Consider the following 72,089-nt stretch of genomic DNA (forward strand, 5'->3'; position numbering starts at 1 on the left):
CGATTATAATACCGGATATGTGCCGCGGGATCACTGGATCCGTCATAACATTCAAAAGTTGGGACAGGGCACTTTAACGGAATGGGGGTATTTGCCAGGCGATGAGTTAGGGGCGTGGAGTTAGCTTCTTTCATCACCTCTTCAAGCCTTCATCCGCCTTGTCTGGATTTTAACTGCCTGATCTCAGCCATCATCTCATCACGCAGCTCCTCCATTGCGCGGTAATATCCCACGTTCTCATGCTCAGTTGAGCGTTTCTTTTCTTCGAACTTCACTGTCATAATAGTCTAAGTCTTCGGAGGCATATTCCGGATCGGATGCACTGCTTTCCATAGCGGCGTTTGCTAGGATGATTCTTCGGTCTCGATTAGGCTCTGGTGCTTTAGAATTTGCTTAGTCCAGTTGTTGGCTAGTCTTCATGCTTTGGGCAATCCTATCTTTCAAGTCTTGGTTCTCCCTGGCCATAAGAGCTACGGCATTTGTGTAGACCTGCTGTCTCTTTTTCAATTCTTAGAGATATACCATCAGTCGGTGGGACTGGTTTGATCCCTGATTGGGAGTTCCGGCTTGTACCCCTACGGCCATAGTTCCCCCTTCGTCTACTGTGTGTATTAAGGGTGGCATATGATCAGCTTCAATTGTTGGTATCTCCAAGTTTGGTCCCCTCGGTTGAGCTTCCACCCGCGGTACTAAAACCACTGGTATGGTTTGATTCTGACCGTTGGTTGACGGCATTCCGAAGACTGGTGGATGTGCGGGCCGATGTGTCATAGATTCTGCCACCCCTTCTCTTTGTTGATGGATTTGGTTTGAAACCAAAGTCTTGTTAGCTTCTGTAGCCTGGAGGGCTGCAACAGTTGCGTTGTTCTTTGTGGCTTCTGCTTTGAGAGCCGCGACTGCAATGGAGTTAGTGTTCATAGACGAGGTGATTTCCGCATCATCCTGTGTCTGAGTAGCTGTTTTAGCTTTGTCTCCTTTCTGCTTGCTTCGGGTCATGACCGGGGTAATCCTCGGTGTCTCCTTTGATGAGGCTTTGGTTTTTCTTGCCTCTAGTATCTTTTCCATTTTTAGTCTTTTTCTGCATAGGGGAATAAATAAAGAGAACCAAAGATATCCACGAGGATCGGGTTAGTGCCATTCGTATCGGCAAAATTATTGGAATATAAGGAAATGAGCTGCCCAAGGGTCTTAATAAAAGAGAAACATAAAGAATCCATCAGTCTAGTTTTCGCAATACAAATCCTCTAATAAACAATCATGGACCTTGTTTTCAGACTACTTTTGAAAAGGAAAACTCTTGAAAAGGCAGATCCGTCGCGAGAACTCATGAATCTGGATTATTAAGTCTTAGTTTTAAAAGAAAAACGCCTCACGTGCAAATCTGTGATAGATAGCCGTGGATGTGTCTGCTTTGAAATGGTGTTTGTGAAAATGAAGACCATGAACCCAGAATAAAAAAGGTTTTGAAAGCACGCTGAACCCAGAATAAAAAAAGGTTTTGAAAGCACGCTTAACCCAGAATAGGGCAAAACCATAATGCGCGTTTAAGGTGAAATCACAGGATAAGATAAATCTTTTACCGGGACAAAGTCCCTGTTTCTAGCGCCAAATTGTGAACACATAAATCACGAAGCCATCCACGTGTTCACAAACAATATTCGCATACAGTCTAATTCTAGAATTGTACGTTGTATGTGTAAAGGGGATGATTATATCGATTCATCGACTCGAAGCCTTCGAGCTTGTCATTGTCTAGTCGAATATTATCATAAATAATGTTCGTATAAAGGAATAAACAGAGAATCAAGTATAAATGTAAAGCACATGAAGTTCAACGCTGAATGTAAGGTGCTGAAATGTAAATAAGACAAAGATTTACGTGGTTCGGCAATCAGGCCTACATCCACGGGGCTGGTGTTTCACTATGTATTGAATGATTACAAAGATAGTCGAATGACTTTAGAGTATACATAGGTCTGCGGAAGTAGGGGGATTAATTACTCTTCCTATTTCTCTCTCCTATATTCTCCTATAATGGCTCTGGATTGGTCGACCCCTCCTCTCTTAGTGGAGAGGGGTATTTATAGGGTTGGAACGTGGGTCCTACTTCTGAGGTGCCGTTCTAATCTTATCTTCTTGTGATTTGTGCCTATTACGCAGAGGTCTTCGGCATATGCTGCGGCCTGATCTTGAACACGGAGGATTATCCTCGCCTCTTCCACGAGCTGATTGACACGTGTATATCTCTTTGGTATTTAATGCGGGTAGATGGATGTATGCTCGTGTCAGACAAGTGTCTCTTTGTCTGGTCACATCTGTGTCAGTCAAACTTCCTCTCAGCCGTTGATCTGGGATCTTCTTGTACTTTGTGCCCATTACGCAGAGGTCTTCGGCATATGATGCGGCCTGAGCTTGAATACGAAGGGTTATCCTCGCCTCTTCCACGAGATGATTGACACGTGTATATCTCTTTGGTATTTAATGCGGGTAGATGGATGTCTACTTATGTCAGGCAAGTGTCTCTTTGTCTGGTCACATCTGTGTCAGTCAAACTTCCTCTCAGCCGTTGATATGGGATCTTCCTCGGGATTGGGTGTATTAACACCCAAGGGGTATTATCTGGTGCTCCTCTGAGCCATCATACCTCTGGGATCCTCTGTCCCTGACCGTCGGATCTGCTGACCGGTGGCATCTTCTGATGAGATGATTGCTATCATGCTTTGATATCTTGTTTTGCATGCCTTCCACGTGTCTCTTTCTGTACACGTGGTGGATGATGAAAGGTGTACATACAATTCGCCCCTCTTATTCTGACTTGGGCGTATTTTGCAATTTAGAAGAAGAAAGGTCGTCCTACACGTTTCCCACTTTGCATTAACTTTCCCCATAACTGCTCCTTGGTACGAGGAACAGTTATTGTCTTCTCTAGCTTCATAAATAGGAAAGAGAATATGAAAAAAAAACTTTTATCCTCTTCTTGTCAGTGTTCATCCTCTTCTTGTGTTTCTATTCTTGTTCTTTAGTCATTTATTATCGTCATTCTTGTGAGGAAGATAACAACATTCAATTTTCTGTCTCTTTCTCTCTCGATTGTTGTTGCCCCTGTATCGCAGACAACTAGCTTTTGATATCTCCGATCCTCCTTTCTTCGACTGTGGTTGGTGCTTGTCGTCCTCTTCTATACAGGTATGGGGTTTTTCATTAGCTGATCATCATTGATTTATCTATGTATCTACCCGTTTGTTTCCTGCTACTGTATTGTTGGCTTTGTGATGAAGAACACACATGTCGAAGCATATATGCTTTCCCCTGTTCTTTGTTACAAAGTCTGTGAGTCTGTATCTAAGTATTATCCCTGGAGTTGGATGGAGTATTTCTGGTTATTTTTAGTTCTTAGGGTTTTTAATGTTTATCCGGATGAACCATCAATTATGGGTTTTTTGATCTTTAGTGATCTCCTCGTATTCTTCTCTAAACTGTTTTTGTGTTTCCTTGTAGATATGTCTGATCGTCCGCGGGCTCCTTACCAAACCCCGCCGTCTAGTCCGCCAAGATCCCCTCCGCGTCGAGATTCTGACAGATCTCCATTTAGGGAAGGTCCTTACAAGTCTTCGCAATCGGATCCTCTGGGTCATAGGATTTCATCTTCCTCTGGTACGAAGGTTGTGCCTACTAAGAAAGGGGATGTGTCGAAGGGTCCTTCTGGATCTAGGTATGATGTTAACCGCGCCCCTTCTCGTCCTCGTGAAGATTATAGGAGTACGCAGGCTCCTCCTCGTGATGACTCTAGGAGTACGCGGGCTCCTCCTCCTCATACTGAAACACTGGATGTTCCGCCCCTTCGTTCAATGTCTCCTCCTTCAGTGCCTCCGCATAAATCTTTGCAGCCTCCTCCCGCGGTTTCTTTCAAAGGGAAGTACTCCAAGGGTACTATGTCGAGAGCTGATCCGTCTAAAAATCTTCCTTCTAAAAGGAAAGCTTCGGAATTGAGTCTTACTTCTGATTCCGCAGACGAAGAAGAAACTGTCCCCGTGATACGCAACATTTCAGTTGGTAAGAAGAAAGTCACTTTCAAGCATATTGATCTTAAGATGTTCAAGGAAAAACATGAACTTCAAGCTTTTGAGGTTCGCTTCTATGACCTTGACGATGATATCACTTACGAGCTCCTTGCTAAGTATCAGTTTGACGAGTTTCATCTGTTGACTACGGTTGGAGCCTTCGAGGCGGGTCTCATGTTTCCCCTATATAAGTCGGGTGACTCCTTTTATTATGACGTGTTGTCTAGTCACGAAGGCTCTTTCACAAACACTCATAATCGTTCCGTGTCACAACTATCTGGGAATTATCTTCGTTCATTGAAGGAATGTTACCTGCGAAGCAAGGGAGAGACTATGATGACCTGCTATGTTCCAAATCCTGCTGAGAGAGAGTGGTACACTCCTCAGAATTTTAACAGTTCTTTTGGGGATTATGTCAACAGTAGAAACCGTAAGCCGTGGAGCGTTAGTCTTCGTAATATTGCTGCTCCTCGTGGTGAAATTCGTCTTTTGAGTGAGGTGAGTGATGCCAAGCTGAAGTATGTTCCTGGTACTGAGGGATCTGCTAAACGAAAACTCTTTCCTGCTCGTGAAAGGATTAAGCGTGACCATGATTATGAATGGCATGCTACTGTTATTGAGGTAGTTGGTCCTTGGGCTTATGGTTGGATTCCAGGTCCGCGCGGTTGGCGTCTTTCTGAAAACAGCAAGCCTCGTGAAACTCCTCCTGCTCGTTATGGAGATTTCTGTCCTTGGCGTCCGAATTTCGCGGGCATGAATTTTCCTTACGCTCTTGATTTCGTTGATGGAGATGAGGAGGAGGGTTCTGGTGCTACCCATCCAACGAAGAGTGCTGCTGTTGCCAAGGTATAGTTTCTTCTTATATTCTCTATTCTATTTGCCCCTTTTTCCTTGCTTGAAATAATTTTCATATTTAAAGTGAGGGAAAAATGAGCCTTTGTGGGGATGTGTACTGGTTTGTAGGTGTCGAAAAAGAAGAAACTTGGACCCAAACAATCTTCTACTGTGGTTACAGGTGAGGCTGAGGTTTATGAGGAGGTTACGAGTCCTGTAAACGAAGGGTATGCGGAGGATGAAGAAATGTCCGATGGAGAAGAGCGTACCGACACTTCTCACCCTGATGACGAAGGTGGTAATGGTGAAGAAGAAGTTGCCGCGGGTGGTGATGGTGAAGAAGGAATTGCCGCGGGTGGTGATGGTGAGTCTGAGGGCAATATTACCGTTGGTGGTACTGGCGGGGGTGGATCTGCCCCTGTTGGCGATAATATTGTTGGTGTGGGTACTCTGCCCGTTATTTCCCCTGAATTTTCTTTCGGTAGGATATATTTCGCGGGGGAATCCTTTGATGTGAATGCGGCCTGAGCTTGAACACGAAGGATTATCCTCGCCTCTTCCACGAGTTGATTGACATGTGTATATCTCTTTGGTATTTAATGCGGGTAGATGGATGTCTGCTCGTGTCAGACAAGTGTCTCTTTGTCTTGTCACATCTGTGCCAGTCAAACTTCCTCTCAGCCGTTGATCTGGGATCTTCTTGTACTTTGTGCCCATTACGCAGAGGTCTTCGGCATATGCTGCGGCCTGAGCTTGAATACGAAGGGTTATCCTCGCCTCTTCCATGAGCTGATTGACACGTGTATATCTCTTTGGTATTTAATGCGGGTAGATGGATGTCTGCTCATGTCAGGCAAGTGTCTCTTTGTATGGTCACATCTGTGTCAGTCAAACTTTCTCTCAGCCGTTGATCTGGGATCTTCCTCGGGATTGGGTGTATCAACACCTAAGGGGTATTATCTGGTGCTCCTCTGAGCCATCATACCTCTGGGATCCTCTGTCCCTGACCGTCGGATCTGCTGACCGGTGGCATCTTCTGATGAGATGCTTGCTATCATGCTTTGATATCTTGTTTTGCATGCCTTCCACGTGTCTCTTTCTGTACACGTGGTGGATGATGAAAGGTGTACATACAATATCAGTTGTTGTTCATCTTCTAACACCTGATTAATGTGCATCAGATTTGACACCATTCAAGACAAAATCTTAAAAGAGATTAGATACTACAATTTGAAAGAATAAACTTAGTAGCATAATGGAATTTGCATTGTGTCATGTTGATAAAGGGATTTTCGGAGATGACAAATTCTTGATAGTAATCAAGAGTACACAAAACAGTTACAAAGAGTACTTGTGTTGCATTATAGAGATGACACATGGTCCAAACAATCTCTTAGCAAAACCTTAGCCAGGGACACAATTTTGGAAGATAACTTGCTATGTTGGGAAAGGCAGGGTTGCCCATTGGCATGTTTACCACGACACTGCGATAATAAATGGTGGTGTAGAATCCTTGTGGTAATAGAATTTTCTTTGTTGGATGGTATTTATTTATAATCAAAAAATTTGTTATGAAAAGTTCTAAAATCATTAAGTGTATGGTTATTAGATTTACATGTTTGGTAGCCTTATCTTTTCGAAATTTCGGCGAGGCGTATTTGCCTTGGTAGTACTAGAAAATACGTTGTGAATCTTTATAACCACTTATTATCGTTTTTATTGCATCAAGTTGCAACTATGGGCCTATAGCTGTTTTATCTTGTACCGTCATTGACTTGATTGGTACATTTCGAGACTTTTTTTTTATAAGTATTCTTGATTAAAAGAACAAGTTAATAATCCTGGCTAAATTGGGGGTCTATGCCCATTAATTTGGGCCTATGACTAAAACACAAAAAAGGTCATTGAAAAATAAAAAAAACCCACCCCTTATCCAATTATTTTTAAAAATGGCTAATTTATCCCTTGATTAATTAGCATTAATCGGGTGATTAATTGATGTTTAATCAAATTAAACTAAAAATCAACTAATCTTGATTCTTCATCAAAACGTATTCTTTTTTTCTTTTCTTTTTTTGAAAAAAATCAAACCAGAATCGGTATATGTTCCTGCTCTCATAAACCGATTTTGGGTTGATTTTTTCAATTCACAAAAAAAACTCTGAATCAGTTTTTATACATCTACACAAAAAACCCGATTTTTGAAAAAAAAATCAAAATAATTTTAATCATACTCGATCCGAGAAATTACTTAAACATGCATCTAAAACATGTTTTCCACTTTGATGTTTAGTAGCTTCTCCTGAAAACTGGATTATGCCCGATTTGGGTAGATTTTCAGTGTGAAGGCAATAAATTAAATAATGCTCTAATCACGGATTAACTTAGATGGCATATAATATAGTTTATCTGCGTGTGGGTTAATCGAGACTTATTTAATTCTTTTAACCACATTTCGAGTATGTTGCTGTTGCATGTCTGTCAAACTTTGAAATATTTATTCATTGTCCAAAGTAAATGCTGTCTGGTCTTAATATTATCAAATTAAAGAGTAAACTTTTTCATCAATCTTTAACAACCAGTAAAAATAATAATCTGACGATGAGTCAGCTGCTGAATTTAGATATGAATCTGTCAATAACATTCATAGTCTAGATCACACAATCATTATTAATAATTTTTTAAAAATCGAGAAATTTATTTACAGGCATTCCACTTATGCTTTCGAAAAATCCAATGACGTTTGTTGTTCTATTGTATGTGCAAGCAGAAAACAACTTATCCATTCATTCCAGATGGTGAGATGGGGTTTCACTAGTACTGCCGAAGAGGGTGAGAAGCCTTAAAACCGTGTACTGTGTTATTGCACCAAGCAGTAAAAACAATAGTGTACTATATATACATCTTACGTTGACTTGATTGATACATCTTTAAATAACTACTTTTTGTGTATGAGATTGGATAGGTACTTGGATAAGCTGCAAAATGAAAGCAGTTGAGTAGCAAAATGTGAATAGGAGAAATTCTTCAGAGTTTAACCATAGACCACTGGTAATTGCTTCATGAGTTGCAATATAGTATATAATAAACCAAGGAACTCACTGCATGGTTAAGCTAGACACAGCTCATTCTAGCTGGGTCAGCAAGCAAACAAGTTCCCACTCCTCCATAATGTTTGGAAGACAAATAGCAATATCTTTTGCGCACCTGGAAACTTACTTGAACATGTAACTCAACCTCGAAATTCCCTACGACTTAAACAAATATTAAGCTAAGCTGCACAAAATCTTAATACATAACAGATCCGATCCAGGAGGGCTAAACAAGGGTCAGATGACAAACAGGATTATCTGATGGGAGTGGGATGGTCTTCATGCATTAATTGTTGTTATCTACTACGGCTATATGCTGCCAGGTTCAACCAATGAACGATGACCATGACTACTTTAGAATAAAAAGAATGCCGTTATGCTTTATCAAGGTAAGGTGTCACATTTTCCTTCGTTTGGTTTAGAATAAAGTTGACAAATGACAATCTAAACACTTACTAACCTACCTACTCGTTATCTCCTTTAGTCCAAAATATCTGCTTACCTACTGTTGTTCAGTTCTCAGCATGAAGAAGAAAAAAAAAACACATTTTTGCTATAACATTATCTAGCAACAAAACAGAAGATTACCAATAGATGTTGGTAAGTAGTTGCAAGGCCAGATCCTTGAGTACAATAACCATCAGCTATCATTTGGTCACAGTCGCAACAACCACAACAACTGAAGGAGTACTAAGGGGGAAAAAAAGGACACACCCGGTGGGACTCGAACCCACAATCGCCTGATTAGAAGTCAGACGCCTTATCCATTAGGCCACGGGTGCCTTCTTTCTCAGAAACGAAATTTAATTTTGTTGACAGCAGGATTATCTGAGTGAGATGGTCTCCGTGCGTTAGTTGGCTAATCTATGTTGGGGTATCTGGAATCGGACAACTAAGGTAAATTTTGGCATTCTATAATCTTTTTCTTCTTTTTCTTTTGGTAAGTTAAAATGCATTCAAAAGACTAACTTAGGGAGTTAGTAACCCTTACATCAAGAATAATAGAACCATTTAATGTTGGGCTATCAATTCCAACCTGAACATTAGATATCTACTTCTAAAGCATGCAAAATATAAGATGGAGGTTCATCCCTCCAATTAACCATAGTTCTAAAGGATTTAGCCTCCTTGGCTAGAATATCAGCTACATTATTTGTTGACCTTGGAATATATAAAAAAAAAAAGCAAACCTTCTGACAGAGATTAAACTCTTTTTTTACTTCATCGATGATAATCTGGTTCTGCCAAGTAATTTGAGATGATCTTCCATTCAAGTGGTCAAAAAGATTCTCGTCGTCTCCCTCCACACTGAAATTTGATAATCTATCCCAAGGTAGTTAATATCTCGTATCGGTCGAGTCCGATACACCTATACAAAAGATAATATCGGTTTTTATAGGTGATACATCATTAAAAATATAATTTCAAATATTTATAAAACCATAATAAAAAATAATAAGAATCATACACATATCTCAAATTTCCAAAATACAAGATGGTTTATTAGCCAGCGATGTGTTTGTTGTCCCATTATGCCGATAAATCTTTTTTATTATCCTTCATATTTATCCTTTATATTTCCCTGCCTTGCAATCGAAATATGGTTTTCATTTTATATCCTATCATATAGTCATTGATTTTGTACTATAAATATAGTAGGGCTTTTTACCTTCTCCAATTGTACTTGTCTATAAAGACTAGATGCAGGTTGATGAAAATTTTATTCACTGAAACCGATATTTTCCGTGTACAAGTAAAACTGATATGTCGGTCTGTACCGGCCTGTACAACTGATAATATCGTTTCGACTTTGTATCGCCGATATTTTCGATATCGTACAGGTATTTTCTGATATCCGATAAAAACCTGTAATATCGTCCTGTACAACCGATATTGACTACCTTGGTATCTACTCTGTTGCCCATTTTGCTTCCTGTAAAATCCTTAAAGCTTCTGCTTCTTCTGGGGATGAGGCTGAGATAGGTCCTGCTATGCCCTGTTCGAAACTCCCTGCATCATTCCTGAATATTAAAGAAAAACATGCCGGTGCTTTCATTGAAATCCAGGCATGCATCTAAATTAAATTTCTTTTGAGAGGTTCTGGGAGCTGTCCATCTAGGTTTTCCACTATACCAGTTGAGACTTGTTTGGCTGAGTATTTTTCCTTGTGCTGGAAAGTTAAATGTCGTTATATTTCTATGGCTAATTGAGTATGCGATTGTTGTTGTTTTTCGAAAGATCTATTACATCTTTCCTTCCATATAAACCAAAATTTTGTCATGATTATTTCCGTGGGAATAACTGGATTTTCTTTACCAATCCAATCGTTACAGACATCTAAGAAGGTGGTAGATCTATCAAAATTTAAACCAACTGGGAAAGGTTCTGTATCCCATACTGACTTAGCAAAAGGGCAGTGAACAAAGAGGTGTTCCGTGGATTCATGTTCCAAACAGCCAAAGGTACAGTTTGGTGATATATCCTTCATAAATCTAGATAACTTGAGATTGGTAGAAACAACATTCTGTAGGCACTTCCAAGTAAAAATCTTGATCCATTGAGATACATCTAAATCCCATAAGCCTTTCCAGAATGAATCTGGCTGACCTAGGTTATAATTATTAATTTTTCTTTCATTTAACTTGTTATACATTAATTTGACAGTAAATTTCCCTGATTTGGTGAGTAGCCATCTAAGAATATCCGGTTTAGCTTCCAAATTACTACCAATAGAAATTCTAATGCTGCAGATTTGTCTAGCAATAGTAACTGGAAAAAAATTCAAGAACTAAAGAAGAATTCCACGTTTTGGTGATTGGATCAATAAGATCCTTCATAAGAGTTAAATGAGAGTTAGTAACAGTTCTGTAGATACTAAGGTATCCATCCAAGTTAAGAACCCAATTATCCTCCCAAATATTAATGATATTTCCATCTCCTACTTCCCAGATGCTATTTTGTTCTACTAACTTAATCCTCTTACTGATACATTTCCAAATCCAAGAGCTAGTAGATGGAGTTTTATCCTTAAAGGCTGAAGAATTCCTGAAATATTTAGGTTTAAGCTGAGACGCCCAAAGATCCTTGGGCTCAGTCAATAGTCTCCAAGCTAATTTAGTTATAAGTGCTAAGTTAAATTTATGAGCATTCCTAAAATCTAATCCTCCCTTACTAATTGGTTTACATAAACAGGAGTAGGATTTAGGATAATATTATTTATAATTAGTTTCTTTACCCCACCAAAAGTCCCTTTGTAAAGCATCAATTTTGTTTCTAATTTTTGTAGGGAGAATAAATCAACCCATTTGATAATTGGCCATACATACCAGAGTTGCTTTGTTTATGACCATTTTACTAGCTTGAGCTAAGACTTTCCCTTTCTAGCCTTGCATTTTATGTTCCATCTTTTCTATTATTCCTTCGAAGAATTTTATTTTTCTTTATCTATAAAGAGAGGTGTCCCTAGGTAAGAGTCCTTTAAATCTATTTTTTTAATCTTGAGTATCTTGCTAATCATTCTCTGATGTTTTGGTTGAACTTTTTTACTGAAGAATACCCATGATTTATCAAAGTTAATTAACTATCTTGAAGCTTTACAAAAGGTGTCCATGATTTGTAGGATACTATGACATTCTTTGAGGTCAGCCCTAATAAAAAGGAGACAATCATCAACAAAAAATAGATGTGAGATGGGGTTATTCTTTGGGGTTAACTTAATACCATGTATAATCTTCTCTTCTTCACTACTGGATAAGAGAATTCAATAGAAGATTTCCATGCAAATTATGAATAGGTAAGGGGAAAGAGAATCCCTTGTATAAGACAAGTACAACTAAGGTAAAGTTTACTAATAATTAAGAAAAGCACAAAAAAACAATATTCAAATGATGTGTCTTGTTAATAGGGTAGAAGGGTTAACAGGAGGGAATCATAATTTTGAAGGAAAACTTGACCTATACAAGAAATATCTATAATATCATTGAATCTATCATGAATCAACCTAAATCACTAAACCCTTGAGGCTTATTCTTATAAATCTTAATATTCATGTAAACAACAAATAACACTAAGCAAATCGTGAAGTGGATATCAAAGCCATGAGTGTTTTAATTTTGATTATAAAACTTATGGTAATTGAACCGAAATATTGTTATTATTTTCTAATTATGGGAAAAATAATGTATGAAACTAATACCATCACGAACTGAAATATTGTTAATATCGCTCTTGTCGGTATGCTAGCACCATATGTGCGCATTGGGCAAGCATCTGCTGCTTCACAAGGATTGTTTGGACGAATGCAACATGCTTATGCAGCTTTACCTAGCAGTGTGTTCGAGGTTGAAAGGCCGGGGTGTCGGTTCTCGGTTCAGCAAAGGATTGCAACATACTTCTACAAGGGTCTTATGTATGGAGCTGTTGGTGTTGGGTGTGGTCTGGTTGGACAAGGCATTCCGAACTTTATCATGACTACTAAACGGAGCATTAAGAAATCAGAAGAAGATATCCCTGTGCCGCCTCTAATCAAAAGTGCAGCTCTTTGGGGTGTATTTCTGGCAGTTTCATCCAATACCCGGTACCAGGTTGTAAACTTACTGGAACGGCTGGTTGAGACATCCCCTGTTGGAAAGCGAGTCCCTCCAGTTGCATTGGCATTTACTGTTGGTGTTCGATTTGCAAACAATGTTTATGCAGGCATGCAGTTTGTGGATTGGGCAAGGTGGAGTGGCTGTCAATGAGAAAGCAAGCATTACGCGACATCCATCCAGTTTTCCCCTTCAACAAAATAGAAACAGCAGCTTGCACTGCTTAGCTCAGGCCTTGTTGTTGTATGCTTGTAGTAGGGCTAGATAATTGTTCAATTGCCTATCTGCTTCATTCAGAAGTTGTATACAATTGAGATTTAGTAAACCTATTGAAATAAAAGTAGTTTATTTCTCTTCTGATTTGACATGTTGAAGCATATTACAGAAGATTTAACTGCAACCGATACTCGCTATAGAATGCAAGTCCTAAAGATGGGTGTAGGTTAAGAAACTCCTGTGTTCATTTTGATCAAGTGTGCACTTTAGTCAATTCACAAATGCTAACTGAACTCAATCTTATGACAAACTTTTTTTTTTTTTTTTTTTCAATTCTGCACAGATCAGTAAAATTGAGCATAATGCCAGATACAGAAACCAGAAAACTAACTATACTAGTTATACAATATTACAAATCACAAAGACTAGAGAAATGAGAGAGAAGAATGAGGGAGAGGTAGCTATCATGATTCTGGTGCTTCTAGTTCAGTAGTATGAGAAGATTTGGAGCCTCTTAAAAAAGACCGACGCCACCAAATTTGGAAGGCAGAGCTCAGATTAGGACACTCAGATCCATGCTTAGAATAAGATTCAAACCACTCCATGAAGAACATGTGTTGATGCTTCATTGGTAGCATAAGAAGTGCCTGCCCCATGGATTCCTCCAAAACCTTTACATCTAGTCCCTTCTTGCATCTCTGTAACCAATCGTAGTCTGACAACATTGGCCTAAACCACGACTGGAAAACACCACATCTAGACTCTGACGGACAAAGCAGCATACCTTTCCCAAGTGCAATGAACACTGACGCTGAAATCCGACTAACTTCATACCTGACCATCGGTGAAACAATTTTATGCATTGCCAGTAAAGCTTCCTGTTCTGCCCAAAGATTGACGAACTCTTCGGCCATTTGTTGTTCCCCCAAAATCTCAAATAGCCACTTGATGTTATCAACTTGCACTGAGATTCGCTCTATGAAAGGCTGTGTAGAAGTTCCCGCTGTACTTGATGAACCTCCTTCCTCATGTACAACAGAATCAGCGGCCTCCTTAAAAATTCCAACCAGTGAATTCAGACAAGACTGACAAATTTGATAAAGATCCTCCTTTTTGAGAGCAGTTAGGTCCTTTTCATAAACTGAGCTCTTCGATAAGAGACCCTTCACTAAGGACTTGAGCTCTCGTCTTGATGAACTGAAATTGGTACAACCTGTAACTGAATTAATGAGCTGAACAGCTGTATAAGGTTGGGAGTTGGTGGACTCTTCTCCTGGATATAGTCTTCCCAATACATCTTCAGTTGTTTTTTTGTCAAATGTATATCTGGTAAAGAGGCTCTTCAGCTTCTCCTCTTCATCCTCACTCCAGGGAACAGCTTCAAGGTACTTCAAACATGATAATACACCCCTAGTAAACATGATTCCTGCTGCTACCTAATGGGCATTAACAGAACCAATTAGTAACTCAGACGAACGAATCAGCACATCAAGAATCAACCAAATTAACAGATAGCTTTCAATATAATCTTTCTACAGAAGTAATGAATAACTCGCATACAAGAAGGCAAGTACTTTATGCATTAGCGTTACTGAGGTGATAAACAAATAATACATATAGCACACACATTCCCAGTTTTAACAGATTTGATTGCTCATTGTAGTTCAGGTACTAATAAAGAGGTAAAAGGGACAGTTAAAATTTACATGACCATGTAGTGGTGCCCAAAACCACTGCTTTATGATATGATCTCCTATAAGCTAAAACGCAAACTACCCTCAAAATCTACCATAGACACGCCATTAAACCATTTTTCACATTTTGCATCATGCAAATTCTCATTGGATGCCATACACAGCCTTATTGCCTGACGTGCGTATTACCCAACTATGGCAGATCCCAAGAGTACAAAGTCTGCTCATGCCTCACTGAACCTAGTCTTCTGATTTATCTATTCATTTCAGAAGTAACAACTGGCAGCCGTTTATCAGATTGCATTAGTGGAGGTGTTTCAAAAAAATGTTGGATCGTGGTTAAAAGCTTACTTGCCAGAGTCATACTAAAAAAATGTTTCGTACTGACCATGGATCAGTGCAGCAACGCAATGAACTCACTATTGCAATCAAAAACTGAATGCATTATTTTTCTCCTATCTCTCTCAAATCTCACACCAAGCTAGAACCATAACCTTCAATTATTTTCTGGTTATATGCTTCTTCACTTAAGAAATGAGTAGAAATATCATTACCCTTTTCTGTGGTCCAACAATTGTATTGATACAGGTATACCCAAGAACAAAACAGAGAGATACTATAATTTCGTTATGTGTCGAAGCTTGGTATTGGTACATTAGTGCTACTCTTATATCTAGTTTCTCTATTTCTCATGCTTCTGACTGTTGACAATAAATAGCATAGTCTTTGCACTTAATTACCAAACAAATACTAATTTATTACTTACGTAATCTAAAAAGCTTATATCCAAGCACAGTTCTAGCATCATGTTATTTGGCGTTTTCAATGCTTACATGCTCTTTCAGGTTTCGCTATCAAGAGAAACAATTGAAGAGGAACGCCTGTTCTATATAAATGGCATACGGACTGCTGTTGATCCCAAGTCCAAAGAGATTGGTCGACGGGCTGTAAGTGGTGATGTAAGCTAAGCACAGATCTGACGAGCTAGCTTAAAGGTACAGAGTTAGATAGGCTCTAAGACTTACATCATGACAAATCCTATGCTATCTAACTTCCCTGCCCAAAGATTAGAATAGTGATAGGTGTGCAGACATTAGAAAGAATCCTTAAATCAGTTTATAATAGACAGTAAATCTAATGACACCCATAATTAAAAAAAGACATTTCAAGATCAAGCACTATTCATCATAATTGGGTTAATTTGTGCAACTAACAGTCATCTACTTTACAGGCTTGACTACTTAAGCACACCGGACCGCTCAATAGGGTTCACCCAATGGGATAAGCCTAATGAACCAACATTCTTATAGGTTCAACTTCAGAAGTCATCTCGGTAGAAATTGTCAAATACAATACGTCTATTTTCTTCATAATCATTAACAATTCTAGTTAAGCAGAGAAACTACAACTATACAGTATATAGTATAATGATCAATCAAATTTGTAAAGCTTCGAAATAGCTAGCATTTATCAGGTAATCAAATATATACGGAATGGAAACTGAACTCAAGAAATGAACAGCGAAAAATAACCTCAAGCGCGTCAATCGATTTCGAAACACCCATTTGAACAAAAGTCTTCACAATATCATCTGCAAACATAAGCGCAATAGTCTGATGATAAACCCTCAAATTGTCAACCTCATGAACCTCAATTCTACACAAATTCGCCAAACCCCCAGAATTCTTATGACAATCAGCAATCAAATTAGCAAAAACTGAACTATTTTCACTCAACACCTTAGAATCTAATTCCAACACCAAACTATTCCCATCTCTTCCTTTCAAATTTAACCTAACATCATACTTCTCATTAGAAACAACACCAACAACAACTTCATCCTCTTCTACAACTCTCTCCGGTGATTTCTCAGGCAAAGGAGATCCAATTACAGAACAAGTCTCAACCCTAACATCATTTTCTTCAGTCAAAGTATTATCAGAGTTAATCGGAGATACCCTTCCCGGTGACAAAATCCGACGAGGATCCATTCTTTTACCAACAAACCCCAAAGAAGAATTCTTGGCAATCCCACCTCCACCAGCAGTAGCAGCACCAGCCCCACCACCCCCAAATTTCTGATGAATCAATTTAGATTGCTGAAAAGAAGATAAATTCTCAGGAGTTTTAGGTGGATTCGTAAAAGAACAACACCATGATGTCCTATGATGTAATAAACCCTGACGTTTTTTACTCAAAACCGATGCTTTTTTCGACATTTTCTTGATAACGATTGATTGATAATGAAATTAGGGTTTTTTTTCAAGAAGAAAAGAGGGGTTACAACTGCAGCATTGAATATACAAAAGAAGAGATAGTAACAGCATCTGGGAAAATTGTATTGATTTGAATTTCTTCTAGGGTTAATCGAAAGTTGGATTCTTGTTGGTCTCAAAAGAAGAAGATGAAGGAGCCTTTGATTGTAATAATGTTAGCTGCTGATTCTGATGGGTATAGTAATAATGTAAGACAAGATTGTTTCTTTATTAGTTTAATGGTGGGGGAAAGATGTTAAAAGGGGTGCTTGGTTGTCTACAATCTTGTCTCTTTCTTTCTGCTAGTGCTGCAGTAGTAGTGTTGCTGGAGCTGGATATGATGATGGATTTGACGATGACACTACTACAGTCAAAAGTCTATTTCTATGATGTCTAGATGATGATTGGACCTATTAATGATTGTGGCGTTGATCTACGGTTGTTATTATTAATGGCTATAAACTGTTTTTTGTGTACACTACTACTACGAAGTACGATGGTATAGGTGAGAGTTAATTCAAGGGTTATCCAGAACGAGTTCATTGTTACGTTTTCAGATTATCAATGTTGTGATTTTGGTTTCGGTGGAATCCAAAGTTTCAAATCGGGATGTTTCTAAGCCACGTTCATAATTTTCCGGGATGCTTCATGAAATTCATGAAAATGTTAATCACATTAGTTAGCATGAAACACTATTTAGTATAGTGTGTTAGAAGTCGGAAAAAACTAATAAAAATAGCCCCCAATGCTAGTATAAACAGTGTAAAGCGTTATTCTGAATACCGTTTTTATGACGATATTCTTATTAACGTAAAACTCTATTTTTGATTATCGTTTCTACAATTCTATCACTACATTTGATCTTCCATGAACTATTACAAACGACATAGCCAACACCGACTACTGCTCTATTACAGCGGTATCCAAATAATGAATTTAAAATTGTTAGAATAATAGGAGTCATGCAAATTTCAATAACTCAATCTCGGATCAGTTCTTTATGTTAGGAGATTGAATGATCAGGGATTCAAGGTAATGCATGCACGAGAATTATGAATAGTTGGAGTAGTAGTGACCTTGCAACTTGGGTTGCACCACCTTGCGTAGTAGGTTGGATGAAGTAAGAAATGCATGTGGTGTAGTGGCATAGAAAGATGAAGAATTACAACGACCGACAGCGAAAAAGCGTCAGCGACAACGGCTACTTTATTAACAATTTTCAAGAGAATTTTCATGAGCAAACCTCATAAATATTAAACATTCCGGGTACGGGAAAGGTCGAATTCATCAACAAGCTATCAACCATGTGGGCTCCAGATTCAGTTGACCCACTGAGTTACCGGTTCGGTTTCTTATCACATATACCCTTCCTAGTCAGGTAAAATGATTTGGTTAGGTTAGGTCGTTTGAGTTTTACAGTACCAGGAATGTGTTTCTCAACATCAATCAATCTTTGGCTTCCATTTTTCTCGATCGATTCTTCGATTTCGTAATTTATTGTTCCAATTAGTGAGATTGACGAAATCTGTAAACATCAAACTCAATTTTGTTAAGAACTTTCAATACTTGTTCAGTTGCGAGCAAAATTGGATCTGCTTGTGGATTAACGCTATGAGATAAGTCTACGGACTAGATCTCAATTTGAAGATCATTTACTAGTACAATTCGGTTTTTTAGGTATGCTTTAATCAGATTCTATATTCTATTGAGTTTTCTAGGGAGGACTTTCCCAATTTGTAGACCAGTTTTATGCTTGATGTTCATTTTTCCCCAATTCAGTATCGTGTGAAATGGTCGGGATTTCCCCCATATCATGCTTCACTTAAGGCCGGATGTGGTTGGGATTATGAGAATTCACTCATCGTGGTTAAGAACAAGCATATCAGTTGGCGGATGAGAACGAGCATATGGGGTTTCGGCAGTAATATCCGTGACACTATCAATTTGAAATTATATAGAGAATTCCTGAATGAATATGGTATTGATTTGTGATGTATCTGGATTAGATTGTCTATTTACTAGCGTGGTTACACGTTAAAATAATTGGTGGCAGTTCATGTTCCTTTGCACAAGGTCCCCTAAACTGCTTACTGTCTTTCAAGGGATCCTATAAAATAAATTGAGTACTTCACCAACACGGTCATATAAATTTTAATGGGTACCTTATTTGTCACAGTACTATAAATTATGATTGGTAATTTGGCTTTGAAGTCTAATGAATTAAACTAAGTACCCATTCTAGTCGGTATAATAAAAATATTGAGTGAATTTTTCCAAGTTCCTCCGAAAGAGTATTTTATTATTCGGGAATATGTAGTCTAACTTAATAGATGTAGGAGGCGATTACAAATTAGGATTGTGCGCACAGTGTCCATGCCTAAATCAAATAATCTCTATGTACTTAAGGGTCTTTATTCATAAAGTTACAACGAAAAGAAAAGGATGGCTAGTTATGCACTAATTTGTTTGTTGTACAAAAAAAAAAAAAAAGATGAATCCTACTAGGCATAGATTTTAATACAACAAAACCCCTTCCTAAGCTCTTCCTTTGTTTTTCTGTGTTTTTCTTGTTCATTTGATATGGCCATCGAAGATTTTAATACATTCAACTCGACAAGGTTGCCTGGATTTGACCAAGCATACCTATGCAACACAAGGGTGATGAGTGCCAAATATTGTATATTTTTATCCCTTTTTGTTGGCAATTAACTCATCTTTTGTGCATTAATTCTACATTTTATCCCATATTCTGTATTTTCATTGTTTTCAAGAATAAATATTTTTCTTACTTAATTTTATATTTTTAGGTAATAAATAAAGTCTGGATGACTTGCGGAGCGGAAAAGAGCTGAAGAGTGGTGAAAAGCCGGAAGAAATTACGCAAGGAAGCCGCAAAGAATGGAGCGCACGTCCAAAAAGCTAGGAATGGGCTCAAGAAGGAAGAATTGTTCTTAAAGAAGATATGGGCTTGGCATACCCAAGGCCCAAAACCCTTACCCAAACCCATTTTCTATATCTATACCCGCTTCCATTCCCGACCGTCAGATTGGATCGCATCTGCATCCTACGGTCGCTTCTTTGCCTGCGCATCAAATCTCGATACTTCCGCTTAACACTACAGCACCTAACCTCGATCTTCGCCGTTAACTTCGTTGTATCAAGACATCCGACGGTCGCTACCAGACTCTTCAGGGGTAGCCATCCGATTCACCTACCAGCTTCGTATCCAGTGACTCAGATTCGCCAACATCGAATCTTGATATCCCGCCTAACACCCAAGTATCGAACACCTATACCCTTCAGCCAAACGCACCTTACCCAAATTCTCATCTTCCTCCTTCGAGCAGTCGAGCTCTGCTCCTTCCAACTCCACCACCATCACCCTGCCACTGCCATCGCCACCACCTACTCCATAGCCACCTAAACACCACCACCAACTCCACTATAATCACTCCCCCCATCTTCTAGCCATCTATCCTACCAATTTCTTTTCTTTTCTTTCTCAGAGAACCCTAGGAAAGAAATTGGTACAATAGCTCGAGCTAGAAAGAGAAATTGAAGGCATGGGAAGGAGCAGAGAAGGGAGAAGAAGCATGGGTTGAAGACGGACTCGTCTTATCACGTTTGGTAAGTTCGAAAATCAAAACCCTAGTCTACTGTCAATTTGGGGGGATTTATTAAAAAACCCTAATTTTCTGTTAGGGAGAGCATTAGAAGATATGGGTCTGATTTGTACTGTCAAATTAGGTAGAAACAATTTACCTAATTTCTGTTTGATTTTAGGGATTTTTTTGGGAAGAACCCTAATTTTGTAATTTGGGGGAAAACCCAAATTGGGTCTGTGGGTATAAATAGAAGGGACTGGTGTGATGTAAAGGCTTATGCTGGAATAGCCAGTGTCCAGAACTTTGATGTTCTGCATATATTCATGTTCTGTTTTGTGTAATGTTCCCTGTTGTTAATGTGATGTTCCCTGTTTTTGTGTAATGTTCCCTGTTTTAATATCCTGTTGTTGTTGTTGTTAATGTGATGTTTTGGGAGAACTGGATTAGCCAGTCTCTCCAATTTATGTGTTGTTCCATCTGTTAATTATGTTCTGAGTTCACTGCTGAGGCTCAGATGAAGCTTTAGTGCACTGTTAGGTAGTGGAATGCTAGGTTAGAGCCTTAGTGCAGTGTTTTGCTTGTGCAATGGGAAGAAATTAGTGCTCTGGTATGCCTGTGATTGACTGTGCTGTCAAAAGACAGTCAATACTAGGGGCATATCGGTGAGCAAGCTGATTTTCCTCCCATTCTAGATGTATGCATAGGATTTTCAACTCAACCTAGGATAACATTGTTTGGCTAGGACACAAGGGTGGATTCAAAGCCTTAGCTTAACCCACATTCTGTTTTCACAGTCACTTGCAACTTAACTGTTTTGTTACTTCTTCACACCCCTGCCCTTGGCTAACAGCCTTGGTTTATTTGGCTTTGTTTCCTGTTAACTGCCACTGTTACCATTTGTTTCATTGCTGCTCCCTTGCCTTAGGCTAACTGCCTTTGTGCCTCATTGCCACTGATGTTTGCTTCTTTCCCATGGTCATTGTTAGTTTATTGCACTGCCATTGTTAATCTCTTAGTTATTGTCCCCTATTCTTCCCTGTTCCTCATCTCTGTCTGTGTTCTCTTTTATTCTCTTTCTTTTGCTATCTTTTGCTCTTCTAGTTTCTCTGTTTTGCTCCCCATTAGTCCATTGAAGCTCACTGTGGCCTAAGTGCATTGATCATTAAGAGCCCAGTCCAGTTCACTGTGGACTCATTCAAAAACCAAACTGATAGCTCTATCAAGCCCAGCTCACAGTTCACTTTCCAAGCTAAGGCCTGTCACTGTCAAGCCCAGATCCTCATACAAGCCAACTGAGCCCAAAGCTCACTTCAACACTGAGCCCAAGTTCAGTTCATTGAAACCAAAGGCTAAAAGCCCAGGTTCATAGCTAAAAAGCCTAGCTCCAGTTAAGGCCCAAATCATACCAAAAGCCCAGGTTTAATCCCAAGCTCAGTTCACTACACTGAGCCCAAGCCTAAGTTTAAGGCCAAAGCCTAGTTCACAGTTCATTCCAAAATCATTCAAAGGCCCAAGGCCTAAAGCACTTCATCATTACAACAAACTCATTAAGCCCAATTTACTCAAAGGATATTCAAAGCCCAACAGTTCCAAAGGGTATTCATAACCCATTGGTACCACAACCCTTTGATACCTAAAGCCCAATAGCCAACTAGAACCCAAAATAGCTAAACACTACAAAACACCCCCAGTCTCTGTGGATCGACCCGTACTTGCACGAGCTACAACTGACGACCGTGCACTTGCGGTATTACTGTAGGCCCGTTTCATTTCACTTCAATTTTATACGCTTTTCCGGGCCCACCAAGTTTTTGGCGCCGCTGCCGGGGATTGGTGCTGTGTTTTTCTTGTAGTTTTATTAGCTATTTTTGCATTTCACTGCATAGCATTTGCATCTGCATCTGCTTCACTTCATTTGCTGTTGGACCTGCTGTTCTGAACCTGTTTTTCCTCTGCTGGGACGCCACCAAGGAAAAGAACCAAAGCCCAACTGGGTTTTTGCAACAATATCAGAGCAGCTGGGCTGTGCTTAAAAAGGTAAACCCATTTAAGAGAACCCGAATTGTGGGCTTCCAATTTTTAATTGTGGGCTTGTAATATTAAAGCCAATTTTTGGGCTTTTTATTTTCTGTTGGGTTGTAATTAATTTTTGTGGGCTTGTTTGTTTAATTTGTGGGCTTGTTTTTAATTTTTGTGAGCTCGTTTAATTTGGACTGGTATTTTGTATTCTGGGTTTTTAAACCCAGCTGAGCTTGTAACCGATCACGCTAGGTTAACTCGTTAGTGGGCCGAGTACCCAAATTCTAGGCCGAGATTTTGGACTCAGTTTCACCAAACGTTTTCAAACCAGCTGAGCCAAAGCAAACACAAAACAACAGTGGGCTTGCTCCCATTCAAAAACCAAATTTTATTTTTTGTGTAAAAAAAAAAAAAAAAAAAAAACCAAAATTTTGCTCCTAATTTCAAAAAAAAAAAAACCAAAACTTTTCTCCGATTCAAAAACCAAAATTTTTACTTGCTCCCAGATTTTAAAACCAAATTGTATTTTGCTCCCACATTAACAACCAAATTTTTTTTTTCTTTTATCCCACCAAAACCAAATTTTCCCAAAAATCCAAACCCATTAAAAAAACCAAATTTTGGGCTTTGTAACATAGTTACTTAGCTTTTGAGCCAATCATGTCTGGATTTTGGTCTGCTCCTGGGGATGGAAATAAAACTCTTAGAGAACTTGCTTATGGGCATGTGCCACGTTATGAACCTTCCACGGACCATGATGTCAATAGTCATAGGAATTATTATGGACATTTTCAAAGTCCCGAGCCGCAATACATGAACCCTAATGACTATTCATACATGCATCATTCATCGCAACGTGAAAATGAACATTTTGCTAGAGCCTCACTCACACAATCATCACTTATGGATCAAATAGAAGCTCGAATCACAGCTTTAGAAATGCAATCACATGAGGAATCTGTCACATCTAATTTTCTTAGGCAACCTGAAATCTATGCATGTCCCGCATGTGGTAGTTTAGACCACCCTGTTGAGAATTGTCATATTTTGCATAATTTTAGGCAATCTAGAGAAAATCCAAGGTATGAAATGCCCATAAATTGTGAGAATGGTAGTCATTGGGACCATAATCAATCCTTTGAGGGTTGCGATCAATATTTTGTAAACCCCAATGACCATGCACACATGTACCATTCACCACAATTTGAACATGAAGAATTTGGTACTCCCATGAATTTAGACTCCACCACAGAAGCTTTAAGACTCTGCAAGCAAGACTATGATAGATCTACATCACGAATTCATGCATATTTAGATCAGATTTTGCTTCACCTATAAAAGGAGGAAATTCATGAGGAAATGTATGTTGTCCCTAATGAAGTGTCTAGTCCCATTCATGTAAATAATGTTGAATATGAACCTAATTTAGAGGAACATGAATCGACTAATGACACCACCACTGTTAATGAGGACCAATATGCATGCTACCATGATGATGATTATGATGATATGTTAGAAGAACATGAAAATATTGTGGAACCTGTTGGTTCAAAAACATATGGCTTCTCGCCCTCGACCTTCATGCATGTTGTTCTTTCTAATACTCATTGTAATTCATATGATTTTGATATTGACATGGGATTCGTACAATTATTCTGTGAAGATGAGCATGACATAGGAATAGTTGAATCTTCTGTAGACACTAATATGCATGAAAATATATTTGATGTGTCTGATTCTCTACCAAGGTCACATTGTGATATTTCTCCTGATTTGCCGATGCATGAGAATGAATTTGTTGATGATGTTGATGACTCTGATTGTGATCTTGCCAATTTGTTTGATGATTGTGAGCATGTTGTGACACGTGTAGAAGACTTAAAAGATGTTGATGTGATTAATAATGATGTGCCTATCGTCCTACATAAGTCACAATCTGATGGCCTTCCACCCAACCTAGATTTGGTTTGTACCCATATTGTCAAACCGACTTTTCTGAGAGTCCCTAATCTAGGATTGGAACTGTATGCTTCCCAAGTCCTTTTGGACTATTTTGCATCTAAGTATAATATCTTTGAGGAGCCACAGTTGGAATTAGCATGTGTACCCGTCCCTAGCAAAGTTCATTTCGAGTTAGACCTTGTACATGATGAACCCCCGAAACTGCGCGATTTTGTTTTCAAAATTATATCTTCTGTAAAATCCAGGTTTGGGGGTAGCTCATTTTGTGTCACAGTTTCACTTGCGTTTATTTCCTGTTATATTTGTGTGAAGCTGTTGAAATGTCTACACTTCGTCTTTTGGGTTGATCCTCAACTCTTTAGATTGTTAGTGTATGGTGAATTTTTTGTATATAATCCAGTAGATAAAATTTCTTAAAAACATTTTTGTTCCTTTTGTATATATTTTGCTAATCCAATATGATCTCAGCTGAAATATGTTGGATTTTTTTTCCTTGAATAACGGAGTTCTAATATTGCTTTCGCCGAAATCGGGTATTCTCTTTCCTTTTTCTCTACTCAACATGATCCTCTTCATATGTTGTATTATAATTTTATTCATATTTTGAAACATTGAGGACAATGTTTAGTTTAGGTTTGGGGGTGAAAAGTAGATACTTTGATAATATGCTATAATTGAAAACGAACTCCTTCTTCTTTTGAAAAAATCGAAAAAAATTCAAAAAAAAATTAAAAAATGAAAAATCATAAAAATGGAGCTCATTTACCTTGAAATGTTGACTCTTGTGCATATATGTAATTTTTAGGAGTCTTAGTCTAGATATTTAGGCACCCTGATTCTAGCACAATTCACATAGTGATAAGAAATTTGCACGCGCACGATCTACCAATACATGTATAGCCTCGATCTTCAAGGTGTTTGATAGGAAGTTACGATTTCCAATCACTTTAGAATACTGAACGAAACTTGACTAGCTTGTTCTTTGGTTGGTTGGGATAGAAGGTGGAGGTTACATTAAGAAAAACAACCATCGAATTTAACTGGGTGCATCAAAAAGGGCTACCTCTTGCAAAGTGTCATGTAATCTTTTGTTTCCTTTTGTATATGTATCAAAAGTGTCTCCTTATCATAAAAAAAAAAAAAATATCAGAAAAAAAATCAAGTATTTATCAATTCCATCATCTCTTGTTCCAAAAATAAAAGAGAGTAGTCAATGTAAATAAGAGTCATGTAAATAGTCATTTTGTTGTTTCATTGTAATAAGCAAGGAGGGTGTATGCCATTGATGTACAACGCGAGTAATTGTGAAATACCTCCAACTCATTCACAATTCTCGTAAAGTCCGGACAGCTAGCTAGATTTCGACCTTGGTTCTTAGCCTGAGAAACTATCTCTTGGTGATTAGTAGTCATAACTTCAGATCTTTCTTTACACATGTGTAGATACACTTTACACTCTTATCACATGTCTTTTTTTGTTATCAGTGCTAGGATTGTGCCTTTGATAGCTAGATTGACATCTCCATTTTGCTGTGAGCTTAAACTGACTTGCACATGTCACATTTGATGGAATCTGAGCTTATATTTTGACCTAGAACTTTGTAGGTACGTTCTAAGCAAACCTTCACGAGACTTAACTCGTCCACTAGGGACACTTAGTGGTTTAAAAGGCTTAGTGCATACGCTAAATGCATTCGAGAGACCAGCGACAGTGATATAGGTAGGATTTCCTTAGTTTTGTTTTACTTGAGGACAAGTAAAATTCAGGTTTGGGGGTATTTGATGAGTGCCAAATATTGTATATTTTTATCCCTTTTTGTTGGCAATTAACTCATCTTTTGTGCATTAATTCTACATTTTATCCCATATTCTGTATTTTCATTGTTTTCAAGAATAAATATTTTTCTTACTTAATTTTATATTTTTAGGTAATAAATAAAGTCTGGATGACTTGCGGAGCGGAAAAGAGCTGAAGAGTGGTGAAAAGCCGGAAGAAATTACGCAAGGAAGCCGCAAAGAATGGAGCGCACGTCCAAAAAGCTAGGAATGGGCTCAAGAAGGAAGAATTGTTCTTAAAGAAGATATGGGCTTGGCATACCCAAGGCCCAAAACCCTTACCCAAACCCATTTTCTATATCCATACCCGCTTCCATTCCCGACCGTCAGATTGGATCGCATCTGCATCCTACGGTCGCTTCTTTGCCTGCGCATCAAATCTCGATACTTCCGCTTAACACTACAGCACCTAACCTCGATCTTCGCCGTTAACTTCGTTGTATCAAGACATCCGACGGTCGCTACCAGACTCTTCAGGGGTAGCCATCCGATTCACCTACCAGCTTCGTATCCAGTGACTCAGATTCGCCAACATCGAATCTTGATATCCCGCCTAACACCCAAGTATCGAACACCTATACCCTTCAGCCAAACGCACCTTACCCAAATTCTCATCTTCCTCCTTCGAGCAGTCGAGCTCTGCTCCTGCCAACTCCACCACCATCACCCTTCCACTGCCATCGCCACCACCTACTCCATAGCCACCTAAACACCACCACCAACTCCACTATAATCACTCCCCCCATCTTCTAGCCATCTATCCTACCAATTTCTTTTCTTTTCTTTCTCAGAGAACCCTAGGAAAGAAATTGGTACAATAGCTCGAGCTAGAAAGAGAAATTGAAGGCATGGGAAGGAGCAGAGAAGGGAGAAGAAGCATGGGTTGAAGACGGACTCGTCTTATCACGTTTGGTAAGTTCGAAAATCAAAACCCTAGTCTACTGTCAATTTGGGGGAATTTATTAAAAAACCCTAATTTTCTGTTAGGGAGAGCATTAGAAGATATGGGTCTGATTTGTACTGTCAAATTAGGTAGAAACAATTTACCTAATTTCTGTTTGATTTTAGGGATTTTTTTGGGAAGAACCCTAATTTTGTAATTTGGGGGAAAACCCAAATTGGGTCTGTGGGTATAAATAGAAGGGACTGGTGTGATGTAAAGGCTTATGCTGGAATAGCCAGTGTCCAGAACTTTGATGTTCTGCATATTCATGTTCTGTTTTGTGTAATGTTCCCTGTTGTTAATGTGATGTTCCCTGTTTTTGTGTAATGTTCCCTGTTTTAATATCCTGTTGTTGTTGTTGTTAATGTGATGTTTTGGGAGAACTGGATTAGCCAGTCTCTCCAATTTATGTGTTGTTCCATCTGTTAATTATGTTCTGAGTTCACTGCTGAGGCTCAGATGAAGCTTTAGTGCACTGTTAGGTAGTGGAATGCTAGGTTAGAGCCTTAGTGCAGTGTTTTGCTTGTGCAATGGGAAGAAATTAGTGCTCTGGTATGCCTGTGATTGACTGTGCTGTCAAAAGACAGTCAATACTAGGGGCATATCAGTGAGCAAGCTGATTTTCCTCCCATTCTAGATGTATGCATAGGATTTTCAACTCAACCTAGGATCACATTGTTTGGCTAGGACACAAGGGTGGATTCAAAGCCTTAGCTTAACCCACATTCTGTTTTCACAGTCACTTGCAACTTAACTGTTTTGTTACTTCTTCACACCCCTGCCCTTGGCTAACAGCCTTGGTTTATTTGGCTTTGTTTCCTGTTAACTGCCACTGTTACCATTTGTTTCATTGCTGCTCCCTTGCCTTAGGCTAACTGCCTTTGTGCCTCATTGCCACTGATGTTTGCTTCTTTCCCATGGTCATTGTTAGTTTATTGCACTGCCATTGTTAATCTCTTAGTTATTGTTCCCTATTCTTCCCTGTTCCTCATCTCTGTCTGTGTTCTCTTTTATTCTCTTTCTTTTGCTATCTTTTGCTCTTCTAGTTTCTCTGTTTTGCTCCCCATTAGTCCATTGAAGCTCACTGTGGCCTAAGTGCATTGATCATTAAGAGCCCAGTCCAGTTCACTGTGGACTCATTCAAAAACCAAACTGATAGCTCTATCAAGCCCAGCTCACAGTTCACTTTCCAAGCTAAGGCCTGTCACTGTCAAGCCCAGATCCTCATACAAGCCAACTGAGCCCAAAGCTCACTTCAACACTGAGCCCAAGTTCAGTTCATTGAAACCAAAGGCTAAAAGCCCAGGTTCATAGCTAAAAAGCCTAGCTCCAGTTAAGGCCCAAATCATACCAAAAACCCAGGTTTAATCCCAAGCTCAGTTCACTACACTGAGCCCAAGCCTAAGTTTAAGGCCAAAGCCTAGTTCACAGTTCATTCCAAAATCATTCAAAGGCCCAAGGCCTAAAGCACTTCATCATTACAACAAACTCATTAAGCCCAATTTACTCAAAGGATATTCAAAGCCCAACAGTTCCAAAGGGTATTCATAACCCATTGGTACCACAACCCTTTGATACCTAAAGCCCAATAGCCAACTAGAACCCAAAATAGCTAAACACTACAAAACACCCCCAGTCTCTGTGGATCGACCCGTACTTGCACGAGCTACAACTGACGACCGTGCACTTGCGGTATTACTGTAGGCCCGTTTCATTTCACTTCAATGTTATACGCTTTTCCGGGCCCACCAAAGGGGAAGCCATAACCCACTCTAATATCGTAAACTACAGTATTACACGGAGGATATTAGAATTTCACATTTTTTGTCGCAAAGTTGTTTTCTCCTCTTTGTTGGTGTAGGTCGAATTGTTGGTCAGGTTGTTGCTATGCAGGGCTATCAGGTGTTGCTACTCTGTCACCTTGAAGACCCATTCCAACATATTAAGACTGACACTGTTACAGCAAAATCTGAGCAGTTCCCCTGTCCCCTTCCAACTATATAGAGGTCATGAATATTATATATATCCAGAGATCTAATAGTTGACACCGTCTTTTCTCCATTCGTGGTTTTCTCCATATATACAACTGATTCATCGTTTGCTGTTTGCATTCTGAAATTGTAATAACATCATCATCAATCTGTCTCTCCCTGTCATTATCAGTAACAACATTCCATTATCCTTGGATTCATTGTCCTGTTGCCACCCTATTGCTTCTTCTCCAGTAAGGAACCGAATAACTGTCGGATTAACAGTAGGGTTCTCTGACATTCTCTAAGCATAAGCCAATGCCTCTCTATCGTCAGGGCCACCAAAAAACAGAACGACAACATTGTGGGTGACGTGGGAACTAGCAGCTCTTGCATCACACTTAATCTTGTTGTGCTTTATGTTATTTCTTTTCAATATAGTCAGCAATGATACAAGAAGCATAAAATCATATAAAAAGAGTTAGGAGACATAAAGGGTTCCATTACTAGATATGCACCTTCACCTAAGTTTTAAAGTACTCCCATGACAAGATTATCAAAATATGAGATGAGACCTTTACGTATGACAAGGTATACCTTCTGACTTCAGGGAGTTTAATTAGCACTCCCATGACAATATTGGACCATAGACATCATCCGTTGACTAAGATCCACAAGGAGGTATGCCAAAAATGAAGCATTTAATTTCTTATATTCAGCTCAAATCTCGACATGGACAGTGGAGGAAAAGTTACACCGTGTAGAAGATATATTGATAATGTTACAAGAATTATGATACATTGTGATCTAGGTATACTCTTTCTTTTCAAAGTTGTTGTCATGGACCAGTAGCACTAAACTCCACAACTATGCTCTCCAGTAGCACTAGACATGGGGTACAAATTCATCAACCTGCAATAAGTGGATGGTTGCTAATCTATACGATCGTATGAATCACCTACCCATTTTAATTTATACACCCACGATTATATACCCAAGATCAGTAGACCTAACTTTATTTTACACAACCATCCAGTGTCGTACCCAATTTATTTTATGGTACCGTTTTTGTAACAATATATGATAAATTGAAAAACAAAAATGGAAATGAAAAATGGATTTTGGTACCGGCCGAGAGAGGAAGTCACATTTGCGTTTTCTCTTCGACAATAAGCAATTCATTTTCCGTTACAAGCAAAAGTAATTTTAAAGTTTAATTCATGTCTAGGAGTAGACATGTTATGTCTTTCCGGTATGTGAATGCATATATCAATGGTAGTTAGATCATTATAGGTGCAAAATTATTAACTGCATATTAATTTCATATATTCATCATAATTTTAGTGAGATTCGGCATTGGGAGAGCTGAAAACTTCGCGGGTATCCAAAAAATCCAAGTCACGCTAGCTCATTATAAAAAAAGTTATTTAAAATAAAACAAAAAAAATTTAATAAAAATCACACAACTGAAGAATGAAGACAAATGGCAATGTCAGTACATAAATGAACATATTCTTTCAGTCGTAGGCTAAGAGTAAAAGTACCATTTTCCCGGCATTAAAGATTATATACTAATAAGATCTAACCAAATGCTTATTCTCAACTCTAATACGAAGCAATTCTTTACCCACAAAACCGGAGCTTTCCTTCTAGAAAATGAAATAGTTATTAGCCGGACATAATCCAATATGCAAACTTTCTCGTAGCCTTATTACTTGTCTCATCTTGTCTTTATCTTATGCAAAACGCAGACTTGTTCCTGACATTTATTTAAATGATATTGAAATGATAACGCCATCTGCAATCCATAAGAGAAGTTGTAAGAATGACAGTACAAGAATGATAGACAAAAATACGTATCACATACGTGATGTTTATTTGCAGAAACATATAACATATCAAGACATTAACTTCTATGAAACAACCCAACACTAGCACAAAAGAAAGAATGAACAGATGCCAACACTGCACTTCGCATACCGATGAATCTAAATAACACTACAAAAAAATCATCAGAGCAAAGTGGAAGTAAATATTAAAAAAGTAAATCTTCTTGCCATGACAACATAAGGTTTAAAATCCCCGATAAAAGAAGTATGCCGCTATTATGGATATGCTATGATTATAAAAGATCCTAGAATCCACCTCCAACAACAGTTAAAGGACATTGATGAATTAGCACATTTTAGCTTGCTTGGGAAGGACGGCTAAAAAGTAGTGAAAATTATAGATCAATTGACAATTCTATCGACTTATACAACATCTAAGCATCAAAATATGTAATGTGTCTTTATTTCTTACATATTGCACGGGAAATCTAGTTATATATATTGGATCTATCGCATGCCCTTTCCAGGAATAATAGGTAGAATAAGTATCGGTTGTTTCCCTCAGTGATCAACCGAAGAATGCGCAACGATCCATGTAGAGGGATTCTCTTATATATATTAAGCCCGGGCCAAATTGGTGCTAGACATTAAAACCTTGGTTTAAAGACAAGTATAGCTGTAGGAATCCAAACTCCTAGTTTCTTAGCTTTGCTTGGGGTGTTAACAACTTAGCATTTGAAGCTGCATTTTCCATAGATGCTTCAGCTAATCTTGACATTTTAAATCGAGCTATATTAAACTCCTAGTTGTCAAAATAACTTGTGGAAGTGGAACTATACCAGGAGTTTCCCTAGCATATAAAATGGATTAATCAATTGTTCTTCTAAATCACTCTTCTAGATATATGAATCACCTAAACATGAATGTTTATCTACCAGATTTACATACAAATTATCAATAACAAGTAGATGCCTAGACATTAAGTAACAAAATCAATTTTATTAATTTACAGTTTCTATTGGGAACCCTATATATGTAAACGAAATCCATTTCAAAAACCTCTATGAAACCCTAAAGTATATCCAATTTTGAAATAAACAGATACAATAACACATAAAACCTTTCTTGAAGATATGCCAAGTAACATGAAAAGCTGATTGTATTTGATGAAGGAAGGAAATTTAAGATTCTACTCTTCACCGCATGTCAACCCAACTCCATTTTTTAATTCATTATCGATATATTGATTCTTCTCTAATTCAATTGGATCAAGGTCATGAATCGTGATACGGATATAGAAGAGGGTTGGAGAACTGTAGAACAGGATTTCATAACCTACCACCATTTCCTATTAGCCAAACCCATATAGCCTAACCCAACCCAAACGTACTGTAACTAACTCAACTGGGGAGGGTATATTTGGTAATAATCGGTACTGGTGACTGGACGGGTCACACTGAGTCAGGAATGCACATAGTTGTTACCTTGTTGGGAAGTTCTGCTGTTCCTGTACCTTTCTACAAAATACTAAATATCCACGAGGTTCGCTCAATTTTCATGGGGGAGTTCTTTTTTAAAAAAAATAAATAAAAGCAAGCATTTTATTTACAACTAGCTGTTGTACAATAAAGTACTGTGCCGATTTGCAACATCATCTAGTATTTTGGACTTCAAAATTATACCATTGGAGTTATCCATATAATGTGATTTCTATCTTATCTGATTCCATTTCGCTAGCTTATCCGCTTTCACGTTATAGTTCTATGTATATGTATTTGCAATAGTATTATTACATAAAAAACTTGAGACATCCTTGAGTATAGTTTTTGTTCTCTAATCACACGCTGATGGTGGAGTTCTTTTTTCTGGCTAAATTGGGGCATATACCACTTAATTGGGGCCTATGATTAGATTAGATGACAAAAAAAGTCACTAGAAATCACTTTACACCATCCCTTATCAAAATAATTACCAAACTACCTATTTTACCCTTGATTAATTAATACTAATTAATCGTATTAGGGGTTAATTTTGTTTTGGATGTGAGATTAACTAATGTTAGAGAGTTCATCAAAACATCAAAAAATAATAATTTATAAACAATACCCAGAATCGCTTTACGTTCATTCACTTGTAAACCGATTCTGGATTGGTGTTTACGAATTAACAGAGGACATCCATAACCGGTTAACGTTGACATGTTTTATAACCCGATTTTGAGAATCGGATTTTACTTATGACATATATAAACCGATTGTTTCCTTTCAAAACCAATTTTCATTCATTGCATTATTATTGTAGGATGCATTTAGCACATGCATCAAGCTTTTAAACCCCTAGGACACCCTAGTGGACGAGTTATAGTCTCGTGAAGTTAAAATAGAGGTCTACCCACAAAACCTATACAAAAACTTCTAAAGCCATCAATCTTCCTCCGACGAAGACGATACATCATCTAAGTAGTCCGGGTTATCCTTCGGGATTCTATCTGCCAAGAAGTGATAGCTTGCATCAAAGGCGAATGCTTCTCCCTTTACTTCCAAGTAGCGCGCTTTCACGACTTCGTGCTACAAAAACACAAAATCAAGCTTACATTTGTTAGTGGTGTTTCATTGGAAGATACCACAACATGGGGTACATAAAAAAAACCACAAAATTACTTATAAATTGTGCAATGGACAAGGTGAAGGGACGAGTGTTAAAAATCCGAGGTTGGAGAGCTAAAAAAGCAAGTATCGCATTTTCGATGACTAGGTGCCTATCATGGAGTTGTTGAACACTTCTAATTAGGATTCCTAAATTCTTGGCTAAATTTGTTGTGTACTTTAGCCCAAAAGGTTATTGAATCCTCCCTTTGGGAGGATTGACGTCTAAGTCGATTTTCCGCATACCATGCTTTCGTGATTTCCAAATCTTCTGCGGAGTCGAATGATGCCATTTCTTGTATGTATATGTATGGAATGAGTAGTTGTGGAGTATATGGAGTGAGGGGGAATAAAATGATCAATTTTGGGGAAAATGGGGTCCAAGGGTGAGGTCTCTATTTATAGAGAAAGTCCCTAACAACTATTTTTTTTGAAAAACGTGAAATAATTTGAAATAATCGGTCTATAACCCGATTTTGTTTTAATGCCACCAGGAATCAGTCTTTTTTGTGGCCAACATAAACCGATTAAGGACATGTAAAAAAATTTAATTTTCACCGACACCATCGGTTTATATATTTCCATATGTGATCCGATTCTAGCTTGGCTTAAAAACATCCAGGAAAAATGGCTTGCACAATCGGTTTATATATATGCATATGTGATCCGATTCTAGCTTGAAAAAAATACACGAAAAATAGCTTGCACAACCGGTTTATGTTGACATATCGAGTAAACCGATTGTGGGCATGTCAGGCAAGAATTATTGAGCAACAACACATAATTATAATTAAAACTTCAAGTGCATTAAGTTCAACACAAAGATCATCCAAAATAAAAACTTTAAAATAGTGTTAAGAACTTAAAGCAACCACAAGTCTGATGATCTTAAACTTTTAATATCTAAAACTTAAAAACTTAAAGAGCAGGAGCATCAACATCAGCAGTAGCAGTACCACCGGGAGCATTTGCAGCACCACCGGGAGAAGGAACACCAGCACTAGCATCACCACGATGAGTGCTAAAAAGTGCATATTTTTATATATTTTTCTTGGCATTTAACTCATCTTTTGTGCATTAATTCTACATTTTATCCCATATTCTGTATTTCCATTGTTTTCAAGAATAAATATTTTTATTAATTAATTTTTCATTTTTAGCTAATAAATAAAGACTAGATGAGTTGCGGAGCGAAAAGTGCAAAGACACGGAGAAAGCCGGCGGAAACTCTAGAGGAAAAGAAGTGCAGAATACGGTATGGAAGACTCAAGGATGAAAATGGGCTCACAAAGGAAGAAATTTTTCTTAAAGAAAAAGTGGGCTCAAGATTGTTTAAGCCCAAACCCATTTTCTAAGCCTAAAATCAATACCCAAACCCGTTTCTCTCCTTCACCGTCAGATTGAATCCATTCCATCATCCAACGGTCGCTCTATCAGAGTGCATCGAGTTTTGATGTTCCTGTCTAACACTATAGCACCTAACTCCATCTCAGACCGTCAGTTTTGATGTATCCCAGATCCAAAGGTCGCTTCATATCCATTTCCATCGAGCCGTTGGATCATTCTTTCATCTTTTCATCCTACGCCTTTCACCATCCAAACATCAAGACTTGATGAGCCTTCTCAACACCCAAGAACCCAAATCTATTAACCCAACCAAACACCCCCTACTCCAAAAATATCGAACCCATCTTCTTCTCCTCCCTTCTCTGCACAGCGACGCTGTCGCCATCACCACCACCTGCTCCTTCTGCCACCACCACATCCACCACCAAAGCCATCATGGCTCCTACCAACTAAACCCATCCCCTATATCACGTCCTATATCCCTCTCAACGACTAATTTCACCCATTTTCACACCTCTAATCCCTAGCTGTGGAGTTGGTGAAATAAGTTGATGAGATGGATGTAATTGAAGCATGGGAAGGATCAGAAGACGATAAGGAAGCATGGGTCGAGACTATTGGGAAGAAATCAGAGCTGTTAGGTGAGTAATTTGGATTCCTATTTCTCAACAGGAAACCCTAATTTTACAAATTGGGGATTCTTAGGAATTGATGATTACAACTAGAAATAGAGGCATGGGTGAGTGTTATTGAGTAGATTCAGTGACATTAGGTAGGATTATTTTGATTTAATTTTGATTTTCACCAAACCCTAATTTCACTGTTTTGGGGAAAGGGTGTTAACCCTAATTTTGGATTGTTGTATAAATAGGGATGATGGGTGTGTGTTAGAAGTCATGCCTGGATTAGCCAGAGCACCATTTGGAGGCCTGGATTAGCCAGTGCTCTCCACTGTTAGGTTTTGTCATTTTCTGTTTTAATTCTAATTCTAAATTTCAATTTCAATTACTCTTTATGTTTATCATGTTCTAATTTCATGTGCTAGGGTTTAGATGAAACTCTTGATTGTATGTTAAGATAGTTAGTAATCATGTCATTGTTCTTGTAGTGCTAAAAATGAGTTAGGACTGCTAGTAGCCATTTGAACAAGCAAGCCTGTGATCAGCTGTGCTGTAGAAAGACATCTGATGCTAGGGGTAAGTGAGTGATAATGGTTAAAAATTCAGTACATTAGAAGGATTGTGCCCAAATGCCTTAGAGTTGATAGATTAATTGGTTGTGCAAGTAAACCTGTGATCAGCTGTGCTGTAGAAAGACAGCTGATGCTAGGGGTATGCTAGTAAAATTAGTTGATAAATCACCCATTATAGTATTTCCTGAGATGAAACAAGACATGATTCGATTAGATGCTGCCTTAGCTTAGGATCAAGAAGTAGATTCAAAGACCCTAGTACCTTCATTCTATACTTCACTGCCTTTGGCTCATTGCCATTGTAACTGTCATTTGCCACTGTCACTCTTTGCTTCATTAGTTCACTGCTCAGAGAATTAGCTTAGGAAGCTTCAACTCACTCACCTTGTCCCTGTGGAATGACCCTGTTCTTGCACATACATTGCTACAACTGACCCTGTGCACTTGCAGGTATCATTGTAGGTTGTCTTTGCTCTTATTTTATACATATCCCAAAGTCTACCAAGTTTTTGGCGCCGTTGCCGGAGACTTGGCGTTGTGTGTTGAAGTTTCTTGGCTTGTATCTTAGCTATTCTTGCACTTTCTTAGCTTTACTTGCATTTATCTTTTAGCTTTTTCTCTTGCTGTTCATTTGCATCATCACTACATCTGCATCTTCTCTGCTCTAGTAGCATTTGCATTTTGCATCTTCTTTGCATACTGTTCTGCATCATAACTTGCATCCTTCAATTAATCTTACTGCCTCCTGCATTCACATAATCTCTGCACTCTCAACTGAGCTGAACTGAAACTGCCAACTCCACTACAGTCCAAGCATATTTGCATTCTGCATTTCTGAACTGCACCTGCATCTGGCATCTCAGTTTTTGCATTTGTGCATCTGGCAGCCCCTTATCAGTCCAACTTCCTGCTCACTTTGATATTCAACTGCATCAGTTAACTGACTGCAACTGCAGCTCTTTCATTTGGCCTGAACTGCACCTGCACTGCCACTGCTAACCAAGCAATTTTGCAGTTTTGCATTCCATTCAGCTCCATCTGCAACTGCACAACTGCATTGCAGTTCTTCAATTTTGCTCACTTTTCCTGTCCTTTTTGTGTACTGATCACACACATTTGAGTGTACAGGTAGCTGGTGCTGTTACTGAGCAAAGGTGTGGGCTGAGGCAGAAATCAGCCAAATATAACCCAGTTTAATGGGTGTGGTAGTCCAAATACCCTGCTGGGCATGTTGCTGAAGCCTGACCCTGCTTTGCTGATCTGCTGGGCTGGGCTGGTGTTGTTGGAGTAGAAGTTGTGAACCAACTGGAGCTGCTTGTGGAGTTGCACATAATTTGAACCAAGCCCAACTGGGCTTGTGCAACAAAAAATAGGGACCAAAGCCAAACTGGGCTTCCCTCCAAAAAGGTAAGCCTAAACCCAAACCCAAATTTTTTGGGCTTGTAATTTTTTGTGGGTTTATATTGTTATTCTCTTTTGGGCTTGTAATTTTAATTATCTTTTTGGGCATGTAATAATTATTTTAATTTTAATTTTATTTCTTTCTTTATTTGGGATTGTAATAATTTTAGTTTTATTTTTATTTTCTTTTTTTGTGGGTTTGTAATAATTAGTTTTATTTTTATTTCTTTCTTTATTTGGGCTTGTAATTTAGTTGTTTGTTAGGCTTGTAGTTTCTTAATAGTGGGCTTGCTCTAAACTTAACTTTTTGGATTTTGGGCTTGCCTCTTTTGTGAACCAAACTTAACTAAATTTTGGGCTAAAAAAAAAAATTGCTTCTAATTTCAAAAACCAAATTTTTGCTCCCCATCTTTAAAAACCAAAATGGGCTTTGCCCCTTGCCTTTAAAAACCAAATAGTGGGCTTTGTGTCACACTAGTTTCTTTTTTTTTCAAATATGGGCCAACCTCATGCTCTCCATGAATACATGTTTCCCACAATAAAAACTCAATTATCATGTATTGTTTTACCTCAAACCGATAACTTTTTTAAAATAAATGCAAGCATGATACAAATACTTCCAAAATTTCGAGGGTTCGATTCGGAGAACCCCTACACTCATGTAAGAGAGTTTGAACAAATTTGCCGGATTATGCAACCTGAACATATGTCCGAAGACTCTCTGAAATTGCGTTTGTTTACTTTTTCTTTAAAGGAAAAGGCCAAAACATGGTTTTACGGTTTGAGACCACAATCAATCACCACTTGGGAACAACTCACTAATCAATTTTTCCAAAGATTTTTTCCACATCATAGGACCATCGCTATTCGTCAAATATCAATTGTTTTGTCCAGTTGGATGAGGAAACTGTTTTTGACTATTTTGAACGTTTTAATGATTTGTTGAGCGAATGTCCACACCATGGATTTGAGAAGTGGAGACTTGTCGCTATCCTCTATGAGGGACTAGACTTTAAATCTCGAGTCATGGTTGAGTGTATGTGTAATGGTGAATTTCTTGATAAAACTGTGGACGATGCATGGAAATTTTTAGCTGAGATTGCAGAGAAAACCCGTCAATGGGAATCCATTAGGGAAACTGAGACACTGTCACATGATATAGGTGATAATGAATTGAACTTTGAAATAGCATGTTTAGTCCTTCCCATGTGTATGATATTGAATATGAACCTAATCTAGAGGAACATGAGTTGACTAATGACACCACAACTGCTAATAGGGACAAGTATGCATATTACTATGATGATGATGAATGTTATGTTAGAAGAACATGTCTATGCTGAAAATGTTGTGGAACCTTTGGTTTCAAATACATTAGGCTTTTCTGCCCCGACCTTCATGAATGATATTTCTTCTAGTATTCCATATGCATGTGATGTTGATACTGATTTAGATATTGTGCAATTATCCTGTGAAGAGCATGACTTAGGTAAATCTTCTGTTGACACTAATGATCCTATGCATGAAAACATAGTTGATGTGTCTGATTCCATACTTAAGCCACAATATATTGCTTCTGTTGATGATAATTTGAATATATCGGATAACCATGATTCTGAATTAGGACTTGTGCAAATTTTTTGTGATGATGAGCATGCTACACATCTTGAGTGTGACTTAGATAATGCTGATGTGACTGATAATATTGATACTCTTGATCTCATGCATGTGAGACGCTTAGATGTCACTTTCTTGCCTAAGTCACAATCTGATAGCCTTGCATCCTACCTAGATTTGTTTGTAACTATTGTCAAACCAATTTTCATGAGAATACCTAATCTAGGCCTGGAACTGTGTGCCTCTCAAGTCCTCTTGGACTATTTTGCATCTAAATACAATACTTTCGAGGAGCCACAGTTAGGATATGCATGTTTGCCCGTCCCTAGCAAAGTTCATTTCGAGCTAGACCTTGTGCATGATGAACCCCCAAAACTGCGAGATTTTGTACCCAAAATTATCTGTTGAAAAATCCAGGTTTGGGGGTAGCTCATTTTGTTTCACAGCCTCACTTGCATGCCTATCATATTATTATTGTGTGAAGCTGTTGAAATGTCTACACTTTGTCTTTTGGGTTGATCCTCAACTCTTTAGACTGTATGTATATATGAATTGTTTGTATATAATCCAGTAGATAAAAATTTTAAAAATCCTTTTGTTCCTTTTGTATATATTTTGCTAATCCAATATGATCTCGGCTGACATATGTTGGATTCTTGCCTTGAATAACGGAGTTCTAATCTTGCTTTCACCGAAATCGGGTATTCTCTTTCCTTTTTCTCTACTCAGCATGATCCTCTTCATATGTTGTATTATAATATTGTTCATATTTTGAAACATTGAGGACAATGTTTAGTTTAGGTTTGGGGGTGAAAAGTAGATACTTTGATAATATGCCATAATTGAAAAAAAAAAAGCAGAACTCCTTCTTTTTGAAAAAATTTAAAAATTCCAAAAAAAATAAAAAATTAAAAAATCATAAAAATGGAGCTCATTTACCTTGAAATGTTGACTCTTGTGCAAATATGTATTTTTATTAGGAGTCTTAGTCTAGATATTTAGGCACCCTGATTCTAGCACAATTCACATAGTGATAAGAAACTTGCACGCGCACGATCTACCAATACATGTATAGCCTCATCCTTGAGGTGTTCTATCGGAAGTTTTAGTTGCCAATCACTTTAGAATACAGAACGAAACTTGACTAGCTTGTTCTTTGGTTGGTTGGGATAGAAGGTGGAGGTTACATTAAGAAAGACAACCATCGAATTTAACTGGGTGCATCAAAAAGGGCTACCTCTTGCAAAGTGTCATGTAATTTTTTGTTTCTTTTTGTTATGTATCAAAAGTGTTAGCATGTTAAAAAAAAAATATCAAAAAAAAAAATCAAAAAAAAAAAAAATCAAGTATTTATCAATTCCATCCTCTCTTGTTCCAAAAATAAAAGAGAGTAGTCAATGTAAATAAGAGTCATGTAAAGAGTCATCTTTTGTTGTATTATAGTAAGCAAGGAAGGGTGCATGCCATTGATGTACAACGCGAGTAATTGTGAAATACCTCCAACTCATTCACAATTCTCGTAAAGTCCGGACAGCTAGCTAGATTTCGACCTCGGTTCTTAGCCTGAGAAACTATCTCTTGGTGATTAGTAGTCATAACATCCGATCTTTCTTTACGCATGTGTAGATACACTTTACACTCTTATCACATGTCTTTATTTGTTATCAGTGCTAGGATTGTGCCTTTGATAGCTAGATTGACATCTCCATTTTGCTGTGAGCTTAAACTGACTTGCACATGTCACATTTGATGGAATCTGAGCTTATATTTTGTCCTAGAACTTTGTAGGTATGTTCTAAGCAAACCTTCACGAGACTTCACTCGTCCACTAGGGACACTTAGTGGTTTAAAAGGCTTAGTGCATATGCTAAATGCATTCGAGAGACCAGCGACAGTGGTATAGGTAGGATTTCCTTAGTTTTGTTTTACTTGAGGACAAGTAAAATTCAGGTTTGGGGGTATTTGATGAGTGCTAAAAAGTGCATATTTTTATATATTTTTCTTGGTATTTAACTCATCTTTTGTGCATTAATTCTACATTTTATCCCATATTCTGTATTTTCATTGTTTTCAAGAATAAATATTTTTATTAATTAATTTTGCATTTTTAGGTAATAAATAAAGACTAGATGAGTTGCGGAGCGAAAAGTACAAAGACACGGAGAAAGCCGGCGGAAACTCTAGAGGAAAAGAAGTGCAGAATGCGGTATGGAAGACTCAAGGATGAAAATGGGCTCACAAAGGAAGAAATTGTTCTTAAAGAAGAAGTGGGCTCAAGATTGTTTAAGCCCAAACCCATTTTCTAATCCTAAAATCAATACCCAAACCCGTTTCTCTCCTTCACCGTCAGATTGAATCCATTCCATCATCCAACGGTCGCTCTATCAGAGTGCATCGAGTTTTGATGTTCCTGTCTAACACTATAGCACCTAACTCCATCTCAGACCGTCAGTTTTGATGTATCCCAGATTCAAAGGTCGCTTCATATCCATTTCCATCGAGCCGTTGGATCATTCTTTCATCTTTTCATCCTACGCCTTTCACCATCCAAACATCAAGACTTGATGAGCCTTATCAACACCCAAGAACCCAAATCTATTAACCCAACCAAACACCCCCTACTCCAAAAATATCGAACCCATCTTCTTCTCCTCCCTTCTCTGCACAGCGACGCTGTCGTCATCACCACCACCTGCTCCTTCTGCCACCACCACATCCACCACCAAAGCCATCATGGCTCCTACCAACTAAACCCATCCCCTATATCACGTCCTATATCCCTCTCAACGACTAATTTCACCCATTTTCACACCTCTAATCCCTAGCTGTGGAGTTGGTGAAATAAGTTGATGAGATGGATGTAATTGAAGCATGGGAAGGAGCAGAAGACGATGAGGAAGCATGGGTCGAGACTATTGGGAAGAAATCAGAGCTGTTAGGTGAGTAATTTCGATTCCTATTTCTCAACAGGAAACCCTAATTTTACAAATTGGGGATTCTTAGGAATTGATGATTACAACTAGAAATAGAGGCATGGGTGAGTGTTATTGAGTAGATTCAGTGACATTAGGTAGGATTATTTTGATTTAGTTTTGATTTTCACCAAACCCTAATTTCACTGTTTTGGGGAAAAGGGTGTTAACCCTAATTTTGGATTGTTGTATAAATAGGGATGATGGGTGTGTGTTAGAAGTCATGCCTGGATTAGCCAGAGCACCATTTGGAGGCCTGGATTAGCCAGTGCTCTCCACTGTTAGGTTTTGTCATTTTCTATTTTAATTCTAATTCTAAATTTCAATTTCAATTACTCTTTATGTTTATCATGTTCTAATTTCATGTGCTAGGGTTTAGATGAAACTCTTGATTGTATGTTAAGATAGTTAGTAATCATGTCATTGTTCTTGTAGTGCTAAAAATGAGTTAGGACTGCTAGTATCCATTTGAACAAGCAAGCCTGTGATCAGCTGTGCTGTAGAAAGACAGCTGATGCTAGGGGTAAGTGAGTGATAATGGTTAAAAATTCAGTACATTAGAAGGATTGTGCCCAAATGCCTTAGAGTTGATAGATTAATTGGTTGTGCAAGTAAACCTGTGATCAGCTGTGCTGTAGAAAGACAGCTGATGCTAGGGGTATGCTAGTAAAATTAGTTGATAAATCACCCATTATAGTATTTCCTGAGATGAAACAAGACATGATTCGATTAGATGCTGCCTTAGCTTAGGATCAAGAAGTAGATTCAAAGACCCTAGTACCTTCATTCTATACTTCACTGCCTTTGGCTCATTGCCATTGTAACTGTCATTTGCCACTGTCACTCTTTGATTCATTAGTTCACTGCTCAGAGAATTAGCTTAGGAAGCTTCAACTCACTCACCTTGTCCCTGTGGAATGACCCTGTTCTTGCACATACATTGCTAAAACTGACCCTGTGCACTTGCATGTATCACTGTAGGCTGTCTTTGCTCTTATTTTATACATATCCCAAAGCCTACCACACCACCATCACCACCATCAGGAGCAACAGCTTGTACTTGAGCCATTTGTTCCCACATACCTTTCATTTCTGCATGGACCTCCCTCTCAGCTCTAATGATATTTCTCCTCATCCTAGCGAACATGATGACCTCATAAAGCTCATTCAGTGCAAGCTTGTCGATCAATGCGATGGCTTGTTCAATATTGGTCTCACACCCATAAGCAAACTTGTAGAGGCTTCTTTCTGGCACTCGTAGTGGTTTCCTAAGAATGTCCTCCAATGTGAGCTCTCGAGAGTAAACGCTAGGTGTGAGAACTCCATATCTATATAAAACAAAATCAAAACAAAAAGAAAAACTAGTTAAGAATCGGTACATAGGTAATCATATGTAATCCGATTATGACTACAAATACATACAGGAGTGTCAAACATTTACAATCGGTTTATGTGGTACATATATAAAATCCGATTATGAAAAGGAATTTGAAGAGTCAAACATAATCAGTAAATTATCAGGCACATAAAAACCCGATTACGGGATCGGATAATTAAAATAAAAAATTTACCCAGAATTGGATTATTCTAAAGCACTTATAAACCGATTCTGGTGATGGTTTCATTTCTAACCCCAAAATCGGTCAATGTTAATCATCATATAAACCAATTACTGTGCATGCTCTTCATGGCGGAAACCAAAACACAGAATCGGTTGATGTTAATCATCATATAAACCGATTCTGGGTTAATCAGAGATTTTTAAACATGTAAATCAGTGAAGAAATGCAAATCATAGAATGGGTCGTTGGAGATTTACCTTTTTCTTGGTTGGGTCGAAGATCGTCGGACAAGAGGATGATTTTTTTTTTTATTAGGGTTTTGAGAATTTGGAAAGTTTATGATAAAAATAGAAAGTTTTTTTAGGTTTAGGATTTTTTGTTTATGGATTTACTGAAAATGGTAAGGATTAGTATTTATATGAGATTGTTTTAGGAATTAATGTGGGGATAAATTAATATTTTTTAGAAGTTTGGGTGCCTATAGTAATTTGGTGTGTGGGAAGGAAAATTTGATAGTCCGCAATTAAGTGGTATAGGTCCCAATTTAGCCAGGCTCTTTCTGAATATACAATAAATGGTCTTGTCTTTTAATATATAAAGTTAATTGATCGGTAAACTGGCAACGAATTTACAGCTGACCGAATTGGGGTATACTCAGGGGTATACCTAAGAAAATAAAATACGGTCATTTAGAAGTAAAACCCAACACCCCTTAGCCATATATTTGCAAAAACGGCTAATTTGTCCTTGCTTAATTAACACTAAAATTTGTTTAGCTTAATTAATTTAGTGAGATTAGTTAGTTGAATTAAAAGTTAAGAGAATATCTTTTGGGTAGATTGAACTTATGAATTATGTAGGAAGATTTTTGAGAAAAAAATTGGTTTGAAAATTCTATTTGTAATGGAAATGAAACCACACCAGCAAAACACTTCTAAAAAAGGATTGCAAAGTTGTTTGACGGTTTCATTCTCAAAATTATAGGTGAAATCAACACTTTTAGATCTGAAAGTACGAAGTCGACAAATGTGGAAGATAACGACCACTAGTAGCCGACATGTTGGAAAAACAATAACGCTGACTATATGATTTTTGATATACAGAGAAAGGTGTTGTAAATGCTTGGGTAGTCGGGATGGTATTAATTTCTCAACCTGCCGGTTAATAATAGTCGGAAAGGAAGTAATTTGAGAATACGACGACCTTGGATTAGCCGACACGTTGTTCGGTTTAGAACTTTGCCGACTTTTGGTTATACCCAAAAAAAGACAAAATCTAAAAAGATGTAATCAACTTTATTCATGCTATATTGGTTACTACATTGATTGAAACATAAAATCTAACTCCTTTTCATAGGAATCCCGGATGCACTTAGCACATGCATCAAGCCTTTGAACCCCTAGGCGGTCCCAGTGGACGAGTTATAATCTCGTGAGGGTTTACATAAAGATCTACCCATAAAATCTACTACCATAAGTTTTAAACTATCTGTTAGAGCATTGTTTGGTCGAACTTACATGTGTTGCTATCTCAAGCTTGTTTTCAAATTTATTTCGCAAAACTATATCTTGATTTCTAGTCTATATTTAGTCAGTATCTGATTATGATAGAAGTGTGCAGTTGAGATTCGGATATCACCGCGTTCTACCGTTTGAAAGCAAAGATCAACGGGAGCTTTGGAGAACTTAAACATCAAAAAATAAGTGAAGACTGAACCACCTATATCTCAAGTTTTCACCTTTCTATCTTTGAGACATTGTCTCGCACGACTAAATTATACATTACATGCATCAAAAATTAGACATTCTAAAAACCTTCGACCTCGTCAACACTATGAAACAGGTCAAGTGTCGATCTAGAGATATAGTCGTTTATTACACGATTAGTTAATATAGATTTTAATTAATAGAAATTAACATAACAATGATATAGATACGAAACTGGTACCATTGGATAGAGATCGAAAAGTTGTGCGGAATGGACTACTCGAGCGTGTCATTCGGATATCGGACGAAGAAGATATGATCGGATGAGTACGAAGGACAACCGACCTGAATGCCCTTATCCAAGCTATTGCGTTCCTCAATATTTTCTGGCCGACCTTATTTCCAAAGCCGGTCGAGAAGAATTCATTCTTATCTTCTTCTTTCTCTTTCTCTGTTCTTTTCTCCTGTTGATTACCCGTGAAATTCAATAGAGAAAATCAATTGATGGTGTTGTGTAGATGATGAAGGTGATTATTTGGTGGTGTTAATTCAAGCAGTTGATTCAAAGTAATTAGAAAAGGTAAATCAGATAACAATTGAAGATTGTAAAGCAAAGTCAGAGAAGTTGAAATTGAAGGTTTAGAACATCAAAATGGAGGTGGCTTTAACTTGAAATTGGAAGTGTTAATGATAAAAGAGTTCCTAACTAAGTTAGTCATCTGAAGGTAGAGTCCTAAGGCTATATTTACGATCAGTTAAGTCGGTAGTTTTGAATCTATTTAAGTATTTTAAATATGTTGGAGTCTGTAACAAATTCTATAACTGCACATCAGAATAAATAAGACTCCAAAATCTTCACAAGATCTGTGGAAGATATTCTACTCAATATCATGTTCTAAGTTGGTATCAGTTTTCTCGATCCAACCCACACTTCAAAATCACAAAAAAACAACAACCAAAAAAAAAAATGGCAACAAATACCAATAGCCTCAGTAATATCCATATTCATCACCTAGTCACTTTAAAACTCACAGAAACAAACTACTCTCTGTGGAAATTAATGTTTAATCCTATCCTCAAAGGATATGGACTTACAGGTTTCATTGATGGAACCCAAGAAAAACCTCCAAGAACCTTCCTGATTTAAAAGCTATAAACCCGTTATTTATAGATTATGAAGCACAAGACTCCCTGCTTGTAGGATGGTTAAATTCTACATTGACACCGGAAGTTCTTTGCCATGTCAGAGGTTTGGAAACTACCAAACAAGTTTGGGATAAACTAGAGAGTCATTTTGCACCCAAAACAAAATCTCATCAGATGAGCCTTAAGAAACAACTTCACTCCATGAGCAAAGGTAACAAGAATTTAAAAGATTTTTTAAATGAATATAAGAATTTTTTTGATCAACTTGGAACATCAGGATACACTGTTACAGCTGATGAGATGAAGCAATCCATTAGCAATGGATTGAATCAGGCTTATGATCCAATTGTTACTGCTTTGAGCACCATTGAGGAAATGAACATGGACACATTCTATGCTCATCTCCTTAATTTTTATACGCGACTCGGACAACAACTTGATTTTTTACATTAACCTATTGCCAATGTTGAAAATGAGGGGGTTTAACAACCTCACCTAATATTTCGGTTAGCAATCTGTATGAAATATCTCCAGTATACTTTTAAGAGAATCAACTAGACAGTCAGACTCAATCTTAATATAAAGTATATCAAAGAGTTAATATCTCGATCTATTGATTTAATCCTTACTCAAGAAAATAGAAATCTGCGAGTCTTAATTAATAACAAGACAAATAACTTGGATGGTACCAAAGACCAATATCCAAGGATCAATCAATTTCCAATCAACAACCAAAGGTTGGATTTCACAATTGATCGATACAACGCACGATCTGTGATATTTCAATTATATAACAAAATATAATGCGGAATAGAAATAACACGGACACCAGAAGTTTTGTTAACGAGGAAACCGCAGATTCAGAAAAACCCCGGGACCTAGTCCAGATTGAACACCACAATGTATTAAGCCGCTACAGACACTAGCCTACTACAAACTAACTTCGGTATGGACTGTAGTTGAACCCCAATCAATCTCACACTGATTCAAGGTACATTGACGCTCATTACGTCTATGATCCCAGCAGGATTATACACACTTGATTCCCTTAGATGATCTCACCCACAACCAAGAATTGCTACGACCCAAAGTCGAAAACTTGAATAAACAATTCTGTATCACACAGAAAAGTTTACGATAATATATAAATCTGTCTCCCACGGATAAAACTACGAGTTTGTTCTGTCTTTTGATAAAATCAAGGTGAACAGGAACCAATCGATATACCGGACTTATATTCCCGAAGAACAACCTAATATATCAATCACCTTACAATAATCTTAATCGTATGGTAGCGAAACAAGATATTGCGGAATCACAAACGATGAGACGAAGATGTTTGTGATTTCTTTTTATCTTCCCTATCGGAGATATAATCTCGAGTTAATCTCACGATTGTAATAGTACGATAGAAACGACGAGATCAGATCGCTAAACTACAAGAGAAGTAGTTTCGTCTGGCTTCACAATCCCAATGAAATCATTAAGTCGTTAACCTACAGGATCTCGAGAAGAACCCTAAGGTTAAAGGAGAATCGACTCTATAGATAACACAACTAGTATCACATAGGAGGTGTGGGGATTAGTTTTCCCAATTGCTAGAGTTCTCCTTTATATAGTTTTCAAAGCAGGGTTTGCAATCAATGTTAGCTTGGTAACAAAGCATTCAATATTCACCATAAGATGAAAACCTGATTAGATTCAAGCTAATATCTTTCAACCGTTAGATCGAAACTTAGCTTGTTACACACAAATAAAGTGTATTTCATTTAGGTTTGAGTAACCGTACCTAAACGTGTATACTTAGTTGGTTCAACAATAGTTAACCAATGGTTATCCATATGAGCACTTTCATATCAACCGTATTCATCTTCATCGCAACTAGTTCAAATGACTTCAAAAGAACTAGTTGAAGAGTTTTTCAATTGCTTAGGTTTTTATGAATAGACACAATTGAGCCAAAATCGGTTTGATTTATTTGAATCAATTTATGAACATTATAGCCACGGTTTGCAAAGATTGCATTCCTTATAATTTATTTGCTTAAGTTCATGAACCACCAATTTGAGAAATAACCAGCTTAAGTATGCGTACGTGTATGCGTACTTAAGCAACCAGATTTGAGTTGGTTTTGGCTTCCAAACTCAAAAGAAAATTTCGGGTAGAAAAGCTACGCTATTATGCGTATGGGTACTTATACTTTAAGTGACTTGTTTAAGATTTCGTAAACTCAAAACTCAGCAGAAATTCACGGACGTGAACTTCCGCCAGTATGCGTACCCTGTCTCCTTCACCAATTCCGTATACACACATATGCATACACTTGGTTCCCGGTTTATGGATTTATACACTAATGTGCGAACACACTATATATGCTTATATCCAAAGATGGTTACATAATCTCAACTCTACATTTCAATCATTGAAACATTTTTAGAGGATGTTATATAGTTGTTATTCACACACTATTTTTCATCAAAGCTATTTTCAAGATATTGAAATGTCATCATGAATTTCTTCACGGTTAAAGATGAATTTGGTTAAAGCGAAAGCTTACCAACACATATTTCGAGAAATAGATAGGCGAGATAAACTCGGCTCGAAATAGCAAATGTGTATAAATGAAAATCACATACTTATACGACTTTTGTCTCAAGAGTATGAGATAGAGTAGATAGACTTTTGAGTGATAGATAAGTTCAAGTCTCCATATACCTTTTAGTCAAATGAAGTTCAACTGTTTCCTTGAGTAGTTATTCGTCTTCGTAAGATGATCGTCGTGGAGTCTAGAGCTCAACTACACTTAATTATCCTAGTCCGAGACTTAGCTATAAGTTGACTAGAAATCAAGACATATAGTTTTGACAACTAAATTTGAAAAACAAGCTTGAGATAGCAACGCTTACGAGTTCGACCGAGAAATGCTCTAACAAATGTTGTTGTTTCGAACTCAGCCTCTTCAAGTAGAAATGGTCCATGGAACTTTAATCAACAAAATCGTGGATTTAATCAAATGCAGAATAACCAGTTCTAGCGATGCAATCAGCCTGCTCAAAAAAACTGCTCCAACAATGAACAACCTTATCAGATCTGTAAGAAAAGAAACCATCAAGATGACAAGTGTTGGTTTCGATATGAAAAACTCAACAACAATCAGCAGAAGTAGCCAGCAGCTTATATTGCTCTTCTTGGAGGTGCATATGAAAATCAATGGGTGACAGACACTGGTGCGACTCATCACTTAACTTCTGATTTGAGGAACTTGATTATTCCTCATGAATATGTAATGGCAATGCACTGAACATTGCTAATTTTGGTAATGAAACTTTCACCCATAACTCTAGGTTGTTCAATTTGAAACATATTTTTCATGTACCTCAGATAAAAACCAATTTGCTATCCATTTCAAAATTTTGCAAAGATAATGTTGTGTTCTTTGAGTTTCACACATCCCATTTTTTTGTGAAGGACAAGCACACGGGAACAACGTTGCTGCGTGGGCTGAATAAGAATGGGCTTTACATCTTTGAGGTAATTGATAAACTAGACATACCAGTCAAGCCTCAAGTATATGTTGCGTCTTTCTACCCAATATGGAATCAACGCATGGGTCATCCAATAATGCGTACTGTCTCTAGCATCTGTAATAAGTTTTCTCTACCAGTTTCTAATAAACAGTTTGATTTCTGTCATTCTTGCGATATCGCAAAAGAAGAAAGTTGTCATTTTCTCTTAGCAAAACTGTTTATGATAAACCATTAAGTTTACTTGTTTCTGATATTTGGGTATCACCACATTTGTCTAGAAATGACTATCGTTACTATATTCTAATAATGGATGTTTACTCACATTTCACTTGGGTTTTTCCACTGGTCCAACGTTATGATGCTTTACATACATTTATTCAGTTCTACAAGCAAGTAGAAAATCTCGCAGAACATAGGATCCAATTTTTTCAGTCTGATAAAGCATTGGAATACAAAAAATTCACTGCATACCTCAATGATTCTGGCATAAAACACAGATTCTCATATCCCCGTATATCCCGACAAAATGGTATTGCAGAAAGACGAATCCGACATGTTACATAATCTGGCACTTATATTTCATGCACACATGCCTACCTCTTTTTGGTCAGATGCCTTTAATAGGCTACCAAAAATCAACCAAAGAACATAAAACTCCACTAGAACTTCTTTTTCACAAAGAGCCGTATTGCTCCTTCTTAAAGGTTTTTGGATGTCTAGCATATCCCTGTGTGAGACCATACAACTCCAACAAACTTGAACCAAGGTCATTACCATATGTATTTATAGGATATAGTATGCTCATAAAGGTTATATATGTTTACATAGACAGAAAAATAGGATATACATCTCTCCCCATGTGAGATTTGAAGAAAAGATATTCTCATTCGATCCAAAGCAGCGGAAAGTACCTTTGCTATGTTCAGGTAATGTACCTTCGGATACTAGTGTACTCTTGTCACCTTCTTTTAGACAGAGAATCTTACCATACAAGCAGGATAATGCTGCACTTCAATCCCCAATACTCTTACAGACTGTTGGTCAGTATGAAACTATTGCTTCTCCTGTCATTTCCGAAGCTTCACCAGCTCACTCTTTTTAACAACAAGATGCTTCACAGGTCGATTCAACAACATCTGTTATATCAAGTGTTGTTCAACATGATCTGTCATTTGCGCAACCATCTCAAAGTGAGCTTATTTCTCATCCTATGGTAACAAGATTCAAGTCTAGGATTAGAAAACCAATACAGAAGTTGTGTTTAACTGCTAGAAAACACCCACTGCCTGAATCAAATTTCATGGAGCCTACATGTTACTCAGAAGCATGCAAGAACCCAAAGTGGAGAAAAGAAATGGATGTACAAATTAATGCACTCATTCGTAATGTCAGTTACTCATTGGTCAAGTATGAAGAAGGCATGAATTTTGTTGGCTCCAAGTGGGTATTTAGGGGAAAGAAAAATCCATATGGCAGTATCGAACGCTACAAAGCTCGCCTAGTTGCAAAGGGATTCAACTAGCAAGAAGGAATATATTATGGGGATACATTCAGTCATGTGATCAATCCGTGCACAATACGATTGGTTTTGTCGATAGCAGTAATGAATCAATGGCCACTTAAGCAATTGGATGTTGAAAATGCTTTCCTGCATGGCCAGTTGGAAGAAGATGTATACATTAAGCAGTCTTCATGGTATCTTTATTCTAATTACCCAAATCATGTCTGCAAGTTGCATAAGTCCTTGTACGGACTTAAACAAGTTCATCGATCTTGGTTTTCCAGGCTAAGTACCTTTTTGACAAAGATTAGATTCAATGGATATGTTGCACATAGCTCTTTGTTTGTGCTTCAAACACCAATATCAATCACATATGTTCTTGTATATGTTGATGACATTATTATCACAGGATCGGACTAAGCACAAATTAATCACCTAATTGCGGCCCTTGGTGCAGAGTTTGCAATTAAAGATATGGGGAGTCTGTATTTTTTCTTGAGAATAGAGGTTCTACGACAAGGTAAGGAATTGGTTCTCACAAAAAAAAATGTAACAGATCTGCTCAAGCGTACCAAGATGGATGGTGTTAAGCATGTATGCACACCATTAACATCAATTGGGAAGATCCAGAAAGGAGGCACTGAGAGATTCAAGGATGCCACATTATATCGTAATGTGGTAGGTGCACTGCAGTACTTGCATTTGAACATACCTGACATCTCTGTGGCAGTCAATAAAGTTTGTCAATACATGCATGATCCGTATGTTGAGCATTGGGAACTTGTGAAACGAATTCTGAGGTACCAAAATAGTATTGTTAATTATGGTCTTCATATGAAGGCATCACATGAATTCTCTCATCATGTTTACTCTGATGCATATTGGGTCGGCAGATTGGATGATCGGAGATCCACCAGTGAATACTGCATTTATTTTGGTGGAAATTTGATATCATGGAGTGCAAGCAAACAGAAGACAACGTCAAAGTCTTCTAAGGAATATGAATATCGAGGTGTTGCAATTGCTACATCGGAAATTATTTGGATTTAATCCTTACTAAAGGAACTGGGCATATTATCAACACCTTTTTTGTGGTGTGATAATTTGGGTGCTACATTTCTCACTATGAATCCAGTGCTTCATGTAAGGAAGAAACACATCGAGATAGATTATCGCTTTGTTATAGGACGTGTTTCCAATAAGGAATTGCATGGAAGGTTTATTAGCACAAGAGATCAGTTAGAAGATATTTTTAAAACGGTCTCTCTGCACCATGATTTCAGATTATACGGTCTAAGCTGCACCTTCGCCATCTCCGCTACAACTTGAGGGGGGATGTTAATGATAACAGAGTTCCTAACTAAGTTAGTCAGCTGAACGAGTAAATAGGTAGAGGCCTAAGGCTATTTCACGATCAATTAAGTCAGTGGTTTTGAATATGTTTAAGTCTTTTAAATCTGTTGGAGTCTGTAACAAATTTTGTAACTGCATATCAGTATAAATAAGACTCTAAAATCTCCATAAGATCTGTGGAAGATATTCTACCCAATATCATGTTCTAAGTGGAAGTAAGGGTTTTAAATTTGAAACTGAATTTTTTGTTATGAAACTAGGGTACATGTTCTTCCCAAATTAGGAATTAGGGTTCGTGGTGTGGTTGAGAGGAATCTAAGAGGAAGATGTTGATGACGATACTGAGATGACTGAAATGAGGGTTTTGTAAAAAAAGTAAATCAGTGATTTGAATGAAAAATCCTTTTAAAATTATTTGAGATTCATATAATCTTAGTTAAAGGAATTAAGATTCATCTTTATTTATGGGTAGTGAATTAATAGGTTTGTTGTAGTTGAGAGATTATGATTTGTGGTGGATGGAGTTGACTGATGTGGAGGAGATGTTGTTGAAACATGGACTAAATGAATGAGATAGGTTTACTGTTAAAATTGAGATACATAAAGAGTTGTATATTGTTGGTGGAAAAGGTTTAAGAAGATGGTCGTGCTGTTGCGAGTGGTTTGGTGCTAGAGATTATAGTGTTGAGATTGCAAATGGAATTATTGGTGGATTTGGTTTAGAAGAAGAATCATGGAAATATAAACTGTAAGGATGATGGTTGTGTTTATTTGAGTTGAAACCCATTGAATGGGTTATGAAGTGGTGTGATTATTGTTGATTGATTCGAAAGTGGAGTGGTGTTACAAGGGTGGTGTTACTGAATTTGCAAATTGTACAGGCAGGAACTGAAATGGGGATGTTGGGTTAAGTTATAGGGGGATTGAATGGAAGGTGTTGATGTGTATGTAAATGGTTTTGTTGTTGAGCGTTAGTCGCTGTAATCAAAAATGACTTTAAAGAAGATATGTTGTTTGCTGAATTATGATTGAGGAAGAGTTGAAGGGTAATTTCAGGCCTGAGATGTGTATTTAGCAATGATGGTTGTAGGATTATCTAGTAGCTCCAGTTGAGTATGCAATTGATGTTGCATGTAAGCTTTGTTGTTTTTGTAAATCAATTTAGAGTTTTAAATTAGAATGAACGAATTAATTCAATGAGTAGATTGAAGTTGAACTTGACTTAGAGTTGCAGATGTGTGAGAAGAACCCTTAGCCTGTCTGACTAAACTCATTCAGTCTGATTCAGTTTTGTTTAGCTGACTTAGTTAATCTGACTGAGTCGGATCTGTTGACTCAACGATTTACTGAGTTGACTATGTTGTCTAGATTTGACCTTTAACTGTGACTTTGACTTGACTTGACATGGACTTAGACGTTGATTGTTAGTTGACTTGTGACCGCCAGTTTGACCGTTAATTAACTCAGATACCCGGCGTCCATACCATAAAAATTCTGCGAGCATGTGATCTAAGAAAGGTACGCATACCTAGTATGTAAACCGTAAAACATGTATTGTTTTCGAAACTAAATAAGGTACGCGTATCCAGTATGCATACCATAAAAGATATGTGAGTTCTTGAATTCGTTTTTCTCATAAGGGTACACATACTATGAAAAGAATATTTTCGAAAAGGTATAGCACAAGTACCCGGTACACGTACTTACTCTGTCGAATATTTTCAGATGCATCCGAATTATTTCTATGAGATAATCGGCATTTGAACAAATCTTTGAAAATACTATCTAGATATTTTTTTATCATATGTGTGATTTAAGAAAAGTCTTACGTGTTATATGAAAATGATTAAGATTATTGTTAAATTGGCTAGTTTCGAGTAGCCTACATGAACATGTCATTATACAAGGTTCGGTTACGGTTGATCCTAATCAGAGTGTATGTTATGCTATGATAATCTCAAGTCAAGTTTTTCATCTAACGGTGTGCATGGTTCCAAAGTTATCTTATCTTAAACCTAAATCAACCTTGATCTTGAAAGTCTATAAAAGGAGAACCTCAACTGGGATCTGTAAATCCCTGAAACTATTCTTGTGTAACCTGGTTGTAAACTAGAGTCGTCCTCTCCTTAAAATCCTTATAAGGTTTAGCGTCTAAAAAGACTTCACCTAGGGATTCGTGAAGCCATGTCAAACTATATTTATCTTGATAATTCGAGTATCCTGATCTTGTTTTGATTATTGAGTTTCTCACTCAAACAAGATAGATAGAAATAACAAAGTATATTCGTCTCAGACTTTGTGATTCCACAAGTTTCGAATTATGAGGTGAATAATAATCCAGGCCGCTCTTCTGGAGTCATAAGAACAAATTTTAGGTTAGCTAGACTTTGTCTATTTTTATTGATTTCCTACCTCACCTTGATATTTGATCAGAACGGAAATCACATTTAGGCTTATCTGTGGGAGACAGATTGGTTTAAATTTTTCAATTAAGTTGAAGCAGCTCTTAGGATGTAAAGGACGTCATCTAAGGGAATCGATTGCAAGGAGTCTTACTGGGATTGAAGAGGCATAAGGAGCGTGACTGTGACGGTTTAATTCGGTCTCAACTACATTCCATCCCGAAGTTCTGATAGTATGCTAGTGTTTGTAGCGGCTTAATACAGTTTGGTGTTCAAGTCTAGACTAGGTCCCCGGGTATTTCTGCATTGGCGGTTTCCTCGTTAACAAAGTTTTTGTGTCTGTGTTATTTATCTTCTGCATTATATTGTTTATCTTTATATTTGAAATATCATAGGTGGTACGTAAATCAATCAAAGTAGATATATCCATCCTTGTTTGTTGGATACAACTTGATTGATTCGTGGATATTGATCTTTGGAATCGTCCAAGTACTCTCACACATAATTGTGAGAGAAAGAGTTTAGTCCATACAGTTTGCCTAAGAAAAAGTTGGTGGTGTATTTTGGTACCCCCGCGTTTTCACTATCAATTTTTATTGGACGAGTCGAAGGAATATCCGTGCGACTCATACTCCGGAATTTTGGATACCATGAAATGATAGCTTTCATCAAATATGAATGCTCCCCCCTTGCTTACAAGTAGCGCGCTTTTACGAGTTCGTGCTGCAAAAGCACAACAGACACTTACTTTGTTGGTGTTGTTTAATTAGAAGCTTATGTGCAAGAAACTATAAAAATACTAAAAAAATGTTGACGGGATAAGCTAAAATGGCTATCGTTGAAGATCCGTTGTTGGATAGCTATAAAATCACATATACCTTTATAGATAACTTGGTAACCATCATGAATTTGTTGAAGACTTCTCCTCTTTGGATTCCCATAATTTTGCATGTACTGTTTTTTTTTTTGATTTTGGGGTCTAGCCTTACGGGGGAGATATCCACAACTCGACTGTCGGCCATTTGATTATAACAAAATCTTCACTGGAATCAAATGATACCATGGCTTTATGTAAAGGTATGGAGAGAGTAAGAAAAAGTAGATGATGAAATGAGCTTTGTTGGATATATGAAAATTGGTGTGCGTCCCTTTGTAGAGAAAAGTACTAAATCTAACCATTCGGATATCAAATCAATATAATTATACTTGTAAAAATTTGAATTTTGAACTTGTCGTCAAGGTTTACTTCCACTTACAAGGCCTACTAGATACAATCGTCAGTATAGTTGTTCGGATACCTAACGACTTACTAGCAATTTTGCACACAGGAAAATGATCACATCGATCAACATTAGTAAGCACGATAGTGGTTTACAAGAAAGCCGACTAAGATATAATCGTCTAGGTCGTAATGTTATAAACATGCCGTCTATGACCAGTTCTAAAACATGAAATTGTCATATTCATGAACATTTGAAGTGATTTTAAAAGATGTAGACTAGTATGTAGTCGTCTAGGACGTAATGTTATTTACATGCCGACTATTAGTGATTTTTCACACAGAAGATGGTCGCATTCATGTACATTTTGTCAGCACTGTAGTGGTTTAAAAGAATGCCGGCTATTGTGTAGTCGGCTTGTTCGTTATGTTCTTAAAATGCCGATTATCAACATATTTACACTCTGGAAAATGGTCATCCATCAACATTTAGTCGGGGCATTGTACTGAGTTAAAAAAATGCCGACCGATTTGTAGTTGGCTTGGTCAGTAATGTTTTTGACATGCCGACCCTGTTAAACACACATTTTCTGGTCGGCTTGGTCGTCAGTCCGGGAAAAGTGTCGACGACCTTAGACCAGTCGTCACTGTACAATTAAAACCCTGCCGACTAACATGTTGAAACTTAACATAACTAAGCAAATCATTTATTCAACAACTAGAAACCCAACATTTGTCCAACAAGAACAGAAACATCTATCATAACTAAGCAAGTCAAATACATTTGTGATCCTAACTGACCTTATGTGACTAAAACCCCAGTCAGCCTTGAGTTACACTTGGTAACCAAATGTTTCTGCAATCCACACAAAATCCCCTCATCTCAGAGACAATAATATGAGTGCAGGTAACCAACTTCCTCAAAGGAACCAGATGCAACTTCCTCAAATGAAGAACCATACCAGAATAGCAACCAACTTCCTGAAAGGATCAAAAGAAGTGGTGGAGTCTCTAACAGCCGAAGGAAGTTGTTTAAATCCGATTCTGCTTGGGATCCAGACAAAAACAGTATACATCCTAGATGGAAACAAATCTGAGGGAACTATAATTAAGAAAGAACGGACAATATCTTAACAACTGCACTGAAGTTCAATGTGTGGAATGGTTTAGATACAAAGGAGGGTGGTATTCCCCTGATTGGTTGCTGGTAACAATGCAGAACCAGATGCAACCTGATTAGCCGTCTTCCAGGAGAGATGCTCAAAATGTAGTCTAGCAACATTCGGGAACTTAATCTAGAATATAAGATAAGATGAATGCAAATTTAACTTAAGCACTGAGTCAGTATAAGACTAATAACAAGAAATTACCAGATTAACAATACTAAGAGCCTAAATACAGCTTTAGCAGACATACAGTTTGGCAGGCGTTAAGTGGGTGTATCAGCTACTCATCCTCTCATCCAAAGATTACGGATCCTCTCTGCTAAACAGAAACATTATTCATTTTAATTCCTAGCAGTATGGTGCAAGGAGCCTAGTTATACAGAGCCTTGTCGTGGAGACAGAAATGTTAAAAGATGGAAAATTGACTTTACCACAGATAGAACAGTATAAATACACATGTTGGTAGTTACAGAGAATGAAATTTTCTAACTTGTATATCTATATCTTTATAATCATGTTGTGCCACACTGCCATCTTGGGTGAGTTGGGTTAATATAATGCATAGCTAAAACATATAAATCGTCTTGCTAGTGAGTAAGGGTGGAACTACCAACGGGTATACCTCTAAGTTGTAACCTCACTCTACTGTAGAACTCCATCAACAAATATAGAAGTAGCCACAAAACAGGTAGGGTGTCACACAAAGATTTAATAAAAGTAGACAGTGAAAGAAAAGCACAACTATCCAAGAAAAGCTAAACTCCAAAGTGAAGATAGCAAGTATGTAAGACCCAACATTCAAAGCTATAATTACCAGATTAAAATGTAGGTACGTGGAGCTGCTACACATATATTAGATTGAATCCTTCCATTTGCTTTTCAAATTGGGACTTGTATTCTTCAACTACCTCTCTGGGTATTCAAGCAGAGCACTAAAGTTCAACAATGTGTGGAATGGCTTATATACCTTAACTAATTTAAAAAGGACAACTACACTAAAGTTCAATGGGTGGAATAGTTGCAACCATTCTAATGAAGCAAAATATATTACGCGCTTTTGCCTTAAAAGAAATGGTCAAAGAGAAAACTGAATATAGATGGAAGAGAAGTAATTTCAAGAAAGATGCTCAAAGTTCAACTTACACACTGTGTTCGTAAGCATATGTCAGTCTCAAAGCCTGCTACAGCTAGCAGCTTCAGTAAGTTGGTCTGCTAGGTGATCGCAGGATCTGTTAACATAGTGCTTGTTGAACCTGACCAATTTATACTTGCATCCTGGGGGAGGATTAGAAACAAGAGACGGAGATCATCACAAATGCACACTGGATGATTCATTCATTCAACAAAGAGAGAGGGACACAGAAATCTAATCAAGGCCACATTCACTTTCTAATAAAAAGGGAGACAGAACATAGATTGAAAATTAACTACTTAAATGACACACCAAACTAGAGTTGCCATACATTGACATAATTCAGCTACTAAGACATGCATTGATAATTAAGGAGTTCATAGATATAAAGATAGATAACTATGTAAGAATAAAAGGCAACTCTCCATCGAACTCGGAAAGAAGATGGTCCAACTCGGGTGGGAATTCACCGGGTGCAAGCGTCTTCTCCATCCCAGGGATGCGCACCATCTTTGCCAGGAAATCATCTGGCCTGTTCCAACTTCTTTTAAAAGAGGTTATAAGAGAACCCCGAAAATGTGGCTTTCCCATATTCACAATTTCCTTCATTATGTTGAAATTATGAGTAAAATCCTCATTGGCCCGAGTTCTCTTCAAGCATGCAACGCAGAAAGTATCAAAGTGATAACTCGGTGTACCTTGAGGATGAAGATCACACTTTCCTTCAATGCTGGAGACGAAACATGCTCGGAGTATCCATGGAACCCAGTCTGAATTGCAAGATATTTGGAAAAAGTTAACTTTGTTCTTCTTAACGAGGAGTAGACCAGCTTTAATCCCCTCTAAAGTGTGATGGAATTCAGAAACCGAATGCACGGAAGCCCCGGAAACAGCGACAATAGGTTGACCACCTTCAGACCGCAAGATTGCCCCGTACCCTCCATTTGCTCCCGTATTCTTTCTGTAATAGCCATCTATGCTTAATAAGTAAGTACCTCCGGGTCCACCTCCGCCTTCAATGAAAGATTCTTGAGTCTCATAATCTTCTTGTCCAATTTCTTAGGCGAACTAGCAGATCCACCATCAGATTCAGATTCACTCCTACGATCACCATCATCAGAATCTTCTTCAGAATCATCCTTCTTCCCAAAATCATCAGGCTTCCGTTCCCATCCCGATTCAGAAGCAGGACCAGCGACCGAAGTTGAGCCATGTCTGTAGGAGCGACGAGAGCCATTATAAAAACTGGTGGACGACCATCTTGATGAAATTTCAGTTTCAGGGGAAGAACTACCGGGTCGTTCATATCACTGCAAATAAAAGAAAGATCTAGTTTGATTATGAAAAGGTTAATAATCCTATTTCCGTCCTAGTTTAGTTGTCAAAATTTAATTTTTTTTAAGTAAAAGTGTACCAAAAAATTATTATATTTTCCATTAAAATTTTCTAATTATTAAGAAAGAAATAAAAATTTGGATATAAAAACTAATATAGTAAACAAGTAATTTGGAAGATTGATGGTGTAGGTGGAAATAATTTGAATTTGTTTCAAGCTTTTATAAAACGTTATTTTGGCAAATAAATTAAGACGGATGAAGTAGTAATAATTAATTTAAAAGTGAAGTAGTAATAATTAATTTAAAAGTGATATCATCTATATGTATATATCATTCATTCCAAAACCACATGCGTTGATCCCGATTGGAACAAAAAAAACTCCTCTTGTTTTGAGATCCCGGCGAAAATTTAGCCTGGAAATCCCGAAAAAAACAAAAATTACTGAGAAGATAGAATCAACGGGAAGGAATACTTACACAGAAATCGGGAAGGAATACTTGCACAGAAATTGAAAAACTCCGATCACGGCTCCCGATCTGCTGTGGTTACAGGAGAGTAGAGAAGACGAAGCAAAAAACCTAACTACCTTCGCCTAAAACCTAACATTTTTTTTTGATGCTAAACCTAACATTTCTTCCTTGTATCTGACGCTCACAATCCCATATTTAGAATATTTAGATTTAATGTGTCTTTGTAACCCGTTTTATATATTCTAAATAATTAAGAGAAATTTTCTATTTAGTCCACTAAATCCGATCCAGGTTATTATGTAGTCCAGCTGCAAAAGAAAAATATCCGGAGGTCCAAAAAACATTTGAAAAGTTAAAAGTACTTGAATGCCCTCACACTCACGTGTGTACATTTATTCCTCGTTCTTCTTCTTTATTTTTCAGACGAAATGCATCTTCTTCTTCATTGTTTTCATCTACAGACGAGAACTTTTTCCTTCTTCTCAATCAACAACACCAAAAACAAAAATCAACCTAAACCCATGCTTAATCATCACTAAAAATCGATTATTATAGGCAACAAAAACCAAAAATCTCTAATCAATCTTCTTCAGCAAACCCTGACTCCATTTTCGGCAACCCTAACCGTTCCAATAATTTTCAATCTGAGAAAATGGTTACCAAAAGGGAGATTAAACGAACAATTAGAGAAGTAATTGTAGAAGAAACTCCTTCACCAGCAAAAACCAGAAGGAAAAACTGTCGTTAATTAATCAACAACAAAAACCAAGGAAAAACCCGCTGCAAATTTACCAACAACGAGAAGTATGACAACAGCTTCTGAATCTGATATTCCTTCATCAACAAAAATGAATGAAAACGACGGTACTCCTTCACCAGAAGCTAAAGGAAAGAAATCAAATTTAATAATGAAAAAAGGTAAACATTTATTCAAACTTTTAGACTACATACCAATATGTAGTGTTGGTAGATTTGCAAAATGTAGAAATTCTTTTGCATGTGGAAAATCTGTTATGTTTTGTTGTGTTTGATATGATATGTAGTGATACATATTAATATGTAGTGATTTTTTGCATTGGTGTGTTTGTTATCAATATTATGTAGTGAATTACATATCAATATGTAGTGATTTTTTGCATTGATCTGTTTGTTATCAATATGTAGTGATTTATTGAATATGAATATGTAGTAATTCCTTAATTATTATGGCAGTAGCATTGTTGTGTTTGTTATGAATATGTAGTGATTTATTGAATATCAATATGTAGTTTTTAATAACGAGGGGACGCTGCCCCCTCGACCCCCATAAATGGTGATACTATTCATATCAATATGATATGTAGTGATATTTGCATTCTGTTACTTTGTTATGGGAGTAGCATTGTTGTGTTTGTTATGAATATGTAATGATGCATTGTGTTACTTTGTCAAGTAGCAATATGATTGATATTACATATCAGTGGACAGTATACATATTGTTATGTAGTGTATATTCCTATCTAGATATGTAGGTTATTTGTACGATATGAACCAATACTTATTGACATGTAATATTATGAAACAGTACATATTGACATGTACTATGTGAAAACATCTTTTATGCTTGAATAAGAATCAATACATATTGATAGGTACAGTTGGTACTTTATCTTACATAGTTATTAGGTACATATCACTGCATTGTTGAAGCCCAGCGAGAGAATTATTGAACTTGACCTTCCACATGGTGGGCATCTTTCTTACGGGTATCAGGTGCGTCTAGTTATTCTCACTCAATCGTTCCAATTTAACTTGGTGTCAAAATATTGATATGTATATTGGATATCTAGTAGGACATATTGACATGTGTTGTAGGATTTGAGAGATTAGGTACATATAGTATTGTTGGATATCTAGTAGAACATGTTGATATGTGGTGTAGGAACTTGAGAGATTTAGGTACATATTGGTATGTATTTGGATATCAAGTAGGTACAAAGTTATATGTACTACCCTGCAAAGTGTAAAAATACATACTAATATGTACTAATGAACCCAGTACTTAGATCCAACATATATGGTAGTATTTACTAGGTAAAATACCTAGTTATTCACCTAGTACATATTGATATAAAAATGCAGGAAACTTATTCTTAGTTGACAGTACAAGAGAGCCTAGTTAATTTTGTGGACGCCATTTTATTTTTGATTTTGGTTTACTTTCAATTATGGTATATACTGTTTGAAAAAAAACACTATTATCTGTGGATATTAATATGTAATAGGTGAATAACTTGTTTACATGTTTTCAGTATCATTTCGACCACCCGTAAGACTTCATTAGAGGACAAGAGACTTACATTCTTAAACCTATCAGGAAGATGCAGAAAAGGAAGTAAACATCGAAGAATTCAACTTTCATCTAGTGTAGAACACCTCAACAAGGGACATCGCCAATCACGTGTGGTACGTATATCTCATTCTTCTTCTTTATTTTTTCGAAGTTGTTCTTTTTCAGACGAAAACTTCATCTACTTTCTCAGAAGAAAACTTCTATTCTTGTCAATCAACAACATCAACAACTAATTAAACCTAGAAACATGCTTTAGGTAGAAAGGTAGTTTATCCATGTGGGATATGTTACAGTACATATCAATATTTAGATGTACTGTGGGTCTTTATGTAGCTTTAGGTACATATTTAGATGTACTGCGGGTTTTGTTCACTAATAGATTTAGGTAGATATTTAAAACATATTAATAGAATCCAGTAAATATTTAAATGTACTGAGAGTCTTTGCGGAAATCAGTGTATAAACACATACTGTACCTGACGGTACATATTGATAAGTACTGATTGGAAAACTGACTATTGATATGTACTAATTGATAGGTACATATTGATATGTACTAATGGATACTTAGATTACATATGTATTAGGTACATATATCAATATGTATTACCTTGCAAAAGTAAAAGTAAAAATGTTCTTGTTCTTTGTTACTTTGGTCCATCAATATCTTGGGTTCTTGTCATGTATTTTCATCGTTTTTCAATACATATGTATTAAGTACACAGTATATGTTATTTTGAAAATTTATGTAAGAATATATTGATGTGCAACTGATGAAAAAACTGTCTTACAGTACATATCCATCAGTACATACTGATATGTACCTAGAAATTCATATTACACATGTACTTGTGATTTGTTACTTAGGTCGAATGATATATTGGGTTTTTGACGGTAAATATATTCTCATCATTTGTAGTATGTTTTGCAGTCATTTCCCATAAAAAGATTCGTGAATAAGAGTTAGGATCAGCATTGCTCGCAAGAGGAAATATGATGAAGATGCAAAGGAAGAGCTCTACTCACTTATAATTGTAGCATAAACTTTTGCAGAAGGTCTCAAGGGTTTGGGCACTAAAGTCGTTGAAGAAGCTGATGATTAGAGTTGATGTTAAAGATTGGTGTTTATTTTTTTTAGCTAGAACCGAAAGAAAGTTAGATTAATATTAATATTTTAGTTCTTTTTCAGATCGTTTTTTTTTCTGATTGAATTCTTAGTTTTGAAAACAACATCCTTTAGGATAAATATACACTTCTTTTTTGTCGACAATAATGTTCGTAGTCATAATGTCCAACAGAGAAACTGTACTTTTCAAGTAAGATCAAGCTTGTTTTGTATAACACGCACTTCATTAGTGTCTATCAGGGATGGAATCAGTAATATAAATATGTATAAAACTCTTAAGAATTCCTAGAAAATCAATAAAATGAAAATATTGTATGGTTTAGCTATTAATTGGGTTTGTTTACAAAGATATCATCCCTTTTGAGATGTGAGAATCATCTCCATCCAACTGATGTTTCTTGTCGTCTTCTTCTTTGCACCTGTATATTTTCTATAATCTTCAATGACTTCACTCACATTCCTGAACCTAAAAGAAATGATTCCGTAAAATCCCTAATATTGATTGCCGAACATGAAAAGAAATTTCTTGACCAATTGTCTGCCAAATCTGCCTGAACACATGGGAATAAAACATACATATTAGATTACTTAACCTAAAAGAGATCAATAACAGAATATCAAGAGGCTAGTCATCCACATCAATGTTCCTAAAAATTAGATTAACCGAACTGCGAAAAGTTGAGGACAACATTAAGTGAAATCCCAGTACATATTGATATGTACTGAGTGAAACCCAATGCAAGGAAACGCCGCTTTTCAGCTCATGATAAACATAAGTCATTATATTCCATATACATGTTCTTATGAAAGTACATTAAAAATACATTGTACATATACATACGTTTCTCTTTCTTTCACAACCTATAGTATACACACTGATCCAAGGATTGTGGTGCTGCTTTTGAGGCAACCCCATATAAAAACATCTTCAGAATTTGTGTATGGCTTTAATGAGTGGCTACACTAGTCACTCGGTTAAAAATTTCTTGTTTACACCACACACCAATTGTTTTTTTTATATTCATTATAAAAATTAGAGTACATATACAAACGTACTGAAAAAAGGTAGTAGGTATTGATATGTACTGTGAAAACCTTGTACATATTCACATGTACCGAGTAAAGACTAGTAGATATCGATATGTACTCCAAAAAACAATTGTGGTTAGTTCTAAAATACATGTTAATACTGTCAAAATAGAGTTAAACAGTTGACCTCCATTACATAAGTATGTTGAATTAATATTAGAAGCCATGAAAAATCAGATGCATTTAGATTTTAGAAAAAAGATATATCAGCATGTCTCCTAAAGGTTTGCACCTATTTGTTATTATTAATAAAGAGGAATGCAGTTTTACCTGATCAAAAAGGAATATAATCTATCATGCTCATTGAGTCTACAAGTCCAACTCCATCAGAAACCCAAGCTCCACAAGTGCAGACCCTTGAATCAGCAACACCGCGAAACGATGAATGGAAGCAAAACCTTTAAAAATCCCGATTTACATATAATATCTAAAACAAAACTAGTAAGTTATGGAAATAATATTTACCCGAATAGAATGAATGAAGAAGCATGCCTCTTTAGCTTATTTCTACTACACTAGTTTCACCCTTTATCTTATTTTTCTTTTGTTGGTTCTCTTTTGTTTTCTGCAATTTGCGAAGTTTTTTAAGGGAATGAATCTCATACAATATAGCATATTATAAAAATTGGAAACCAATAAATTTCTAAAGAGATTCAAAATGAAAAAAAAAAACAGTGCATCTATATATATATATATTGAAAAAAACAAGAACTGAAAACCCAGTACATATTGATGTGTACCAAGTGAAAACCCAATACATATTGGTATATTCTGAGTGAAAACACAGTACATATTCATAAGTAGTGAGTAAAAAACTGACTACTGGACTCCATCAACATCAAACTTGACTACTAGAGTACTGGGAAACGAATCAAAAGAAAACCCAAGAACCATCATAAGGATACCAATTAACTGTTGCATCAAAAAACTGCTTTCACTTTCTGGAAAATATAGCTAGTAAAATATGTATAATACCACTAACTTTGTCAATCTAAGACCAATCAGTATTGATCAACGAAGAAGAATGCCAACTAAATTAGACATACCCGTAGGAAGAGAAATAACTTATTTTGCACTTCTTCCTTTTCTGATATCATCCATTCTTCTTCTTTTTCTCATCAATTCATTTATGATGCAAATATGATCATCTCGGATCTAAACAAAAATCTATTCCCTGAATCATGAAATTGACTAATGCTTTTACTAACATAATAAACAACATTCAATTTTCTCACTTTACGTGTAAATGAATTGTTTAGAAAACTGAAAACTAATTAATCTTCATGAGCAGAAGAAACAACAGATTTTTAAATCCAATGAAATTAATTCTGCATAAAATATTTTATCATCAAAAAAGCTCCAGAAAATCAAATTGATCAACATAAACTAACCGCTCCATCAAATAAAAGGTTAAAATTAACCACATTTAAATCAAAATTAAACACGGATTGAAGATAACCTAACGTCAAATTAGAAAAAATAAAGTTCATTCACCTACCATAGAACAACCAAAAGATAAACTTTGAAACCCCTAAAAATGATTTCTCCTTTTTAAACAACACTAAAAGATGTTTAAGATCAAGATTAGAAAAATTATAAGAAGACTTAGCTTTTGGAAAAGCAACAATTGTCCATCATCATCGCGATTTTGAAAAAACCTAGTCTTCATGAATATCCAGAGCTGCTTTGATGTACGAAATTGAAACGAAGAAATGAAGTTTTCTGTATTCAAGGATGCCTCAAATAATGTTTCTATACGTAGGGATTTTTTGGGAATTCACCAAAAAGGAAATAATAAGTCCGCACGTGCGCCGGATTAGAGAGTAAAAGATCTGGTCCAAAAACATGTTTTTGGACCAGCGATTAAATTTTTTCTGGTGCTGGACTACACATTAACGGGTTCTCTTATAACTAGATTAACCAGTAATTCCTAGAATAATTAACCCGTTTTATATGTTCCCGTTGTTTGCACCTAACGAGTGCAGCTGCAATAGCAAAAGGGGTTAAGGGATGGGGTAGTGGGGCCCGCATCAAAAAAATAATAATTAATCTTACGATAAGGCCTATTCCTATGCACATGCCAAAAAAATGGTGTTTGGTATACCAGGTGGCATGGCAAACCATTTGTGTCACTATGGGAAAATCAATAAGCGACTGAGTTTCTATCGGGCGATATTCATAATATCGCCAGCGATATAGTTTGTAACGCTGGCGATGTTCTTTCTCTCGAGCAATTTAAATAATACCGCTGGCGATATTATGATTATCGACCAGTAGTTATTTTGCAATGACTATTTCCCCCCCAATGGTTTCTACCTTTTACTTCTCCAGATAACTCACCCATACTTCTACAGATATTTCACCAATTTCCTTTCCGATATTCTCAATTTTAGATTTCATAATCATCAATGTCGAGATCCAATGAAGAGAGGAATATTATTATGAATCGGTTCAGATTACAGCAAGAAAGCTATCGTAAGAGGTTGCAAGAACTTGATGATGAGGAAGCTGAAGATAATAAACTAATCGAAATTTTGATGCTTGTACATCCGGGCCAAATACCAAGAGTTCCGAACCCAAAGAAGTATTATCAATAAGATATACGTATCGAGTGAGGGAATTTTACCACCAAAATCTGATGCACGATATTTTCTTCAAAATTGTGTGTACTCTGATCAAAGTTTTCAAGGTCGATTCCGCAATGCCTCGTCATCTGGTGAAAAAGATTATTGAAGAGCTTTGTCGAGTAGAACCTCAATTCAATTATCAGTTTGATGCACTGAATATTAGAGGTCATAGTCCTGAAGAAAAAGTTACTTCGGCTTTAAGGATTCTAGGTTATGGAACTCTAGCGGATGCGAACGATGAGTACCTTCGTATGGTTAAAACAACTTCTTACACTTACCTTTCATTGTTCTGTGAAGTAATGATTAATCATTTTGGTCCAACATATTTACGAAAACCAACCAACGAAGATGTTTGAAAAATATTAAGGGAGAATGAGGAAAGGGGATTCCCAGGAATGCTAGGTAGCCTCGATTGTATGCATTGGGTATGGCAAGGATTCCCTGTTTATTGGGCTGATCAATATAAAGGTCATTATCCAAGACCAACAGTTATCCTTGAAGTTGCTTCTTCTTATGATTGTTGGATATGGCACGCTTTTTTTGGTCTTCCTGGTTCACAAAATGATATTAATGTTTTGCACAAGTCGCCTCTGTTTGAATATTTGAAGTATGGAATTTCTCCATCTGTCCATTTCATGATCAATGGCCATCAGTACACTCATGTCTATTATATTGTGGATGGTATCTACCCAAAATGGTCCACGTTGGTTCAATGCTACCGTCAGCCTCCTGCTGGTCCATTGGGCCTTTCATACCGATATTTTAACGATGCCTAAATGACACTGAGGAAGGATGTGGAACGCACTTTTGGAGTTTTGAAGAGGAAGTTCGCTATCATTTGTGGCCTATATCGCGGGTTGAGTCCTCGTGAAATGCACATGACTATGCTCACTTGCATAATTCTTCATAACATGGTAATCAGAAAACCCGGCGTGATTCGGATTGGATTAACTATGATGATGAAGATTTGAGGCCGGATATTCGACCAGAAAGAGGCCTCCCTGCAAGGAATTATGGTCAAATGACTAACTACATTTAGAACCGTAATTTGTATGACCAGTTAAGAGATGATATGAGATTGAGTCTTTGGGAAGAGCATGGAAGATGATTTTATGTATTTTTCTTAATATTTTAGCTTCAGTTTAAGTTATGTTATTTATTTTTCTTAATGTTTTAGCTTAACTCTAAGTTATGTTATGTATTTTTCTTAAAGTGTTTATGTAATGTTATTTTTGTAATTAATAAATTTCAACATTTATTTCAAACTAATACATTAATCATTTGATATTGGAATGCATGACAACATATCAAATTAAAACTTAAACTAAATCATTAAAACTTAAACTTAAAACTGCTACATTAAACTGGTACATTAATCATATAGAGGAATTATTACATCAAACTCATCATCAGTTCCATCATCATCATGGTTTTTGTGCTTGCTTGCTTGCTTTTCAATCTCTGGTTGAATCCTGTCAAATTCGATTTGCCACGTTTTTGTTGGGCGTTCATATTTAAGGTGTTAGCTTGAAGAATGTTATGCTTGTCATAGTCAAACCCAAATTTTTCTTGAGAAAGACGACTTTTCTTACTCTCCCGGTTTGTATCTCAAGCAAACCGGGAGATTGTTAGAGAATTTCTCGGTTGAACTCGCATGCGTTTCTATCTCAAGCATGTTTTTCAATGTTAGTGATCAAAACTATAAGTCTTGATTTCTAGTCTACTATAGCTAAGTCTAGCTCTAGGATAGAAAGTGTAGTTGAGCTCAAGGATTTCATGGCGATTCATCATATAATAAGAAGAATTACTCAAGGAACCGGTGGAACTTCTCGACAAAAAGGTATGTGAAGACTTGAACTTATCTGTCAATCAAAAGTCTATGTACTCTATCTCCTACTTATTGAGACAAAAAGTCGTATGCTATATATAGACTTAGATTATACACATTTGGTATTTCGGGCTGAGTATACATCGCCTATCTATATCTCGAAATATGTGTTGGTAAGCGTTTCGCTTCGACCATGTTTATCTTGACCTAGTGACATAAGTCATGATATGTTTCAATCACTTTGAAAATTTCTTTGACGAGAAATGGTGTAACAACTATATAACGTTCTCTAAGAATGTTTAAATGGTTGGAATGAGAGTTTAGATTACATAACCAATGATGGAAATAAGTATTGTTTTGGAAACACGTATTTGTATAAGTCCTATTCCTTGAACCGAAGTTTGCGAAATTTGTTGATCAAGAAAAACCGGAAGAATGGCTTGTTGCCAAGTCCGCGAACTGCCGAACTTCACATCACGAGAAATTCTGCTGGAGTTGACAAACTTGTTACATGAGTACCAGTCCACGAACCGGCGGAAAGTATTTGCCGAGATTTTCTGCTGGAGTTTGTAAACTCTGCCCGGTTGCTTAAGTCCGTGAACTTAGTGCGCGAACTTAAGAAGGTTATATATCTGAAGATGATTTCTGAACTTAAACTTATAAAGACTAAGGAATGCAAATTGCAAAACGTGGCTATAAAGTTCATGAACCGATTCAAGTGAATCAAATCATCTTTTCTTCAATTGTGTCTTATGTAGTACATAAGATTTCCTTGCAATTGAACATCTCTCTAACATGAACCGATTCATATGGCTAACCTTTTGGTTAACTATTGTTGAATCAACAATGTACACGTTTGGGTATGGTTAATAAACCTAGAAGCGTACATTTCATTTGTGTATAACAATCTAATTTTTTGATCTAACGGTTGAGAAATATTAGCTTGAATCTAAACCAGGTTTTCATCTAACGGTGGATATTGTTTGCTTTATGACCAAGGAGAAACCCTGATTTGAAAGACTATTATAAGGGGACATCTAGCAACTTTGCAAAACTAATCCCCACACCTCACGTGTGATACTAGTTTGCGTGCTAAAGTCATTTCTCCTTTAACCTTTGGTTTTCTTCTTTTAAAACCAGGTTAACAACTTAAAGACTTCATTGGGATTGTGAAGCCAGACCGATACTACTTTTATCGTAGTTGTGTGATCTGATCTTGCATATTCTATCGTACGTGTATAATCAGATTGATTGGCTTGAGATTAATATCTATGATAGGCAAGATATAAAAAGTAGTCACAAACATCTTCGTTCCATTGTTTGTGAGTCCGCAACATCTTGTTTCGCTACCATACGATTAAGATTGTTGTGAGATGATTGATTTATCTAGGCCGTTCTTCGGGAATATAAGACCGAATTATCAATTGGTTCCTGTTCACCTTGATTATTATCAAAAGACAGAACAAAAACTTTAGGGTTTTTCTATGGGAGACAAATTGATCATTTGATAGACTTGTCTGTGTGAGACATATTTGTTTATTGTTAAAGCATGCGATTTTGGGTCGTAGCAACTCTTAGTTGTGGGTGAGATCAGCTAAGGGAATGAAGTGTGCATTATCCTGTTGGGATCAGAGGCGTAGGGAGTACAACTGTACCTTGGATCAGTGGGAGACTGATTGGGGTTCAACTACAGGCCAGTCCGAAGTTAGCTTGGAGTAGGCTAGTGTCTGTAGCGGCTTAATACAGTGTGTGTTCTATCTGGACTAGGTCCCGTGGGTTTTCTGTATTTTCGGTTTCCTCGTTAACGGAATTTCTGGTGTCTGTGTTATTTCAGTTTCCGCGTTATATTGTTTTATCTTTATAATTGAAATAATACAGGTTGTGCATTAGATCATCAATTAGAGTAATCCAACCTTTGGTTGTTGATTGTCATTGATTGATCCTTAGATATTGGTATTTGGTACCATCCAAGTTATTCCTTGTATTTGATTAGTACTCGCAGTTTTTGTTTGAGGAAATTCAATCAAGAGAGGGAGATATAAACTCGTTGATATACTTTTAATTTATTGAGTCTTGTTGATTCTCTTAAAAGTATATTCGAGTTTGTCCATACAGATTGCTAAGCGAAATATTGGGTGGTGTTGTTAGACCCCTGCTTTTTCACCGACGTTTTCATCTTCAATGTTTTTATATTTATTTATTTAAATTCTAAGTTTTTTTTTGGAAGATGATTTTTGCAGTATTAATCTTTATGGTTTCTTATATTGCAAATTTATTATGGGATATGTTGTTTACGTCTGTGAACCTTGACTGTCCCATATTTGTTCAAAAGTAATCTCTATTATATGTCGGTATGAAAGTATTGGTAAAAGATAGAATGAACTTTTGACAACAAAAGTTAAAGCCTATTATTTCTTTATGAAAATATTGATGGAAGATAGAATGAACTTTTGTTTGCAAAGATTAAGTCTATTATATGTCATTGTGCAA

The 72,089-nt window shown here is 37.0% G+C and overlaps 3 protein-coding genes and 1 non-coding gene across 4 annotated transcripts; 2 read left to right on the top strand and 2 right to left on the bottom strand.

Moving 5' to 3' along the window:
• Positions 1-8,696: 8,696 nt before the first annotated feature.
• Positions 8,697-8,769, bottom strand: TRNAR-UCU. The gene has a single exon. It is a non-coding gene; the product is annotated as a tRNA-Arg (tRNA).
• Positions 8,770-12,222: 3,453 nt separating this feature from the next.
• LOC113291054 (protein RETICULATA, chloroplastic-like) lies at positions 12,223-12,726 on the top strand. The gene has a single exon (XM_026540633.1). The coding sequence runs from the start codon at positions 12,223-12,225 to the stop codon at positions 12,724-12,726; it is 504 nt and encodes a 167-aa protein (XP_026396418.1).
• Positions 12,727-13,089: 363 nt separating this feature from the next.
• LOC113288365 (BTB/POZ domain-containing protein At2g13690-like) lies at positions 13,090-17,092 on the bottom strand. Its single transcript, XM_026537385.1, has 2 exons — positions 16,016-17,092; positions 13,090-14,225 (listed from the first exon to the last, which is right to left on the bottom strand). The coding sequence occupies exons 1-2, from the start codon at positions 16,700-16,702 to the stop codon at positions 13,254-13,256; spliced, it is 1,659 nt and encodes a 552-aa protein (XP_026393170.1). The 5' UTR covers positions 16,703-17,092; the 3' UTR covers positions 13,090-13,253.
• A 32,366-nt stretch (positions 17,093-49,458) lies between these two features.
• On the top strand, positions 49,459-51,538 carry LOC113291055. The gene is made up of 3 exons (XM_026540634.1): positions 49,459-49,683; positions 49,958-50,020; positions 51,137-51,538. The coding sequence occupies exons 1-3, from the start codon at positions 49,459-49,461 to the stop codon at positions 51,536-51,538; spliced, it is 690 nt and encodes a 229-aa protein (XP_026396419.1).
• The last annotated feature ends 20,551 nt before the right edge of the window (positions 51,539-72,089 follow it).

This window comes from Papaver somniferum, chromosome 6 (assembly GCF_003573695.1).
Source record: "Papaver somniferum cultivar HN1 chromosome 6, ASM357369v1, whole genome shotgun sequence".
Lineage (NCBI taxonomy): Eukaryota > Viridiplantae > Streptophyta > Magnoliopsida > Ranunculales > Papaveraceae > Papaver > Papaver somniferum.

Bases quoted from the DNA above. Each gene is read 5' to 3' on its own strand.
- LOC113291054 (XM_026540633.1), top strand. From the start codon at position 12,223: ATGCTAGCACCATATGTGCGCATTGGGCAAGCATCTGCTGCTTCACAA.
- LOC113288365 (XM_026537385.1), bottom strand. From the start codon at position 16,702: ATGTCGAAAAAAGCATCGGTTTTGAGTAAAAAACGTCAGGGTTTATTA. The intron at 14,226-16,015 runs GTTATTTTTCGC...AATGCCCATTAG, and splicing joins AATCGATTGACGCGCTTGAG to GTAGCAGCAGGAATCATGTT.
- LOC113291055 (XM_026540634.1), top strand. From the start codon at position 49,459: ATGGTCCATGGAACTTTAATCAACAAAATCGTGGATTTAATCAAATGC. The intron at 49,684-49,957 runs GTGCATATGAAA...TTTTTTGTGAAG, and splicing joins TTATATTGCTCTTCTTGGAG to GACAAGCACACGGGAACAAC. The intron at 50,021-51,136 runs GTAATTGATAAA...GATGCTTCACAG, and splicing joins ATGGGCTTTACATCTTTGAG to GTCGATTCAACAACATCTGT.